The 72,089-nt window shown below is 40.7% G+C and overlaps 2 protein-coding genes across 2 annotated transcripts in view; both read left to right on the top strand.

The window, feature by feature from the left end:
• Positions 1–10,181, top strand: part of LOC309644667 (tyrosine-protein phosphatase non-receptor type substrate 1-like) — a gene marked incomplete at its 5' end in the record, with an annotated part of 24,937 nt that extends 14,756 nt beyond the window's left edge. The window contains one exon of the mRNA XM_082428564.1: positions 8,598–10,181. Within this exon, the coding sequence (XP_082284690.1) occupies positions 8,598–8,704 (107 nt within the window). The remainder of the gene's footprint in view (positions 1–8,597) is intronic.
• Positions 10,182–37,244: 27,063 nt separating this feature from the next.
• On the top strand, positions 37,245–62,470 carry LOC309646121 (tyrosine-protein phosphatase non-receptor type substrate 1-like; the record flags this gene model as incomplete). Its single annotated transcript, XM_082432098.1, has 4 exons — positions 37,245–39,130; positions 55,040–55,393; positions 61,146–61,466; positions 62,052–62,470. The coding sequence occupies exons 1-4, from the start codon at positions 39,058–39,060 to the stop codon at positions 62,468–62,470; spliced, it is 1,167 nt and encodes a 388-aa protein (XP_082288224.1). The 5' UTR covers positions 37,245–39,057.
• Positions 62,471–72,089: the final 9,619 nt, after the last annotated feature.

Raw genomic sequence — 72,089 nt, 5'->3', positions numbered from 1 at the left:
GTTTCATTGATTTTTGCTATTGTTTCCTTCATTTCTTTTTCATTTATTTCTGACCTGATCTTTATAATTTCTTTCCTTCTGCTAGCTTTGCGGTTTTTTTGTTCTTCTTTCTCTAATTGCTTTAGGTGCAAGGTTAGGTTGTTTATTCGAGATGTTTCCTGTTTCTTGAGGTAGGCTTGTATTGCTATAAACTTCCCTCTTAGCACTGCTTTTGCTGCGTCCCATAGGTTTTGGGTCATCGTATCTCCATTGTCATTTGTTTCTAGGTATTTTTTGATTTCCCCTTTGATTTCTTCAGTAATCACTTCGTTATTAAGTAATGTATTGTGTAGCCTCCATGTGTTTGTATTTTTTACAGATCTTTTCCTGTAATTGATATCTAGTCTCATAGCGTTCTGGTCGGAAAAGATACTTGATACGATTTCAATTTTCTTAAATTTACCAAGGCTTGATTTGTGACCCAAGATATGATCTATCCTGGAGAATGTTCCATGAGCACTTGAGAAAAAAGTGTATTCTGTTGTTTTTGGTTGGAATGTCCTATAAATATCAATTAAGTCCATCTTGTTTAATGTATCATTTAAAGCTTGTGTTTCCTTATTTATTTTAATTTTGGATGATCTGTCCATTGGTGAAAGTGGGGTGTTAAAGTCCCCTACTATGATTGTGTTGCTGTCGATTTCCCCTTTTATGGCTGTTACTATTTGCCTTATGTATTGAGGTGCTCCAATGTTGGGTGCATAAATATTTACAATTATTATACCTTCCTCTTGGATCGATCCCTTGATCATTATATAGTGTCCTTCTTTGTCTCTTGTAATAGTCTTTATTTTAAAGTCTATTTTGTCTGATATGAGAATTGCTACTCCAGCTTTCTTTTGATTTCCATTTGCATGGAATATCTTTTTCCATCCCCTCACTTTCAGTCTGTATGTGTCTCTAGGTCTGAAGTGGGTCTCTTGTAGACAGCATATATATGGGTCTTGTTTTTGTATCCATTCAGCCAGCCTGTGTCTTTTGGTGGGAGCATTTAATCCATTTACATTCAAGGTAATTATCGATATGTATGTTCCTATTCCCATTTTCTTAAATGTTTTGGGTTTGTTATTGCAGGTGTTTTCCTTCTCTTGTGTTTCTTGCCTAGAGAAGTTCCTTTAGCATTTGTTGTAAAGCTGGTTTGGTGGTGCTGAACTCTCTCAGCTTTTGCTTGTCTGTAAAGGTTTTAATTTCTCCATCGAATCTGAATGAGATCCTTGCTGGGTAGAGTAATCTTGGTTGTAGGTTTTTCTCCTCCATCACTTTAAGTATATCCTGCCACTCCCTTCTGGCTTGCAGAGTTTCTGCTGAAAGATCAGATGTTAATCTTATGGGGATTCCCTTGTGTGTTATATGTTTTTTTTCCCTTGCTGCCTTTAATATGTTTTCCTTATATTTAATTTTTGACAGTTTGATTAATATGTGTCTTGGCGTGTTTCTCCTTGGGATTATCCTGTATGGGACTCTCTGTGCTTCCAGGACTTGATTAACTATTTCCTTTCCCATATTAGGGAAGTTTTCAACTATAATCTCTTCAAATATTTTCTCAGTCCTTTCTTTTTCTCTTCTTCTTCTGGGACCCCTATAATTCGAATGTTGGTGCGTTTAATGTTGTCCCAGAGGTCTCTGAGACTGTCCTCAGTTCTTTTCATTCTTTTTTCTTTATCCTGCTCTGTAGTAGTTATTTCCACCATTTTATCTTCTAGGTCACTTATCCTTTCTTCTGCCTCAGTTATTCTGCTATTGATCCCATCTAGAGTATTTTTAATTTCATTTATTGTGTTTTTCATCATTGCTTGGTTCCTCTTTAGTTCTTCTACATCCTTGTTAAATGTTTCTTGCATTTTGTCTATTCTATTTCCAAGATTTTGGATCATCCTTACTATCATTATTCTGAATTCTTTTTCAGGTAGACTACCTATTTCCTCTTCATTTGTTAAGTCTGGTGTGTTTTGACCCTGCTCCTTCATCTGCTGTGTGTTTTTCTGTCATCTCATTTTGCTTATCTTACTGTGTTTGGGGTCTCCTATTCACAGGCTGCAGGTTCGTAGTTCCCGTTGTTTTTGGTATCTGTCCCCAGTGGCTAAGGTTGGTTCAGTGTGTTGTGTAGGCTTCCTGGTGGAGGGAACTAGTGCCTGAGCTCTGGTGGATGAGGCTGGATCTTGTCCTTCCGGTGGGCACGTCCACGTCTGGTGGTGTATTTTGGGGTGTCTGTGGCCTTATTATGATTTTAGGCAGCCTCTCTGCTAATGGATGGGGCTGTGTTCCTGTCTTGCTAGTTGTTTGGCATAGGGTGTCCAGCACTGTAGCTTGCTGGTCGTTGAGTGAAGCTGGGTCTTGATGTTGAGATGGAGATCTCTGAGAGATTTTTGCCGTTTGGTATTACGTGGAGCTGGGAGGTCTCTTGTGGACCAGTGTCCTGAAGTTGGCTCTCCCACCTCAGAGGCACGGCCCTGATGCCTGGCTGGAGCACCAAGAGCCTTTCGTCCACACGGCTCAGAGTAAAAGGGAGAAAAAATAGAAAGAAAGAAAGAAAGAGGCTATAATATAGTGAAGTAAAATAAAGCTATTATAAAGCAAAGCTATACAGACAAAATCTCACCCAGAAGCATATACATATACACTCACAAAAAAAAGGAAAAGGGGAAAAATTAATATATCCTGCTCCCAAAGTCCACCTCCTGAATTTGGGATGAATCATTGTCTATTCAGGTATTCAACAGATGCAGGCATATCAAGTTGTTTGTGGAGTTTTAATCCGCTGCTTCTGAGGCTGCTGGGAGAGATTTCCCACTCTCTTCCCTGTTCGCACAGCTCCTGGGGTTCAGCTTTGGATTTGGACCCGCCTCTGCGTGTAGGTCGCCTGAGGGTGTCTGTTCCCCGCCCAGACAGGACGGGGTTAAAGGCGCAGCTGCTTTGGGGGCTCTGTCTCACCCAGGCCGCGGCGAGGGAGGGGTACAGAGGAGGCGGGGCGAGCCTGCGGCGGCAGAGCCCGGCGTGACGTTGCACCAGCCTGAGGCGCGCAGTGCGTTCTCCCGGGGAAGTTGTCCCCGGATCACGGGACCCTGGCAGTGGCGGGCTGCACAGGCTACCGGGAGGGGCGGTGTGGAGAGTGACCTCTGCTCGCACACAGGCTTTTTGGAGGCGGCAGCAGCAGCCCCAGCGTCTCACGCCCATCTCTGGGGTCCGCGCTGATCGCCGCGGCTCGCGCCCGTCTCTGGAGTTCGTTTAGGCGGCGCTCTGAATCCCCTCTCCTTGCGCGCCGCGAAACAAAGAGGCAAGAAAAAGTCTCTTGCCTCTTCGACAGCTGCAGACTTTTTCCCGGTCTCCCTCCCAGCCAGCTGTGGTGCGCTAACCCCTTCAGGCTCTGTTCACGCCGCCAGCCCCAGTACTCTCCCTGCGATCCGACCGAAGCCCGAGCCTCAGCTCCCAGCCCCGCCCACCCCGGCGGGTGAGCAGACAAGCCTCTCGGGCTGCTGAGTGCTGCTCGGCACCGAGCCTCTGTGCGGGAATCTCTCCGTTTTTCCCTCTGCGTCCCTGTTGCTGTGGGGTCCGTGCTGATAGCTGCGGCTCGTGCCCGTCTCTGAAGTTCATTTAGTCGGCGCTCTGAATCCCCTCTCCTCGCGCACCAGGAAACAAAGAGGGAAGAAAAAGTCTCTTGCCTCTTCGGCAGCTGCAGACTTTTTCCCCGGACTCCCTCCTGGCTAGCTGTTGTGCACTAACACCTTCAGGCTGTGTTCACACCGCCAACCCCAGTCCTCTCCCTGCGATCGGACTGAAGCCCGAGCCTCAGCTCCTAGCCCCGCCCACCCCGGCGGGGAAGCAGACAAGCCTCTCGGGCTGGTGAGTGCTGGTCGGCACCGCTCCTCTGTGCGGGAATCTCTCTGCTTTGCCCTCCGCACCCCTGTGGCTGTGCTCTCCTCCGTGGCTCCGAAGCTTCCCCCCTCTGCCACCCGCAGTCTCTGCCCGCGAAGGAGATTCCTAGTGCGTGGAAATCTTTCCTCCTTCACAGCTCCCTCCCACTGGTGCAGGTGCCGTCCCTATTCTTTTGTCTCTGTTATTTCTTTTTTCTTTTGCCCTACCCAAGTACGGGGGGAGTTTCTTGCCTTTTTGGAGGTCGGACGTTTTCTGCCAGCGTTCAGTGGGTGTTCTGCAGGAGCAGTTCCATGTGTAGATGTATTTCTACTGTATCTGTGGGAAGGAAGGTGATCTCCGCGTCTTACTCTTCTGCCATCTTCTCCCCTCCCCCCCGTTGGAAGATTTTTAATCACAGTTTCAATTTCATTACTTGTGATTTGTCAGTTCACATTTTCTATTTCTGCCTGGTTCAGTCTTGGCAGGTTGTGCCTTTCTAAGAATTTGTCCATTTCTTCCAGGTTGTCCATTTTATTGGCATTGACTTGCTTGTAGTAGTCTCTTAGGATGCTTTTTATTTCTGCGGTGTCTGTTGTAACTTCTCCTTTTTCATTTCTAATTTTATTGATTTGAGTCCTCTCCCTCCTTTTCTTGATGAGTCTGGTTAATGGTTTATCAATTTTGTTTATCTTTTCCAGAACCAGCTTTTAATTTTATTGATCTTTGCTATCGTTTTCTTTGTTTCTATTTCATTTATTTCTGCTCTGATCTTTATGATTTCTTTCCTTCTGCTAACTTTGGGCTTTGTTTGTTCTTCTTTCTCTAGTTCCCTTAGGTGTAAGCTTAGATTGTTTATTTGAGATTTTTCTTGTTTCTTGGGGTAGACTTGTATAGCTATAAACTTTGCTCTTCGAACTGCTTTTGCTGCATCCCACAGGTTTTGGATCATCGTGTTTTCATTGGCATTTGTCTCTAGGTATTTTTTCATTTCCTCTTTGATTTCTTCAGTGACCTCTTGGTTATTTAGTAACGTATTGTTTAGCCTCCATGTTTTTGTGTTTTTTACCTTTTTTTCCCTGTAATTCATTTCTAATCTCATAGCATTGTGGTCGGAAAAGATGCTTGATATGATTTCAATTTTCTTAAATTTACTGAGGCTTGATTTGTGATCCAAGATGTGATCTCTCCTGGAGAATGTCCCATGCACACTTGAGAAGAAAGTGTAATCTGTTCTTTTCGGATGGAATGTCCTATAAATATCAATTAAATCTATCTGGTCTATTGTGTCATTTAAAGCTTCTGTTTCCTTATTTATTTTCATTTTGGATGATCTGTCCATTGGTGTAAGTGAGGAGTGAAAGTCCCCCACTATTATTGTGTTACTGTCGATTTTCTCTTTTAAGCTGTTAGCAGTTGCCTTATGTACTGTGGAGCTACTATGTTGGGTGCATATATATTTATAACTGTTATATCTTCTTGGATTGATCCCTTGATCATTATGTAGTGTCCTTCTTTGTCTCTTGTAACATTCTTTATTTTAAAGTCTATTTTTTCTGTTATGAGTATTGCTACTGCAGCTTTCTTTTGATTTCCATTTGCATGGAATATCTTTTTCCATCCCTTCACTTTCAGTCTGTATGTGTCCCTAAGTCTGAAGTGGGTCTCTTGTAGACAGCATATATATGGGTCTTGTTTTTTAATCCATTCAGCAAGCCTGTGTCTTTTGGTTGGAACATTTAATCCATTCACTTTTAAGGTAATTATAGATACGTATGTTCATATGACCATTTTCTTAATTGTTTTGGGTTTGTCTTTATAGATGCTTTTCTTCTCTTGTGTTTCCCACTTAGAGAAGTTCCTTTAGCATTTGTTGTAAAGGTGGTTTGGTGGTGCTGAATTCTCTTAGCTTTTGCTTGTCTGTAAAGCTTTTGATTTCTCCATCAAATCTAAATGAGATCCTTGCCGGGTAGAGTAATCCTGGTTGTAGGTTCTTCCCTTTCATCACTTTAAGTATATCATGTCACTCCCTTCTGGCTTGTAGAGTTTCTGCTGAGAAATCAGCTGTTAACCTTATGGGAGTTCCCTTGTATATTATTTGTCATTTTTCCCTTGCTGCTTTCAATAATTTTTCTTCGTCTTTAATTTTTGCCAGTTTGATTACTATGTGTCTCGGCGTGTTTCTCCTTGTGTTTATCCTGTATGGGACTCTCTGCATTTCCTGGAATTGGGTGGCTATTTCCTTTCCCATGTTAGGGAAGTTTTCGACTACAATCTCTTCAAATATTTTCTCTGGTCCTTTCTCTCTCTCTTCTCCTTCTGGGACTCCTATAATGTGAATGTTGTTGTGTTTAATGTTGTCCCAGAGGTCTCTTAGGCTGTCTTCATTTCTTTTCGTTCTTTTTTCTTTATTCTGTTCCACAGCAGTGAATTCCATCATTCTGTCTTCCAGGTCACTTATTCATTCTTCTGCCTCAGTTTTTCTGCTATTGATTCCTTCTAGTGTAGTTTTCATTTCAGTTATTGTATTGTTCATCTCTGTTTGTTCGTTCTTTAATTCTTCTAGGTCTTTGTTAAACATTTCTTTGTTAAACATTTCTTGCATCCTCTCGATTTTTGCCTCCTTTCTTTTTCCGAGGTCCTGGATCATCTTCAGTATCATTATTGTGAATTCTTTTTCTGGAAGGTTGCCTATCTCCACTTCATTTAATTGTTTTTCTGGGGTTTTATCTTGTTCCCTCATCTGGTACATAGCCCTCTGACTTTTCATCTTGTCTATCTTTCTGTGAATGTGGTTTTTGTTCCACAGGCTGCAGGATTGTAGTTCTTCTTGCTTCTGCTGTCTGCCCTCTGGTGGATAAGGCTATCTCAGAACCCACTCTTTGTTTCAGTTATTTTCTCTATTGTTTATCTGTTTTCATTTTCACTGATTTTTCTTCTTTCTTTATTATTTCCTCCCTTCTGCTTGCTTTGGGTTTATTTTGCTCCTTCATTTCTCATTTCTTGAGGCAGGAATTTAGATTATTGATTAGACTTTTTCTTTTTCCTAGTGCCACACCTGTGTCTCCTCTTGTGCTTGGTTCCTGACTGCTGTGTTCTTCCTCCAGTCCTCAGGTCCCTAGACAGTCTTCCTCCTCTTCCACCTCAGAGTCCTTCTAGGCTTGTCCTGTGTGTTATTTCTAGGGTTCAAGTTGTACTGAACGAGGAGAGTAGGAGAGAAGAGTCCATGCCATCTTGTCTGGCATGGCCTGTAAATGCTTTTTAATCTTCCATCTTCTGCTCAGGCTCAACCAGGGCTGGTACTTCTGGGTGCTGAAGGGTGCCTGACCCATGATGCCTGCTAGTGTAGTAAGGCTGGAAATGCTTTTTGGAGCATCTAGGTTGGCAGGCTGCAGAGAAGTGTAAGATGCTGATGTGATCCTTCTCCCCAGATCCAAAGCCTACCCTGGGCATCTGAGGGCTCCAGCCACTGCAGGCCTGCATCCAGTGGGTCTGGTGTGAGGATGCACATCTTATTGTTTGTTTTTATGGTATAGCGTTTTTTTTTTTTTTTACAATATTTCTAGCCTAATGGACCTCTCTTCCCTAGTACAGCATAAATCAAGATGTTAACGGAGTTTTTGGTTGGTTGGTCGGTTTTGATAGTGGGAGAAATGTTCTGAGTCCTCTAATACTTTGGTTCTCTTTTGTCTTTCAGGAACCTAAATCCCTTCCCCCTACTTTTTTCTTTTTCCCTTTACCTCTCAGTTGACATCAGCATGACTTCCTTCTTTTCAATTTTTCTACCCAGAAGTTATGCACCTTAACTCATGCATATCCATTTATTCACATCTGTTCTCCTTGAATTAGATTCCTATAGTCAGTGTAAGTAATTACCACATTTAGTGATTTAGTACAAGACACATGCATTATCATACAGTTGTAGAGGTCAGAAGTCTATAATGGGTGGCTGGACTCTGCTCCTTCAGAAGGCTCTAGAGAGGAATCCATTTCCTTGCCTTTTCCAACTCCCAGAGCTGCCCACACTCCTTGGCAAATGGCCTCACATCAGTCTGACCTCTGCTTCTGAAATCACATCTCCTCCAACTGTTCTGCCTCAATCTTTTACTTATAAGAATCTTTGTGATTACATGGCCTCCACTAAGAAAATGTGCCCATCTCCAGATCCTTAACAAATCACTGCTTCTAATCCCTCTTGACATGTAAGGTAACATATGCACAGATTCTGGGGATTCTGTTCCAACCCTTTTAAATCACGCATACTTTTAAACCCCTTTCTATGATCTGTGCTCCTTAGGACACTTTTCCAATATTTTCAAAGTTTAGACAAATTTATATTGGTGGTGGTATTTCCAAATAACTCTAGCTGCCTTGTCTATTTCTCCATAATTTTCCTGGTGGCTGGTTGAAGATGGGATGGCAGCCTAGTGAGAGACAATTAAGATTTGCTGAATTTTCTCTTGTCTCACAGTTATTTTCACATCTGACATTTTCTCTCCAAGTAATAACACCCTTGCAGCCTGAGAAAGACAGTGGGAGAATGAGGGACTCCTGTATGCTGAAATCTGCCTCAAGCTTGAGACCAGGATGCAGGTCAAAGCCTCAGAGTGCTGATGGGCCCAGGTGGCCTCAGATGGAGTAAGTGGAGGCCTCTTGGAATAGCTCCTGTGTGATCCCTCTAATCGCTCCTCTTGTCCCCTGATTTCCAGGCCCAGAGCTGTCTTCTCCTCTCCTGGTAGTTCTCCTCCTAGGCCCCAAAGTCCTGCTGGTGGTCGGTGTCTCTGTCATCTTTGTCCACAGGAAGCATTGGGCCTGACTGTAAGTTGGGGTAGGAGGGAGGACAGGACAAGATCTGTCCTAGATGAAATAAGGTCAGTAGGGGAGCCAGCCCACAGGTCACACAGGGTCAGGTCCCACGGGGAGAAAAGAGAAGGGGACACACTTCCTTCAATACCCACAGGAGTATCCTGTTTCCCTCTAAGAGGTGCCCAACTCCCAGGAGGTGTGTGGGATCCTGGAGGAGGTGGGCTGGATCAGGGGTTTTCAAAGGGTGTCTCTTAGCAGTTCTGTGGAGGAAGTGGGCAGAGGGTGCTGAATGAGGAGGAGCTGAGTGGGTGGTTCCCTTGGAGACCATTTCTAGACACTTGAGTCCTGGGGCTCCTTGGGGCAAAAGGAATCCACATTTTCGGGTAATGTTGAGAACCCTGGATTGGCTATTCTGAGAGTGGCTTCTGCTCTGACCCTCCGTGTGACAGAATAGAAGGGCTGGGGATGGGGCATCAGGACCTGGGGAGGAGGCTGAGGGGTCAGAGTGCTATCCCAGGGGCTGCCCATCCTCTCAAGACAGACATCCTGGGAGGAGAACACCTGGGCACATAGGAGGCATGCAAGGAACGTTTCCTGAGTGATGAGCAGATAATTAAATAGGGACATGTTTCTCACAGCTCCTTCCTTCCCCCCTGCTGGTGTCACCCTCAGTGTCTGCTGCCTCCTTCTCTTCCTGAGGGACCCAGCCCAGGAGAAGGACTCAGCTGGGAGCTTCCATGACTCTGCTCCAAATGCCTCCCCTCCATGGAGACTTGCCTGCCCACATGCCCCTGAAGCCTCCAGAGTTGGATCTTCATACATGGTCCTGAGCAAGGATCATGGGAATTAGCTCTGGGGGCTGACTCAGTACATCTCCCTGGAATGTGAGAAATAAGTCATATCAGCACAGATCAGGTTATCTCTTATCCATCACCTTGGACTCGGTCATGAACTACACAATAATGCCCTGTGCTGAGGAGTTATTCTGTCCTCTGGATTCCTGCCTTCACCTGACTCCCCACCCTTTGAGGTGCCTCTTTAGTACAAATGGCTCCCCATCTTAGTTTTAAGAAAAATTATTCTCCTTCCTCGTTGTCTAAATAGCCAACTTCTCAAACCCAGAAAGTAGTGTTCCCTCATCTCTCCGTGATGGGAAGAGTAGTTTTTCTATCATCTTGCATCCTTCCCAACCCTATTGCTCATGGTAAATATACTGTGTCCAGAAGCCTGGTGTCATCCTTGATTTCTCTTTCTTTTATATCACATATTCAATTCTGCCTTCAAAATGTTTATGTCCAGTGGTGAGATGGAACTCTTCAACAATTGACTATCCAAAAGGAAAAATAAATAAAGAAAATTTCTTGGTATAAATACTCCTAATGTGGTCAATTTCAAGTTAGCAACAGTTTAACAACTAGTTTGCAAAATTCCTGAAAACGTAAATATCAGCTCTCATGAGCCAGTCTAATCCCCTCCAGGACACTTCTGAATTGCATCCATAATCGGCACATTCTCACCCCCACCACTGCTCCCTGGTCCCAGCCACCATCATCTCTTCCTGCACCATTGCTATAGTCTCTGACTGGCTTTCCTGTTTCAGCCTCAGTGGTTCCTTGGGAATGTAAGTCAAATCCTATCATTCCTCTGCTTTCTCCTCCAACATGTCAGCCAGGCTCACTCTCTTCCTTCATTACAGCCTCTGCTCAAATATCACTTTATCAAAGACATCTTCCATATACCACCCTGTATAAAGTATCAATTCCTCTCTCACCCTCGCATTCCATGACCTTTTAACCTGATTAATTTGTTTCCTGAACACTTATTACCATCTGACATAAAAAGCATAGGCAGTTCTCACTTTGCATGGTAGAGAAGGACCATAAAAATTACTGTGTAAACAGAATCATGGAAAGAGATCTCAGTAATCAATGGGATAAATAAAGATTGTTCTGTGATCATTAAAATTTGATTTCAAAATATTAGGAACTCTCTTACTGTCAGCTACTAATAATATGTAGTTTGACAAATTAGAAACACTGAGAATTAAAGAAATTTATTTCTTTATAAAAACTTATCCGAAGTGTTTGAACAGTGCTTGCCTTCTTCTTCTTGCATAATTTATAATATAAGAGCATCTTTTTTACAACTTGGTGATTATGCTCCTTGCGAAGTTTGGATCAGTTTCCGACATTTTATGCCTTGTACTCTCAATGTTGTTAAATCATTACAAACTTTCTTTAATTCAAAGTATTTGCTGTTGTCACTTCCTCTGGGACATTTTCACCCTTTTCCTCACTAACACTTTCTTCATTTATGTGGTAAGTTTGCCTTTACTAAGTTCTTCTGATTGCATATCTAGAATCTTTCTAACACTATTAAGGTACCATTCCTTGGTCAGCTATTTCTCCTGTAATCCATTTATATTTGACTATAACTTCTTGCGTCATCATATTTTGTCTCTCCATGGCACTTTCATCTTTGTTGCCAATTCCCTTTTATAATTATTCACTTTTGTAAATGTCATGTGGGTTTATCACTGGGAGACTGGAGAAAACATAACTACCTATTTTGCTGTCTGTGCCTAAACTCTGTAACAGAGTCACAGTGACCAATCACTACAGACTTTCAAAGAATTGATATGATTGGTTACTGATCACGATGAGCATCTGTTAGTACATAATGATTTGTGGAATGAAGTAAACTTAGCAGCAAAGTTGTACTTTATGTATTGTTCACAGTAAAGTTCCTGTGGTAACTGAAATCTGAACCCTGTGTTGGGGGATTGACGTTATTCATGCACCAGGCAAAATGAACCCTGATGTATGTGTTGTCTCTTCCTCAAACAAGACATCAGTTCTATGAGAAGGGACTCTGAATCCTCAGGTGCTAGAACAGTGACTGCCACATACTAGGCCATTGTTTAATTTAATAAATGAATGAATTAGTTTTTACTAGATGTTGGATTTCAAAATAAAAATTATCTAATTCAATCACCTGGCTCTTGTGTTCTAAAGTTTTTTCATTAAAGGCTAATCTCTCTTCTTTGTGTTCAGAAATCCTATCAAAAATTCAATATTCTTCAGAAACCAAGGAAGTGAAAAACCAAAAGAAAACAATACCAAAAAGCAAAAACTGACATTGATAATAGTTTGTCAAAGGGGCTCAGGCACAAATTGAAAGAAGTCCCAATGGATAAAGCTGGAACAATTTGGGCAAGAAATATATAAAATATTGGATATATATATATGTATATATATATACACATATATATGTATATGTATGTATATATACATATACATATATGTATGTGTATATATATATATATATATATATATATATACATATTCTGAATGTTTTTGTCCCCTCAAAATTCACATTTTAGAATATTAATGCCCAATGTGACCATGTTAGAAGTTGGGGCATTTGGAACATGACTAGTTCATAAGGGATCCTCTGTCATGAATGGGATTAGTACCCTTCTAAAAGAGACCCCCAAGATCATCCCAGTTCCTTCTGCAATGTGAAGATACAATGAGAAATCTGCAATCCAATAGAGGGCCCTCACGCAATCATACTGCCAAGCTGATAGTGGAATTCAAGCCTCCAGAACTGTGAGCAATAAATTTCTGTTGTAAGCCATCCAGTCTGTGATATTTTTTTATAGCACCCAAATAGACTAAGACAGATTATAAACCAAAATGTAATAAATATCTATGAGTCCATATAGATGCAAATAAATAATTTAATAAATTAATAAAAGGAGAATTTAAAAAAATCTTCTTTGCAGGAAAGTCTCAATTTATGAAGACACTTCACTCTAAATAAGGGGAAACCGAATTCACTACCCCTGAAGTATGGGCTGCACGTAGTGACTCCCTTCCAAAGGGGACAAATGGAAGGAGGAAAAGGGGTTACTTTACAGTGGGGAAACCTGACTAATACAAGTTAGCCAGGTCATCAAGAGTTCACCAACAATAAATCAATATCAATAGGCATAAATCATGTAGATTTGATGGAAATGGCACTTTTCCTCTGGGGCCTTCCCCAAAACCCATAACCCTAGATTAATTATGAGAAAAGCATCAGACAAAATGTAACAGAGGGGCATCCTACAATACATCTGAGCAGTATTCATCAAATCTGTAGAAATCATCAAAAACAAGGACAGTCAGAGAAGGTGTCACAGCTGAGAGGAGCCTAAGGAGACACGACAAGTAAATGTGTGTGGTATCCTGCATGGGACCTTGCCACAGACAAGGACTTTATGTACAACTTAAGGAAGTCTGTTATGGACCGAATGTTTGTATCCCCCGGAAATTCATATGTTCAAGTCTAACCCCTGAAGTGATGGTATTTGGAGGTGGGTCTTTGGGAATGAATTAAGTCATGGGGTGGAGCCCTTTCCTAGAAGGTTGCATAGTTGGAATCATGCAGCATATAGATTTTTCCTTTCAGTTACTAATAAGCATTTAAGATTCCTCCACATCTTTTCCGGGCTTGAGAGCGCATATCATTTTAGTTCTGAATAATATTTGATTATCTGGATTTGCCAATTTCTTCACTAGTTCACCTACTGGAGGTCATCTTGGTTGTTTTCAAGTTTGTGCAAGTATGCATAAAGCTACTATGAACTTCAGGGAGAATCTTTTCCAGGCCTCTCTCCCATCCCCTGGTAACCTCAGATATTCCTTGGATTGTAGATGACATTTCCCTGTGTCTCCACCTCATCTTCTTCCTGTGAATGACAGCTAAATTAAGCTGTTCCTGAACTCTTGATTCACACAAACTATGAAATAATAGACGTGTTGGGTTTTTTTTGTAAGCCACTATGTTTTTGGTAATAACTTATTCAGCAATAGAAAACAAATGCATTATATTTGAGAAATCCATCAAGAGAAAGTCCTCCATAGTTTTGTAGAATTCATCTTGCATACACTCTGTGTATCTTCCATGAACTCAATGATAATGCTGCTGCTTGTGTGATCCCCAAGAACGCACACCAAGAGCAATTAAATACTGAGGAATAAGATTTTGTTGGATAGGGTTGAACATTAACATGAAACATTGTGATAATTAAGATTTTTTCACGCTCTAAGAACCAATTTTCACCCATTAGGAAAAATATCAATTTCATGGAGAATGCAAGTATCAACGTTTATTTTGGATGAGTGGGCTTTTGCATCATAAAAGAGCTTGCAGAAAATGGGAGATGGCTCTTTCTCCAGGTCACTCTCTGAACACAGTATGTTGGTTATGAACACCTTGTCCTTAGCTTCAGGCCTTGTCTCTGATCCCAGAACATAAAGAAAAATCTGACACAAATTCTATTTGACATTTCTCATTTAATAGAAATGTATTTGTCCTCATTGTAAATATGTTTATTTAATTGCCTGCTATTCTGCAGGCCATCCTCATACCCTGACGCCCAAGGAAGGTGCCATCCTCCTTTCTGTGCATTGGTCTCCTTCTCACCCATACGGCAACCACATTTATAATTTTTATACTTTGGTGCCAGTACACATGGCTGAAAGGATGTGTAATGAGACCTCATCTTGATCTATACCAGAACCTCAGAACATCTTAGGCCAAGGCAAGGAACATGAACAATGATTTGACATTACTTACAGGAACTTCAGGTGAAGAGTTCCAGTAAAACAACCTGAGAGTTCAGTGCCAGTCAAAGCTGGAGGTACTGTAAACCGGGGCTGCAAAATGTCTTCTTTGTCCCCACGAGCGCCTGTCTAGTTGTTCAATGGGACTGGGCCAGAAAGATAAGTAATCTATGGTTTCAGTGGAAGACAATTCCCCAAAATATTCTAAATGGAAAGCACAATGACCAACCAAACAGATTGATTCCATCTGCATCAGTGATGTATCACATGGGATGGTAGCACCTATACTGTGTGAAGTTAATGAAAGGGCATCCTGACATGCCCATATATCTGGTCCAGGCACCTATGTGTCCATGAACGGTGAAAATAATCTGATAAACTCCATCCCCTTGCCTGCTAAAAGTAGACTTTTACAAACTCTGCAATATGCACTACATCGTTTTCACATACTGGGTCCTGGGCCCCTTCATTCACAAACAACCCAGTAAGCTGGTATCCTGCTGATGACCCTTCTGGTTATTCATTCTGGGGTCCTATGTCTAATATTCAATCAAGCCAGGTTGAGAGGTTAGGGCCCTTCTGTGATGGCCAACACCACCAGAAACTGAACATAAGACATGGACATTCTGAAGTAAAAAAATTGGGGGTAGGAAAAAGGCAACTAAATGTGTGCATTGCATGGTCCAAAAAGTTGGAAAACTGGGACCTGGAAGGCTGACTAGTCATTCTGAAATTTCAGGACAAACCTGGGCTCAGAAATATGCATTGTGTCTGTTATGACCTGTTTTCTGATCCTGAATATTAGAAACAGATACTTGTAGCTATATCTTAGCTTCTGGATTCAGGATGAAATCTAAACCTGGGTGAAGTTTGCCCCCAAATGCCCAATGTCGACTGAGCCAAAACAAAGGAATCCTCAGGCAAGCAGAATCTCTTCTAGCCTGCACAGTTCCACTCACCTATTTCCAACTGGAATGTGATTGGAACATGCTGGCAAGTACCTGAGGGGTCACCACAATTCAGTCAGGGACCTTGTCCCACCCACAGGAAGTCAATGAGTGGGTGTGTCCTCCTACTACGGCCAGGAGTAGCTCTGGGGAATCATGAGACTAGAAGGAGGGGTTGTGAGTGTCACCCACTTCCAGATCTTTTCTTCCAGAAAAGCCCTCCAGGAGGGGATAATTAACTCTCCTGCCACTTGCCATTTACCTGGTCTGCTCTGAGAATTGTACTCCAAGCTCTGCTGTTCTTTTATTCTCTGGGGACAATCAGTGTGTCCTTCCCATTGCCACTGTCTGAATTAATATTGTGTAATACTCTAAGGTGAGTATGTTCCTCTGTTCAGAATACAAAGCCAGCAGAAGGAAGAAAATAAAAAGATTAGATTGGAGCAGAAATAAACAAAACCAATGAAAGTCAGAAGAAGGTATTAAGAGAGGAAAGGAGGGGAGAAGATACAAGACATACAGATAATAATTCACAAAATAGCAATAGGAAGTCCTTCCCCATTTGTAATTATTTTAAATGTAAATGGATTCAACTCTTCAATAAATAGACATAGATTGACTAAATGGGAAAAAACAACAAGGATCCAAGTACATGCTATCTATAAGAGATTCACTTTAGATCTACGAGCATACAAATGCTGAAAGTGAAAGAAAGGAAAAACATGTCCATGAAAATTGTAACCAAAAGATAGCAGGGGTAGCTATACTAAGAGTAGATAAAATAGAATTTAAGTAAAAAACGGATACAATAGACAAAGAGGACATTATATAGTGGTAAAAGGGTCAATTCAACCTAGAAAATATAACTAATATTTGTATATCAAATGTCAGAACTCTAAATATAAGAAGCAAATATTTCCAGAATGGAAGGGAGAATTAGAGAGAAATAAAGCAATAGATAGAGATTTTAATACCCCACTTTCCATAATAAATGAAGAACCAGAATAAATATTAATAAGGATAGAGAGGACTTTAATAACACTACAGATCAATTGGACCTCACCAACATGTACAGAACATTCCACTGAACAAGACCCTAATATACATCCCTCTCAAGTGCACATTGAACATCCTCCAGGATAGAACATATGGTAGGCAGCAAGAAAAGTCTTAAGATTTTTTGAATGATTGTAATCATACAAAGTAGCTTTTCTGATTACAATTGAATGAAATTACAAATCAATAGCTGAAGAAGAACAGGAAAATCAAAAATATGTGCAAATTTAACAACACACTCTCAAATAACCAATATGTGAAAGAAGAAATCATAGGAGAAGTTAAATAATACCTTGAGATTAATAAAAACAAAAACACTACATACCAAATATTATGGATACAGAGAGCAGTGCTCTAATACCCTACACCTATTTAATTAATTTAACATTTAGCTCTATTTGCCTTACATTGAGCATCAAAGAAAAAAGTATTTCTTTAATTTTTTTTAAAAGGTAACTTTTTTGAGTGTGAGAGATCTTGTGGCTGGTTTCTGGGAAAAGAAGACATAGAGGGCAGGCAGGCTAGGGTAATTTCAATGGATGTTTCTTTCTGTTTCTGTCTTTAGTTGTCCCCACCCTGAAGATCACCACCAAGCCCTCTGGGATGCAAATCCATATGCATCAGAGAGTGAATCTCACGTGCCATGTGAACCACTTTTCTTTGTTTTTTTCCAGTGTTTTCAATAGTCTTTATTAGTGTTATGGTCTGTATTTTATTTTAGTTTTTAAATTTTATTGGAGTATAGTTGCTTTACAATGTTGTGTTAGTTTCAGGTGTACAGCAAAGTGATTCAGTTATACATATACATATATTCATTCTTTTTCAGATTCTTTACTCATATAGGTTATCACAGAATATTGAGTAGAGTTCCCTGTGTTATATAATAAGCCCCTGTTTATTATCTATCTTATATATAGTAGTGCGTGTATGTTAATCCCAAACTCCTGATTTATCCCTCCCCCCTCCCACGTTTCTGCCTTAGTAACCATAAGTTTGTTTTTGATATCTGTAAGTCTGTTTCTGTTCTGTAAATAAGTTCATTTGTATTGTTTTTAAAATTAGACCCCACATATGAGTGATATCCTATGATATTTGTCTTTGTCTGACTTACTTCACTTAGTATGTTAACCTCTAGGTCCATCCATCTTGCTGCAAATGGCATTATTTCGTTCTTTTTTATGGCTGACTAGCAGTCCATTGTATATATGTACCAAATCTTCTTTATCCATTCCTCTGTCAATGGACATTCAGGGTGCTTCCATGTCTTGGCTATTGTAAATAGTGCTACAATGAACGTTGGGGTGCATGTTTCTTTTTAAAGTATGGTTCTCTCCAGATAATGTCCAGGAGTGAGACTGCTGGATCCTATGGTAGTTCTCTTTTTAATTTTTAAAGGTACCTCTGTACTGTACTCCATAGTGGCTGTACCCATGTGAGCCACTTCTACCCTTCCAACCTGCACATCACCCGGATGCAGAACAAGCATAAGACACAAACCATGAACTCCCCTCAGGCCATCAGAAGCCCAGACAGGACCTACTCTCTGGAACACACCTTGCAGGCAGAGGTCACTCTGGATGGCAAGAAGTTTGCCTGCTGGGTGGTCCAGGATGAGCAGCCCCCAGTCCAGACTGACATCACCCTGAGGGCTCAGGCACCCAGAGTGGGAAAAGGTGGATGCAGCCTCTCGCAAGCTCCTCTGGGCAGCATTGCTGGGAATATCTGGTGTGAAAACACCTGCCATACGCCTGGGGTGCAGACAGTAGTAGGTCAAGGACTCAGGGTAGCAAGGGATGAAGGTGAAGGAAGAGAGGACACGCTGGGCTAATAATAAAACTCTCAGGCATTCATCCCCAAATTCCATTCCTCCATCCCCTACATCCTCTTCAAGGAGAAGGAGTCAGACTTCTGTCTCCAAGTCCGTGCACTCTTCGGGTTGAAAGTTCTCTGTCTTAGCACTTGACTGCAGGAAACAGTAGACACTAAGGACAGGTGTGCACCAAAATCCCTTCCAGGAAGGCTTGAATCGACTGATTCAGCTGGAAGTTATTGCAAGCCAATTTTTTTTTAAACATCTTTATTGGAGTATAATTGCTTTACAATGGTGTGTTAGTTTCTGCTTTATAACAAAGTGAATCAGCTATACATATACATATATCCCCATATCTCTTCCCTCTTGCATTTCCCACCCTATCCCACCCCTCTAGGTGGTCACAAAGCAATGTGCTTACTCTTGAATGCGTTAAGTCTGAAGTGCATGCAGGCATCCAGAGAGAAACATCTAGACAACAGGGAGAACGTGTATGGATCAGAAGGATGACTACTTACAAAGGTTAAGACTTGGAAGACAAAGCAAATACACAGTAGTTGAATTTGAAATAATATTCCACTGGGGAACAGAGTACGGAAAAAGAAAAAGGAATCACTTTAAAATATCAAATTTAGTGAACATTTCAGAGGAGGAGAGCCAATGAATTGGGGTCAGAAAGATAAGATAAGAAGTAGAAGAAAGGGGTGTGACAATACTAAGAGAGGAAAGAGTTTGAAGAGGAAGAGTTTGGTGAATGACTTCATATGCCATAAGGATGTGAAGCAGAACTAAGTTGGACCTAGTGATTGCATTAGTTGCGGTTCCCCAGAAACACAGAACTAACAGTGTGTGTGTGTGTGTGTGTGTGTATGTGTATATATATATATATATATATATATATATATATATATATATATATATATATATATATATATATATATATATGAATTGGTTGATGCAATTATGGAGAGTGAGAAGTACCAAGATCTACACTTGGCAAGCAGGAGACTCAGGAGAGCTGAGGGTCTAGTCCAGTCTGAGTCTGAAGGCAGGAGAAGACGGATGCCCTGGTTCAAAGATAGTGTCAAGCAGAGAGAGCGACTTCTTCGTACTCAGCCTTTTTGTCCTAATCAGGCCTTCAATGGATCGGATGTGGCCCACCCACACTGGGGAGGGCAATCTACTTTGCTCAGTCTCCCAATTCAAGTGTTGATTCTGTCTAGAAGGATCCTCCCAAGACACACCAAGAATAATGTTTAATCAAATATCTGAACCTCCTCATTGCCCAGGCAAGTTGATACATAGAATTTACTATCACAGCAGAGAAAACTCACTGGTGACCAGAGACCTTACCAAGAGGAGTTCCAGTTGAGTGGTTCTGGTGATATCCATATACCAAAGGACTGAGAAATAAACAGAAAGTGAATAAATGGAGACACTAGGTTCGGACTGCTCATTCAAAAGAGTTAGTTGACTGCGCAAGGGAGGAAAGAGAGAAAGCAACACATTCAGGAGAAAGATAAGTTGAGGTGGATTTTTTTAAGGTGAAGGAAATTCGAGTATGTTTAATATTTATTGGCTGAGATGGATGCATTTGTGAAGAGCAAATGATTGAAGTAACAAATGGGAAGAATTAATTAATATGGCAGTATATTGAAAGAGGCTGAAAGGAAAGTGATGTGTTTGCAAATAATTAGAATAGAGTGCAATCTGAGGTAATAATAATAATATTACAAAATGAGAAATATATTGCCCAAGTATTAGATTTAGGCTTTAAACCTACAGAAAGATCCATGGAGAATTATATCTTACCATATGTTCTATGCATTTATGCAAGAAAGTAAATAATATCAGATGATTACAAACACAGGTGGTGATTTCTTTTCAACTGTCCCAAACAGTGAAACTTGATCATTATAAAGGTGTCAGGAACACTATCCTGAATTGCTGTCTAAAGCCCCTGCCTAATTCATATGCCTACTGTCTCAAATAGACATCAAGTCAAAGAAGCCACTTGGCTCTGGGAAGAAATGTCTCAGAATAATCTTGTCATGGATTTTTCAAGAATGACATAATTATCTTCTGTAGCATTCAACCCCAGAAGGGAAGTAACATGAAGGATTACTCTGAACAGATGCAGAGCATCATCATTATGCAGAATTGAACAACACTGAAGGACAGGTAGCTTTAGTGAAAAGGCGACTCTATTCTATTCACCACTGTGGTCCTCCTGCTTAGCTCCCAGGACTTGGCACCCAGAAAGCATTCAATAAATATTGGTTGTATGAGTGGACGAAAATGCTATGATCCTAGGAATGCATTGTCAGTCTTCACTTGAAGGTCAGTATGCAAAGAAAAGTCTTTTTTTTTTAACATCTTCATTGGAGTATAATTGCTTTACAATGGTGTGTTAGTTTCTGCTTTATAACAAAGTGCATCAGTTATACATATACATATACATATGTTCACATATCTCTTCCCTTTTGTATCTCCCTCACTCCCACCCTCCCTATCCCACCCCTCTAGGTGGTCACAAAGCACCGAGCTGATCTCCGTGTGCTATGTGGCCTCTTTCCACTAGCTATCTATTTTACTTTTGTTAGTTTATATATGTCCATGCCACTCTCTCACTTTGTCAGAGCTTACCCTTCCCCCTCCCCATATCCTCAAGTCCACTCTCTAGTAGGTCTGAGTCTTTATTCCCGTCTTGCCACTAGGTTCTTAAGGAACTTTTTTTTTTTTTCTAAGATGCCATATATATGTGTTAGCATACGGTACTGGTTTTTCTCTTTCTGACTTACTTCACTCTGTATGACAGACTCTAGGTCCATCCACCTCACTACAAATAACTCAGTTTCGTTTCTTTCTATGGCTGAGTAATATTCCATTGTATATATGTGCCACATCTTCTTTATCCATTCATCCGACGATGGACACTTAGGTTGCTCCCATGTCCTGGTTATTGTAAATAGAGCTGCAATGAACATTTTGGTACATGACTCTTTTTAAATTTTCGTTTTCTCAGGGTATATGCCCAGTAGTGGGATTGCTGGGTCGTATGGTATTTCTATTTTTAGATTTTTAAGGAACCTCCATACTGTTCTCCATAGTGGCTGTATCAATTTACATTCCCACCAACAGTTCAAGAGGGTTCCCTTTTCTCCACACCCTCTCCAGCAATTATTTTTCCTAGATTTTTTGATGATGGCCATTCTGACCGGTGTGAGATGATATCTCATTGTAGTTTTGATTGGAATTTCTCTAATGATTAATGATGTTGAGCATTTTTTTCATGTGTTTGTTGGCAATCTGTATATCTTCTTTGGAGAAATGTCTATTTAGGTCTTCTGCCCATCTTTGGATTGGGTTGTTTGTTTTTTCAATATTGACCTGTATGAGCTGCCTGTAAGTTTTGGAGATTAATCCTTTGTCAATTGCTTCATTTGCAAATATTATCTCCCATTCTGCGGATTATCTTTTCATCTTGTTTATGGTTTCCTTTGCTGTGCAAAAGCTTTTAAGTTTCATTAGGTCTCATTTGTTTATTTTCATTTTTATTTCCATTTCTCTAGGAGCTGGGTCAAAAACGATGTTGCTGTGATTTATGTCATAGAGTGTTCTGCCTGTGTTTTCCTCTAAGAGTTTGAGAGTGTCTGGCCTTACATTTAGGTCTTTAATCCATTTTGAGTTTATTTTTGTGTATGGTGTTAGGGTGTGTTCTAATTTCATACTTTTACACGTTCCTCTCCAGTTTTCCCAGCACCACTTATTAAAGAGGCTGTCTTTTCTCCACTGTATATTCCTGCCTCCTTTATCAAAGATAAAGTGCCCATATGTGCGTGGGTGTATCTCTGGGCTTTCTATCCTGTTCCATTGATCTATATTTCTGTTTTTGTGCCAGTGCCATACTGTCTTGATTACTGTATCCTTGTAGTATAGTCTGAAGTCAGGGAGACTGACTCTTCCAGCTCCGTTTTTCTTTCTCAAGATTGCTTTGGTTTTTCAGGGTCTTTTGTGTTTCCATACAAATTGTGAAATTTTTTGTTCTAGTTCTGTGAAAAATGCCTTTGGTAGTTTGATAGGGATTGCACTGAACCTGTAGATTATTTTCAGTAGTATAGTCATTTTTACAGTGTTGATTTTTCCAATCCGAGAACATGATATATCTCTCCATCTGTTTGTATCATCTTTCATTTCTTTCTTCAGTGTCTCATAATTTTATACATACAGGTCTTTTGCCTCCTTAGGTAGATTTATTCCTAGATGTTTTATTCCTTCTGTTGCAGTGGTAAATGGGAGTGTTTTCTTAATTTCACTTTCAGATTTTTGATCATTAGTGTATAGGAATGCAAGAGATTTCTGTGCATTAATTTTGTATCCTGCTACTTTACCAAATTCATTGATTAGCTCTAGTAGATTTCTGGTAGCATCTTTAGGATTCTCTATGTATAGTATCATGTCCTCTGCAAACAGTGACAGCTTTACTTCTTCTTTTCCGATTTGGATTCCTTTTATTTCTTTTTCTTCTCTGACTGCTGTGGCTAACACTTCCAAAACTATGTTGAATAATAGTGGTGAGAGTGGGCAACCTTGTCTTGTTCCTGATCTTAGTGGAAATGATTTCAGTTTTTCACCATTGAGGACAATGTTGGTTGTGGGTTTGTCATATATGGCCTTTATTATGTTGAGGAAAGTTCCCTCTATGCCTACTTTCTGCAGGGCTTTTATCATAAATGGGTGTTGAATTTTGTCGAATGCTTTTTCTGCATCTATTGAGATGATCCTATGGTTTTTCTCCTTTAATTTGTTAATATGATGTATCACGTTGATTGATTTGCATATATTGAAGAATCCTTGCATTCCTGGAATAAACCCCACTTGATCATGGTGTATGATCCTTTTAATGTGCTGTTGGATTCTGTTTGCTAGTATTTTGTTGAGGATTTTTGCATCTATGTTCATCAGTGATATTGGCCTGTAGTTTTCTTTCTTTGTGACATCTTTGTCTGGTTTTGGTATCAGAGTGATGGTGGCCTCGTAGAATGAGTTTGGGAGTGTTCCACCCTCTGCAATATTTTGGCAGAGTTTGAGAAGGATAGGTGTTAGCTCTTCTCTAAATGTTTGATAGAATTCGCCTGTGAAGCCATCTGGTCCTGGGCTTTTATTTGTTGGAAGATTTTTAATCACAGTTTCAATTTCAGTGCTTGTGATTGGTTTATTCATATTTTCTATTTCTTCCTGGTTCAGTCTCGGCAGGTTGTGTATTTCTAAGAATCTGTCCATTTCTTCCAGGTTGTCCATTTTATTGGTGTAGAGTTGCTTGTAGTAATCTCTCATGATCGTTTGTATTTCTGCAGTGTCAGTGGTTACTTCTCCTTTTTCATTTCTAATTCTATTGATTTGAGTCTTCTCCCTTTTTCTCTTGATGAGTCTGGCTAATGGTTTATCAATTTTGTTTATCTTCTTGAAGGACCAGCTTTTAGTTTTATTGATTTTTGCTATTGTTTCCTTCATTTCTTTTTCATTTATTTCTGATCTGATCTTTATGATTTCTTTCCTTCTGCTAGCTTTGGGGATTTTTTGCTCTTCTTTCTCTAATTGCTTTACTTGCAAGGTTAGGTTGTTTATTCGAGATGTTTCCTGTTTCTTGAGGTAGGCTTGTATTGCTATAAACTTCCCTCTTAGAACTGCTTTTGCTGCATCCCATAGGTTTTGGGTCATCGTGTCTCCATTGTCATTTGTTTCTAGGTAATTTTTGATTTCCCCCTTGATTTCTTCAGTGATCACTTCGTTTTTAAGTAGTGTATTGTGTAGCCTCCATGTGTTTATATTTTTTACAGATCTTTTCCTGTAATTGATATCTAGTCTCATAACATTGTGGTCGGAAAAGATACTTGATACGATTTCAATTTTCTTAAATTTACCAAGGCTTGATTTGTGACCCAAGATATGATCTATCCTGGAGAATGGTCCATGAGCACTTGAGAAAAATGTGTATTCTGTTGTTTTTGGGTGGAATGTCCTATAAATATCAATTAAGTCAATCTTGTTTAATGTATCATTTAAAGCTTGTGTTTCCTTATTTATTTTAATTTTGGATGATCTGTCCATTGGTGAAAGTGGGGTGTTAAAGTCCCCTACTATGATTGTGTTACTGTCGATTTCCCCTTTTATGGCTGTTAGTATTTGCCTTATGTATTGAGGTGCTCCTATGTTGTGTGCATAAATATTTACAGTTGTTATACCTTCCTCTTGGATCGATCCCTTGATCATTATATAGTGTCCTTCTTTGTCTCTTGTAATAGTCTTTATTTTAAAGTCTATTTTTTCTGATATGAGAATTGCTACTCCAGCTTTCTTTTGATTTCCATTTGCATGGAATATCTTTTTCCATCCCCTCACTTTCAGTCTGTATGTGTCTCTAGGTCTGATGTGGGTCTCTTGTAGACAGCATATATATGGGTCTTGTTTTTGTATCCATTCAGGCAGTGTATGTCCTTTGGTTGGAGCAGTTAATCCATTTACATTTAAGGTAATTATTGATATGTATGTTCCTATTCCCATTTTCTTAATTGTTTTGGGTTTGTTATTATAGGTCTTTTCCTTTTCTTGTGTTTCCTGCCTAGAGAAGTTCCTTTAGCATTTGTTTGTAAAGCTGCTTTGGTGGTGCTGAATTCTCTTAGCTTTTGCTTGTCTGTAAAGGTTTTAATTTTTCTGTCAAATCTGAATGAGATCCTTGCTAGGTAGAGTAATCTCGGTTGTAATTTTTTCCCCTTCATCACTTTAAATATGTCCTTCCACTCCCTTCTGGCTTGTAGAGTTTCTGTTGAAAGATCAGCTGTTAACCTTTTGGGGATTCCCTTGGGTGTTATTTGTTGTTTTTCCCTTGCTGCTTTTAATATTTGTTCTTTGTATTTAATTTTTGATAGTTTGATTAATATGTGTCTTGGCGTGATTCTCGTTTGATATATTCTGTGTTGGTCCTCTGTGGTTCCTGGACTTGATTGACTCTTTCCTTTTCCATACTAGGAAAATTGTCAACTATAATCTCTTCAAATATTTTGTCAGTCCCTTTCTTTTTCTCTTCTTCTTCTGGGACCCCTATAACTCGAATGTTGGTGCATTTAATGTTGTCCCCGAAGTCTCTGAGACTGTCCTCAATTCTTTTCATTCTTTTTTCTTTATTCTGCTCTGTGGTACTTATTTCCACTATTTTATCTTCCAGGTCACTTATCCGTTCTTCTGCCTTAAATATTCTGCTATTGATTCCTTCTAGAGAATTTTTAATTTCATTTATTGTGTTGTTCATCATTGTTTGTTTGTTCTTTAGTTCTTCTAGGTCCTTGTATTTTCTCCATTCTATTTCCAGTATTTTGGATCATCTTTCCTATCACTACTCTGAATTCTTTTTCAGGTAGACTGCCTACTTCCTCTTCATTTGTTTGACCCGGTGCATTTTTACCTTGCTCCTTCATCTGCTGTTTGTTACTCTGTATTCTCATTTTGCTTAACTTCCTGTGTTTGGGGTCTCCTCTTCACAGGCTGCAGGTTCGTAGTTCCTGTTCTTTTTGGTGTCTGCCCCCAGTGGCTAAGGTTGGTTCAGTGAGTTGTGGAGGCTTCCTGGTGGAGGGGACTGGTGCCTATGGTCTGGAGGATGAGGCTGGACTTGTCTTTCTGCTGCGTAGGACCACGTCTGGTGGTGTGTTTGGGGGTGTCTATGACCTTATTATGATTTTAGGTCACCTCTCTACTTATGGGTCAGGTTGTGTTCCTGTCTTGCTAGTTGTTTGGCATAGGGTGTCCAGTACTGTAGCTTGCTGGTCGTTGAGTGGAGCTGGGTCTTGGCGTTGAGGATTGAGATCTCTGGGAGATTATTGCTGTTTGATATTATGTGGAGCTGGGAGGTCTCTGGTGGATCAATGTCCTGAAGTCGGCTCACCACCTCAGAGGCACAGGCCTGACCCCCGGCCTGAGCACCAAGACCCTGTCGTCCAATCGGCTCAGAAAAAAGACAAAAAGGAAAAATATATATATATATTGTTGTTCCCAAAGTCCACCTCCTCAATTCGGGATGATTCGGTGTCTATTCAGGTGTTCCACAGATGCAGGGTACATCAAGTTGATTGTGGAGATTTAATCTGCTGCTCCTGAGGCTGCTGGGAGAGATTTCCCTTTCTATTCTTTGTTCGCACAGCTCCGGGAGTTCAGCTTTGGGTTTGGCCCCGCCTCTGCATGTAGGTCGCCTGAGGGCATCTGTTCTTTGCTCAGACAGCAAGGGGTTAAAGGAGCAGCTGATTAGTGGGCTATGGCTCACTCAGGCCGGGGGTGGGGGGCGCGTATGGAATGCAGGGCGATGCTGCATGATGTTGCAACAGCCTGAGGTGCACCGTGTGTTCTCCCGGGGAAGTAGTCCCTGGATCAGGCGACCCTGGCAGTGGCGGGCTTCACAGGCTCCCGGGAAGGAAAGTGTGGATAGTGACCTGTGCTTACACACAGGCTTCATGGTGGCGGCAGCAGCAGCCTTAGAGTCTCATGCCTGTCTGGGGGGTCCGCGCTCATAGCTGCAGCTCGGCTCACGCCGGTCTCTGGAGCTCATTTAGGCGGCGCTCTTAATCCCCTCTCCTCGTGCACTGTGAGAAAAAGAGGCAAGAAAGTCTCTTGCCTCTTTGGCAGCTCCAGACCTTTTCCTGGACACACTCCCGTCTAGCTGTGGCGCACTAGCCCCCTTCTGGCTGTGTTCACGCAGCCAACCCCAGTCCTCTCCCTGGGATCTGACCCCGGAACCCGAGCCTCAGCTCCCAGCCCCCACCCGCCCTGGCAGGTGAGCAGACAAGCCTCTCGGGCTGGTGAGTGCTGGCCAGCACCGATCCTCAGTGTGGGTATCTCTCTGTTTTCCCCTCCACACTCCTGTGGCTGGCTGCGCTCTCCTCCGTGGCTCCGAAGTATCCCCCCTCCGCCACCCGAAGTCTCCGCCTGTGAAGGGGATTCCTAGTGTGTGGAAACCTTTCCTCCTTCACAGCTCGCTCCCACTGTTGCAGGTCCTGTCCCTATTCTTTTGTCTCTGTTTTTTCTTTTTTCTTTTGCCCTACCCAGGTACGTGAGTGAGTTTCTTGCCTTTTGGGAGGTCTGAATTCTTCTGCCAGTGTTCAGTAGGTGTTCTGTAGGAGTTATTCCACATGTAGATGTATTTCTGATGTATTTGTGGGGAGGAAGGTGATCTCCACGTCCTACTCTTCTTCCATCTTGAAGCTCCTCCCTCAAATTTACCTTTTAATGATTGTGTGTGAATGTGAAATTTTAAATGAAGGGTTTGATGGTACTTGGTATAAATTTTCAGGAAAAAAATTTTGACAACTTCCTTACACTCCCAACACTTGTTCCTTCCAAGAGTTGGTGCATAGTTGTCACTATATTCTATGCTTAATTAAAATATAACTTAAATAAAATTATTTTTATAATTCAAGTGTTTTTAGAGTTCAAATTTGAATCAATTCCTTTTTCACAATTTCACTGAAACTGGGACATGATTTTGTAGGGTCCTTCTATTGGCTTTTTGTTGTCTTTTCTAATACCAAATAGCTGTATGTGTTTATATCATTTGGTTGTGAAGAATAAATACGCTAACACATGTGCAGTGACTCAAACATTGCTCTCCCAGTGCATGGGAGCAGTTATCTTTAGCTGTGCCTGGGTCTCTGTCCTCCCAACAGTGTCCTGGACCCCTCACAGCCCACAGAACTCACTGGTGATGGGAGTGGTCTCGCTGAGACCCTCCATCCTTTTATTGGTCCTTGTCACCCTCTGGAGACCATGGCACTTGCTTGGTGGTACCTTGCCCTGGCCTGTTCTCCACAGGCACCACCTAGTTGCCAGACCTTCACAATCTGTTCTCAGAGTTCTGCTCTTTGCTTGGTAGGAATCCCTGCCTGTGTGCTGAAGGGGAAAGATTGAGAACAGATAGTGACCTTCTGGGGATGGTGTCTTGCTTGGCGGTCCCACCCATTAGCAGCATCATTGATGTAACGATATAGGTCGAGGTGGGTTGAGTATAAAGTAACAATATTTGGGGAACAAACATACCCTTAGTTCTTTCAAATTGCACTACATAAAAGGGGTTTCTCTACCCTAGACCAAGAGCTGAAGTCTGTCTTAACTGGACCCCTGAAAGCTGATGTGACCTTAGACTATTTCATAATAAGTGTCTTGGAAACAGAGGGAAGGTGACCTGCACAGGGTCTTGCATTTGGCTGTGGTGTCAGTGCAGGGACCAGAATCTTGTTCTCCCAACCCTTGGTTTAGTGTGAAAACTGCACCATGCTGTGTGTTCCTATGAATTCTACTGAAACCCTTAATGGCTTTTAGTATTTTAGAAATCTCCTAAATTTTCTTCAGTATAAATCTATTCTACTTCATAGCTGAAAAATCTGGTTGAAAAAATTTCCAGAAGTTTTTAGGTAATAATACCAGCAGCCTGCAAACATACATGCTTATAGCCTTATAGTTTGGGTGTCAGAATAGCAAATGGTTAAACCCTGTCTCTGGCGTAACCCCTGCTTTGCCACTTGTGACCTTGAGTAAATACTTCACTTCTCCAAACCTAAGTTTCTTCCTCTGTCAAATATTAGTATTGTGGAGTCATGAAGATTAGAGGCTAGGAATCTTCATAAAGTCATAGAGTAAGTCAACTGATATATAGGTCCTTAAATAGAATTCAGGTTCACCTTTTCCTGTTTAATGGCCACAGTGGAAAAGAAAGGAAAGATTAGGACAGCTTCATCATTCCATGCTTCCATCCAAGCATGCATTCACTCATGCATTCCCACTCTCATTCAACCATGAGATTACTTATGCATGCATCTGTTAACCAATATCTAACTCCTCCTCTGTGGCAGGCCCTGGACAGACGACCCCATGCTCAAGGAGCCCCCAGGTTCCCACAGTGAACTTCCTACAGTAATTGTCTGCTTTCTCTGGGCTGTGTCAGTTTCCCCTTGCAGTGACCGTTTCCCAGTCTTCACCCTCCTTGGACTTGGTGGCTGTTACCTGCCTTGTGCAGAGATTCTTTCCACAGAGTATGCATCTCACCTGGTTGAAGAACTTCCAATTGTTCAAGGGAGCTGAGCAGCCCAAGTCCAAGCAGAATAGTGATGGGACCTACACCCTGGAAAGCTTGCATTTGGTGAATGCCTCGGTGCAGGGGTCTGAGCGTGTGCTCACCTGTAAGGCGCAGCATGAGGCACAGTCTCGCATCCAGGCCAGCCTCATACTGTTCGCTGCATATACAGACCCATTGTATGTGCCCCGGGCACATACAAATGTACTGGGAGCCCAGGTAAGCTGACCTCTACACCTGTGAGAAACTGGGTGACCTCTGTCTCCAAGTGGAGTGAGGTATTAACTCACAGAGTCCCATTTGATATCTTCTCTGCCTATTGTCACCTAGGTCCAGAGATGCCTGCCCTTATCTTTGTGGCTTTCCTCCTGGCCTTCACGGTTCTGCTGGTAATCAGTTTCATAGTCACCTACTTCCACAGGTGGTGGAGCTTATAACAGGTGAGTTGATGGCAGCCTTAATCCTTAGAGAGGGAGATCAGGGTCACCTTCCTGAGCTGGCAAGAGGAATCCAGGGCGAGCCCAAAAGTCACACAGCAATCCAGCCTCAAGGAAGAGTGCTGACCAATCTTATTTCCTCCCAATGTGTCTTGGAATTCTCAGAGGCTTTCAACTCTCATACATTATTTAGTACCCTGCAATTTGAAGTTTTTACAATTATGTTCGTTGGGATCCTGGAGGTGAGGAGCCAAGGTATGGAGTTGCCATAAAGGTCCAAGATTTGAGACCCAAACTCCAAAGAGTCCCTCCATAAACCATTGTATATTCAGTTATCACATGGTATATCCTAGGAATGAATAAGGAAAGTATTATTAAAATCAACTAATGGAACCTATTTGGGAGACTTGGATGTGCTGACTAGTAACACAAATGAATGTGGGTACGGGAGAGAGTTCACAACTTAGAAAGTGGTGTTGGGTGTAGTGAGTAGGGACTTCATTTCTGATGAGTGCCATGAACCCAGGCTGTGCTGAGTGCCTGCCACATAGTACGTACTCAAAAACATTTGTGGAATTAATGAATGAATGTTTTCCCAAATAGTTATTGCATACTCTTCGATGCACTGCTTCCTGCCCTGTGCAAGGGGCTCAACTGGAGAGAAGCTGTAAGGACTGGAGGTGACCCAAGACCGACCCCCTTCATTATGCTGTCCCCACCTCCACCATGCACATGCTCCCTTCCACACACCCTCCTATGTTCCTTCTGTCTGAGCTTTGGAGCTGAGTCAAGGATGGACGTAGGTCATGGAGATCCGTAATGTCTGACCCTGATGCATTGAGCTTCAAACTGCCTTCACCCAAAAGAGAAACAAGTAGATCCAGAAAACAGATTTCCATTGTGCCCCTGATCGTGAACAACCTTTAATTTTCAGAGCACTTCTTACTTACATCCAGAGCTTTCACAAGTGTGATTTCATTTTACCACATATATATTTATAACCTCTAATTTGAATAAGCATTTTTCTATTCTGAAATTTATAAAGAATAATATAAAAATATCCATGGACCTATCTACCATGCTATCTTTGCAAACTGTTCACATTTTATTATGATCTGTTGTTCCTTTTAAAATTACTGTCCTGGATTTGGTATTTATAATCTCAATCATGATTTCGTACTTCTACAACATATGTATAAATCCTTAAGCAATATATAATATTACTTGCATGTTTTAACTTTTATATAAATACTATTATACTGTATACAGCATCCTTGAAGTTTTATTTTTATACTTAACACAGTTTGTGGGATTTATTTATGTTAGTATATGTAGCTTCATTTTCTTAATTTCCACTGCTCTATAGCTTCTATTATAAGAGTATGCTACAATGTATTGATTTTTTTGTGATGTATATTAAATCTTTAATGTTTTGCTAGTACAATTTTGCACAAATATTCTTATCTTTGCTTCCTTGGCACATATGGGAGAGTCCCTCTTCCTTTGGTGCGGTCCACAAAGCAGACTATTGGTATCATTTGGAGATTTTGTTATATATATTTTTTAAAAGTTTTTAATTCTTTTTCTAAAAACATTTTTATTGGAGTATGGTTGCTTTGCAATGTTGTGTTAACCTCCACTGCACAACAAAATGAATCAGCCATACACATACAGATATCCACTCCCTTTTGGACTTCCCTCCCATTTAGGTTCCACAGTGCGTTAGGTAGAGTTCCTTGTGCTATACTGTATGTTCCCATCACTTGTCTATTTTATACGTAGTATCAATAAAGTATATGTGTCAATCCTAGTGGTTTTCACTTCTCAATCAAGTTTTGCTCTTTCCATTAATGCCTTTGATCTCACTTTATTTTTCGTGTGTGTTTATGTGTGTGTTTGTGTGTATTACAGGTGGGGATCTTATTGAGATGATATTATTATTATTATTATTATTATTATTATTTTGATTGGCACTGCCCCTTTGCCGTACATCAAGTTTCCATAAATTTCTGGTTCTTTTAATGTGGTTTTCGTTCCACTGAGCTCCTTGTTTATCTCTCTGACCAAACTACCCTCTCTTAGTTAGAATAGCTTTATAATAAGTTTTAGTACCTCAGTTGGGTAAATCTTCCCACCTTTTCTGGTTGTTCAAAGCTGTCATGGTTATTTTTGGCCCCCATGTGTTTTATTTTACTTTATTTTCTGCTTTTCAGTAATTGAAGTATAGTTGATTTACAATATTATGTTAGTTTTAGGTGTACAACACAGTGATTCAAGATTTTTATAGATTGTACTCCATTTAAAGTTATTACAAAATAATGGCTATATTTTCTTGTGCTATACAATATATCCTTGTTGCTTTTTTTTTTTTTTACATAGTAGTTTTTATCTCTTAATCCCTTCCGTCTCCCCACTGGTAACTACCAGGTTGTTCTCTATATCTATGAGTCTCTTTCTGTTTTATTATATTCATTCATTTTTTTATTTTTTACATTCCATGTATAAGTGTTAACACAGTATTTGTCCTTCTCTGTCTGACTTAGTTCACTAAGCATAATATCCTGCAGGTCCATCCACATTGTTGCAAATGACAGAATTTCATTTTAAAAAATGACTGAGTAACATTCCATTATATATATGTATATAATATACATAATATATTATATATATACCACACCTTTATTATCCATTCATCTAATGATAGACACGTAGGTTGCTTCCATATCTCAGCTATTATAAATAATGCTGCTATGAACATTGGGGTTCATGTATCTTTCCAAATTAATGTTTTTGTTTTCTTTGAATAGAGTAGAATTGCTGGGTATATGGTAGTTTTATTTTCAGTTTTCTGAGGAACCTCCATACTGTTTTACATAGTGGCTGCATCAAATTACAGTGCCACCAATAGTGTACTATGGTTCCCTTTTTTCCACATCCTCACCAATATTTGTTATTTGTAGAATTTTTGATGATAGCCATTTTGAGAGTTGTAAGGTGATGTCTCATTGTGGTTTTAATTTGCATTTCTGGTGATTAACAATGTTGAGCATCTTTTCATGTGCCTGTTGGCCATTTGTATGTCTTCTTTGGAAAAATGTCTATTCAGATCTTCTGTCCATTTTTTAATCGGGTTGTTTTTTGGTATTCAGTTGTATGATTTGTTTATATATTTTGGAAATTAACCCCTTATAGGTCATATTATTGGCAAAATATTTTCTGCCATTCAGTAGGTTGTCTTTTTGTTTCTTCAATGATTTCCTTTGCTGTGCAAAAGCTTTTAATTTTAATTAGGTCCCATTTGTTTGTTTTTGCTTTTCTTTCTTTTGCTTTAGGACTCAGATCCAAAAAATATTGCTACAATTTATGTCAAAGAGTGTTCTGCCTAGGAGTTTCATGGTTTCGGGTGTTACATTTAGTTCTTTAATCAGTTACAATTTATTTTTGTGTATGGTGTGAAGGAATGTTCTAATTTCATTCTTTTACATGTTGCTATCCAGTTTTCCCAGCACCACTTACTGAAGAGACTGTCTTTTCTCCATTGTATATGCTTGCATTCTTTGTCATAGATTAACTGACCATAAGTGTGTGGGTTTATCTCTAAGCTTTCTATTCTGTTCCATTGAGCTATGTGGCTGTTTTGTGCCAATACCATGCTGTTTTGATTACTGTAGCTTTGTAGTATAGTCTGAAGCAAGAAAGCATGATACCTCTAGCTTTGTTCTTTTCTCTCAAAATTGCTTTGGGAATTCAGGGTCTTTTGTGGTTCCATATAAATTTTAGGATTATTTTTTCTACCTGTATGAAAAATGTCATGGGTATTTTGATAGGGATTGCATTGACTCTGTAGATTGCTTTGGGTAGTATACTCACTTTCACAATATTGATTCTTCCAATCCACGAACATGGTATATCTCTCCATCTGTTTGTGCCACCTTTGATTTCTTTCATCAGTGTCTTATAGTTTTCTGAGTACAGGTCTTTTACCTCCTTAGGTAGGTTTATTCCTAGGTATTTTATTCTTTTGTTGCAATGGTGAATGGGATTGTTTCCTTAATTTCTCTTTCTGATATTTCATTGTTAGTGTATAGAAATGAAAGAGATTTCTGTACATTAATTTTCTATCCTGCAAATTTACCAAATTCACTGATTAGTTCTAGTAGTTTTCTGGTGGCATCTTTTTTAAAAATTTATTTATTTATTTATTTATTTATTTATTTATTTATTTATTTATTTATTTATTTTTGGCTGAGTTCGGTCTTTGCTGCTGCACCCTGGCTTTCTCTAGTTGCGGTGAGCAGGGGTTACTCTTCACTGCAGTGCGTGGGCTTCTCATTGCGGTGGTTTCTCTTGTTGCGGAACACGGGCTCTAGGCATGCAGGCTTCAGTAGATGTGGCTTGTGGGCTCTAGAGAGCAGGCTTAGTAGTTGTGGTGCACAGGCTTAGTTGCTCCACGGCATGTGGGATCTTCCTGAACCAGGGCACGAACCTGTGTCCCCTGTATTGTCAGGTGGAATCTTAACCACTGTGCCACCAGGGAAGCCCTCTGGTGGCATCTTTAGGATTATCTATGTATAGTATCATATCATCTGCAAACAGTGACTGTTTTACTTCTTCTTTTCCAATTTGTATTCCTTTTATTTCTTTTTCTTCTCTGATTGCTGTGACTAGGACTTCCAAAACCATGTTGAATAATAGTTGTAAGAGTGGATATCCTTGTCTTGTTCCTGATCTGAGAGGAAATGCTTTCAGTTTTTCACCATTGAGAATGATGTTTGCTGTGGGTTTGTCATTTATGGCCTTTATTATGTTGAGTTACGTTCTCTCTATGCCCACTTTCTGCCCACCCATTTTTATCATAAATGGGTGTTGAATTTTGTCAAAAGCTTTTTCTGCATCTATTGAGATGATTATATTGTTTTTCTTCTTCAGTTTGTTAATATGGTGTATCACATTGATTGATTTGCACATATTGAAGAATCCTTGGATCTCTGGGATAAATCCCACTTCATCATGGTATATGATCCTTTTATGTGTTGTTGGATTCTGTTTGCTAGTGTTTTGTTGAGGATGTTTGCATCTATATTCATCAGTGATATTGGTCTGTAATTTTCCTTTTTTGTAGTATCTTTGTCAGGTTTTGGTATCAGGGTGATGGTGGCCTCAAAGAATGAGCTTGGGAGTGTTCCCTCCTCTGCAATTTTTTGGAAGAGTTTGAGAAGATGGGTGTTAGCTCTTCTCTGAATGTTTGATAGAATTCACCTCTGAAGTTATCTGGTTCTGGACTTTTATTTGTTGGAAAATTTTAAATCACAGTTTCAATTTCATTACTTGTGATTGGTCTGTTCATATTTTCTATGACTTCCTGGTTCAGTCTGGAAAGTTATATCTTTCTAAGAATTTGTCCGTTTCTTCCAGGTTGTCTATTTTATTGGCATAGAGTTGCTTGTAGTAGTCTCTTATGATGCTTTGTATTTCTTTTCCTTTTTTTTTTAAAGAGAACGGTATTTATTTATTTATTTGGCTGTGTTGGGTCTTTATTTCTGAGTGAGGGCTTTCTCTAGTTGCGGCAAGCGGGGGCCACTCTTCATCGTGGTGTGCGGACCTCCCACTGTCATGGCCTCTCTTGTTGCAGAGCACAAGTTCCAGACATGCAGACTCAGTAGTTGTGGCTCAAGGGCCTAGTTGCTCCATGGCATGTGGGATCTTCCCAGACCAGGGCTCGAACCCGTGTCCCCTGCATTGGCAGGCAGATTCTCAAACACTGTGCCACAAGGGAAGCCCTGATGCTTTGTATTTCTGCAGTGTCTGTTGTACCTTCTCCCTTTCCATTTCTAATTTTATTGATTTGAGTCCTCTCCCTCTTTTTCTTGATGAGTCTGGCTAAAGTTATCAATTTGTTCATCTTCTCAAGGAACCAGCTTTTAGTTTTATTGATCTTTGCTATTGCTTTCTTTGTTTATATTTCATTTATTTCTGCTGTGATCTTTATGATTTCTTTCCTTCTGCTAACTTTGGGTTTTGTTTGTTCTTCTTTCTCTAGTTCCTTTAGGTGTAAGTTTAGATTGTTTATTTGAGATTTTTCTTGTTTCTTGCAGTAAGATAGTAGTGCTATAAACTTCCCTCTTAGAACTGCTTTTGCTGCATCCCTTAGGTTTTGGATCATCGTGTTTTTGTTGCCATTTGTCTCTAGGTACTTTTTTATTTCCTCTTTGATTTCTTCAGTGATCTCTTGGTTATGTAGTAATGTATTGTTTTTCCTCCATGTGTTTGTGTTTTTTATGTTTTATTCCCCTGTAATTTATTTCTAATCTCATAGCGTTGTGGTCAGAAAATATTCTTGATATGATTTCAATTTTTTTAAATTTACTGAGGCTTGATCTGTGAGCCAAGATGGGATCTATCCTGGAGAATGCTCTGTGTGCACTTGAGAAGAAAGTGTAATCTGCTGTTTTCGGATGGAATGTCCTATAAATATCAATTCAAGCTATTTGGTCTATTGTGTCATTTAAAGCTTGTGTTTCCTTATTAATTTTCTGTCTGGATGATCTGTCCATTGGTGTAAGTGAAGTGTTACAGTCCCCCACTATTATTGTGTTACTATCGATTTCCTCTTTTAGAGCTGTTAGCAGTTGCCTTATGTAGTGGGGTGCTCCTATGTTGTGTGCATATATATTTATACTTGTTATATCTTCTTCTCGGATAGATCCCTTGATCATTATGTAGTGTTCTTCTTTGTCTCTTGTAACATTATTTATTTTAAAGTCTATTTTATCTGATATGAGTATTGCTATCCAGCTTTCTTTTCATTTTCTTTTTCTTTTTTTAAAAATAGATCTTTATTGGAGTATAATTGCTTCACAATACTGTGTTAGTTTCTCTTGTACAACAAAGTGAATCAGCCATATGCATACATATTTCCCCATATCCGTTCCCTCTTGAGCCTCCCTCCCACCCTCCCTATCCCACCTCTCTAGGTCATTGCAAAGCACCGAGCTGATCTCCCTGTGCTATGCTGCTGATTCCCACTAGCTAACTATTTTACCTTCGATAGTGTATATATGTCAGTGCTACTCTCACTTTGCCTCAGCTTCCCCTTGATTTCCATTTGCATGGAATATCTTTTTCCATCCCCTCACTTTCAGTTTATATGGGTCCTAAGGTCTGAAGTGGGTCTGTTGTAGACAGCATATATATGGAGCTTGTTTTTGTATCCATTCAGCGCGCCTGTGTCTTTTGGTTGGAGCATTTAATCCATTCCCATTTAAGATAATCATCAATATGTATGTTCCTATGACCACTTTCTTAATTGTTTTGGGTTTGTTTTTGTAGGTCCTTTTCTCCTCTTATATTTCTCACTTAGAGAAGTTCCTTTAGTATTTGTTGTAGAGCTGGTTTTGTTGTGATGAATTCTCTTAGCTTTCGCTTGTCTGTAAAGCTTTAGATTTCTCTGTCGAATCTGAATGAGATCTTTGCCGGCTACAGTAATCTTGGTTGTCAGTTCTTCCCTTTAATCACTTTAAATATATCGTGCCACTCCCTTCTGGCTTGTAGAGTTTCTGCTGAGAAATCAGCTGTTAACCTTATGGGAGTTCCCTTGTATGTTACTTGTTGTTTTTCCCTTGTTGCTTTTAATAATTTTTCTTTGTCTTTAATTTTTGTCAATGTGATTACTATGTGTCTTGGAGTGTTTCTCCTTGGTATTATCCTGCCTGGGACTCTCTGCACTTCCTGAACTTGGGTGGCTATTTCCTTTTCCATGTTAGGGAAGTTTTAGACTATAATCTCTTCAAATATTTTCTCAGGTCCTTTCTCTCTTTTCTCCTTCTGCAATCCCTATAGTGTGAATATTGGTGCGTTTAATGTTGTTCCATAGGTCTCCTAGGCTGTCTTCATTTCTTTTTATTCTTTTTTCTTTATTCTGTTCCATGGCAGTGAATTCCACCATTCTGTTTTCCAGTCACTTATCCGTTCTTCTGACCCAGTTATTCCGCTATTGATTCCTTCTAGTGTATTTTTCATTTCAATTATTTTATTGTTCATCTCTGTTTCTTTGTTCTTTAATTCTTCTAGGTCTTTTTTCTTTAATTCTTCTAGGTCTTTGTTAAACATTTCTTGCATCTTCTCGATCTTTGCCTCATTCTTTTTCCAAGGTCCTGGATCATCTTCACTATCATTATTCTGAATTCCTTTTCTGGAAGGTTGCCTATCTGCACTTCATTTAGTTGTTTTTCTGGGGTTTTATCTTGTTCCTTCATCTGATACATAGTCCTCTACCTTCTCGTTTTGTCTATCTTTCTGTGAATGTGGTTTTCATTCCACAGGCTGCAAGATTGTAGTTCTTCTTGCTTCTGCTGTCTGCCCTCTGGTGGATGAGGCTATCTAAGAGGCTTGTGTAAGCTTCCTGATGGGAGGGACTGGTGGTGAGTAGAGCTGTGTTTTGCTCTGGTGGGCAGAGATCAGTAAAACTTTAATCCATTTGACTGCTGTTGGGTGGGGCTGAGTTCCCTCCCTCATGGTTGTTTGGCCTGAGGTGACCCAGCACTGGAGGCTACAGCCTCTTTGGTGGAGCTAATGGCGGATTCCTGGAAGGCTAATGCCAAAGAGTACTTCCCAGAACTTCTGCTGCCAATGTCCTTGTCCCTGCTGTGAGCCACAGCCACACCCCACCTCTGTAGGAGACCCTCCAACATTAGCAGGTAGGTCTGGTTCAGTCTCCTATGGGGTCACTGCTCCTTTTAGATGCAGGTGATACAAGTTCTGAGGTCCTCATTGTACTGTGCTTTTGAGCTAAGTTTTACCAGTCATATCAATAAAGTGTTGGAATAGAAAGTCATTTCAGGAGCAGATCTAGTTCCACCCCATATTTGAGAAGCCCTGGAGAACCCTCTTCCTTTTTTCAGTTGAGTTGGTCTCTGTTGAGGTAGGTTCCAGAATGAGGCCACAAGCCAGCCACATCCTAGGCTCCTGGGCTTGGGACTTTGGAACACAGCCCACAACCACAGATCCTTCTTGGGATCTGTGCATTTGCCTGGGGCTTCCAAATAGTGGTTCACCATGAATGAAGTGAGGGGCCCAGTGGAGAGAACAGAGACCCCAAGTAGGGAGCAAGTTTATTTCTGTTAAGCTTGTCCAATCCCTCTGAAAACATAAGATGAGTAACTTCTCACTTTCCATCTGCTTTCTCTGCCTGATTTCCATTTCACCATCTGAAGCAGGAACTGCCTAGAACCTAGAAGCGGATTAAGATTTCACAGCCATTTCACCCCATCATAGGCACTTCCTCTTACATCATTGGGAGGTGGGGCTTCCTTCCTCTCCACAGAGCACGGAAGTGCAGGTTCTCCCGAGGACACACATTTGGACAGAGCAGGCTCCTCAGGCTTCCACGATGCCCATCCCTGTCTCCTTGTCCCACCATCCTCCTCCTTGCCTGCTGCTGACTCTACTGCTGGGACTCACAGGTAAGTATTCCTTGGGGTAGAATCCCCTTTCCCTGACCCCTGGACCTCCCCTTACCCCTGAACTTTTAGGTCTTAAATGTAAACATGGGTGTGCCACCCGGGCAGCCACAGAAGTCCAAGGAGTGGGCATTATTCAAGAGCATGAAATCAGGGATCTGAGCATTTTCTCTGTGGATCCATTGCCAGCAGTTGGTTACCAGAGAAATTGAAACAGATGATGCTTCAAACACCAACGATAACAGCTTTGTGTGTATTAACTTGTTTAATCCTCACAACATTCCATTGTGGTAGTTATGACTATTATCCCTGATTTGCAGATGGGGAAACTGAGGCAGAGACAGTAACTTGCCTGACATCACCTGTCTAAGGCAGTGGAGCACAGAATTCTTGTCCAGGCCGTACAGCTCCAGAGTTGATTCTTTTAACCATGTTGTGCTGCTCAGCTTCTCAGAGAAGGCTAATGGAAGAAAAATCAGAAAATTCTGAGAAGGAAACAATAGATTTGTACCATCATACCACTCAGAGAACAGCAGAGTTCAAATCTTGCAATGTGTACTCCCAAACTTTTGCCAATGATGTGTTGGATGGTTTTTCTATGTGCTAAATTTTTTTTTTCACTAAGCTTTTAACGTGTGTTATAATAATTTCGTTTGATCCTCAAAACAACCAGTACACTAGCGTACTAGGTTACACTTTAATACATATTTGTGGATGCATGTATTAATGTGCGCGTGTGTGTATGTATGTGTATAAGTGGGTGTGAGGAATTGTTCCCAGACACATTGGATTTCAAAAAGACTTCCTTATTTTTCCCCTAAATCATTTTTCAGTCTACATGAGATGACATGATCAGATGTTTAGTCTTTGCTGTCTTTCAGCAACATCCCTCCTTTTCTGCTTCTCTATAAATCTACCCCTTACCCACACTTAAGACAAGAAAACTTCTCTCCTGGTAAATGAGTAGAATTTTGTGCATTGCTAACTTGGAGTCCACTCTTCCATGCTGGATAAGGGCGAGGAAGAAAAGAGGGTATCAAAGACACAGAGACTCTTGCCTATATGACCTATATATTCATATCCATATCCATATCTGTATCTGTAATTATATTTATATCCATATCTATAACTATCTATAGCTATATGATTGAATGCTACTTGAAGCCTCCATGCCTCAAGAAATCTAATGAGTAATAACTATTTATTTTCTTGAACACTCATCGTGTGCCAGACACTGCTGGAAATGCCCACAGCTGTTAACTCATGTAATCATATCCAGGCTAGATCCTCTTGTCACCTTACCTTACAGATAAGAAAACTGAGCAAGGAGAAGTTCAAGGTCACTCAGTGGTACATGGTAGAGGTATGATTTGAACTCAAGCAATCTCATTATACAGCTCATGATTTTAATAATTGCTCTTCTTGATACTGTGGCCGTGCTTCCATCCCATGAAATTTCTGCAGTTTCTGCCAATGGGTGTGTAGAAAGGTGGAGTGTGGGGAAGAGGGCTTGTGGTTTTCCTTTTTCTGGGCTCTTCTGCTTCCTGCCTACATGCAAGTTCCTTTTTGTTTTTCCCCAACTCATCTACATGGGAAACTCAGTTTCTGACATAATTTTCACAGAGATTACCCACTTAGAATTAAGTGCCTCAGGGAGATGTCACACTGGCCAATTCCCACAACATACATATATTTTTTGCATACTAATATGCCAGGAACTCTTATAGGAACATGGGGTGCCTTGGTGAATAAAAGTCAAAGTAGTAGCCTGCATGGGTATTTATCTTAGTGGAAGAACTGAAAATAAACAATAGACATAATTAAGTAAATAATATAGTATATTAGAAAGTGATAAGTGTTAAAAAAAAAAGTAGCGGCATGACAGAATTTGGAGAATCTGTAGCGAGGGATGTATTTTAAACCTGGTACTCTTGTGTGTGTAGGGGGCATCACTTAGAAGGGGAAATGTGAGCAAAGATTGAAAGAAGGTTCTGGAGTGAGCCATGTGGTTATCTGGGGGAGGAGCCTTCCTGACAAGAAACAGCATGTGCAAAGGTCCTGAACGTAGAATCATCCTCCTGTGTTGAAGGATTTGGGCTTTTGCTCTGCGTGAAATCGTTGCCATTGCAAAGTTTTGAAGGGAGAAGTGACATGATCTAACAGGAGTTTTAATTTACTGTAGCATTTCGTTGAGAATAGACTGCAGAGGACACAGATAGAGGCAACTAGAGCATTTGAGGTCATGACATTCATGCAAAAAAAGTAAAAGTGGGTTGCACCTGGAGAGTAGCTAGTAGAGATAAGAGAAAGAATTCAGATTCTGGATGCACGCCGAAGAGGAGGCAACAGGATTTCTTGATGTGTAGGATTTGTGGTGGGAGAGAAAAGCTCCAAGGTTTTGAGACCTGAGCATCTGGAAGAAGAAAGGGGATTCAGGTGAGATATAGAGGGTTTAAGGGAAATTCAGTTCAGTTTTAGATGTGTTAACTGTGGGATGTTTATTTCTATCCAAAGAAGATGACGAGTGGATAGTTGGACATACAAGTCCAGAGTTCAGGGGAAAGGCCTAGAGCAGAGAGGTAATAGGAGAATTATTGATACACAGATTGTAGAGTTTTTGCTATCCCCTGGCTCCTCTCCACCCTCTGATCCCTCTTTTCTCCTCCTCTCCTTCCATTTCTCCCTCCAACATTCTTTCATATTTCTTCCCATTTTTGTCTTAGCAGTTCAGCTTCCCTGACCTCGCTCTTCTTCTCCAGTCTTGAAAACCCAAACCACTTGATATTCTTGGCACATCACAGGACCTTCCCTGTAATAGCATGTGCCCTCCTTAGGTGGCATGATTGGTTAGCAACAGTGCTTAGTGGGTGGGTTTACCAGCTCACACTCTGCAAAGGTGAGCCACTAATTTTCTCCCTAAGGAGTAGGGAAGAAATAGAAAAGAACACAGGATTTGCTTGTGGCGCCACAACAGCCTGCTCCTCTGGTTTATATCTCTGCAGTTAGACCCATGCCTGTGTAATAGGACATTTCAGAGAAGATGGAATGTATTTACATTTCTCTGTATCTCCAGAAACTTGGTAGTCAGTGAGGCTGTGAACTCAACCTGGAAAACTTGCAACTGTAGTTAAATGATTGGCCCAGCAGTGACTCATGTCCCTTCAACTCATAACTCATTGTCCAAACATAGTCAACCACCTACAATTCTTTTCAAAACACGATTTTGGAGTTTATTGTTTCTTTGCTTGCCTCCATTGTTCTATCTCCCCATTCACTTGTAGGTTTCTCAAATGTATCAGCATTTAGAACCACACATTTTGTTTTCTTGCATGGGGCAATCATCTTATTTCGGTTCACATCTTTTACTGCAGTAAAATATACATAACATGAAATTTACCATTTTAACTATTTAGAAGGTTACAAAGTGGCCCTATGTTCCTTCACAATGTTGTGAAGCCATCACCAGTATACATTTCCAGAACTTTTTCAACATCTGTAGCAGAAACTCTGTATCCATTAAGCTATAACTCCCCATTTCTCCTTCCCTGCAGCCACTGGTAACCCGTATTCTACTTTTTCTCTGTGAATTTGCCTGTTCTATGGACTTGATATAAGTGGCATCATCTATTTTCCTTTTGAATCTAGCTTATTTCACTGAGCGTATTTTTAACGTTCATACATGCTGTGGAAGGTGTCAGAATATCATTGTTTTTTAGGGCTGAAATGTATTGTATATATTTCATACATATTTCATATATATTTTATATGTATATGTGTATATATATTATATATATATATTATATATATATATATATATATATATATATATATCACATTTTGTTTATCCTTTCATCCATTAGTGGAATTTTGGGTTGTTTATACTACCCTTTTTTATTGAAATATAAGTGCTGTAAAATATTACATAAGTTACAGGTGTACAATATAGTGATTCACAATTTTTAAAGGTTATACTCCATTTATAGTTATTATAAAATATTGACTACATTCCTGGTGTTGTACACTATATCCTTGTAGCTTATTTTATACATAATAATTTGTAACTCGTAATCGCCTACCCCTATAGGGCCCCTCCCACCTTCCCTCTCCCTGCTGGTAACCACTAGCTTTTTCTCTATGTCTGTGAGTCTGTTTCTTTCTTGTTATATTAACTAGTTTGTTGTATTCTTTAGATTCCACATATAAGTGATATCATACAGTATTTGTCTTTGTCTGATGTACTTCACTTAGCACAATGCCTTCCAAGTCCATCCATGTTGCTGCAAATAGCAAATTTTCATTCTTTCTTACAGCTGAGTTGTATTCCATTTTACACACATGCACACACACACCACATTTTCTTTATACATTCATCAGTTGATGAAATTTTGGGTTGTTTCTACTACCTTTTGGTATTGAGAATAATAGTGCTATGAACATAGATGGACAACTGTATGCTTGAATTTCTGCTTTTAATTATTTAGGGTATACACCTAAGAGTGGATTTATTGGATCATATAGTAAATTCTCCGTTTAACTTAAAAAAATAACAAAGAGTTAAAAAAAGTTTTTTAAAAAAAATAATAAGTATTGGAGAGGTGTGGGGAAACTGGAATCCTAATACATTGCTGGTGGGAATGTAAAATGGTGCAACTGTTTTGGACAACAGCCTGGAAGTTCCTTAAAATATTAAACATATAGGGCTTCCCTGGTGGTGCAGTGGTTGGGGGTCCACCTGCCGGTGCAGGGGACGTGGATTCGAGCCTTGGTTTGGGAGGATTCCCATGTTCTGCAGAGTGGCTGGGCCTGTGTGCCACGACTACTGAGCCTGCGCTCTAGAGCCCTTGCGCCACAACTACTGAAGCCTGCACACCTATGGCCCATGCTCTGCAACAAGAGAAGCCACTGCAATGAGAGGCCCGCGCACCGCGATGAAGGGTGGCCCCTGCTCGCGGCAACTACAGAAAGCTCGCGTGCAGCAATGACGACCCAACGCAGCCAAAAATAAATAAATAAAATTTTAAAAAAAGGAGAAAACACAGCCATACAAAAAATTGTAAATGAATGTTCATAGCAGCATTATTCATAATAGCCAAAAAGCAGAAACAATTCAAATACCCATCAACTGGTGACCGAATAAATAAAATGTGGTATATTCATACAATGCAATATTTTTTTTTTTAATATTTGTTTTTGGCTGTGTTGGGTCTTCGTTTCTGTGCGGGGGCTTTCTCTGGTTGCGGTGGGCGGGGGCCGCTCTTCATCGCGGTGCTCAGGCCTCTTCACTATTGCGGCATCTCTTGTTGCGGAGCACGGGCTCCGGAAGCGCAGGCTCGGTGGTTGTGGCTCATGGGCCTAGTTGCTCCGTGGCGTGTGGGATCTTCCCAGACCAGGGCCTGGACCCGTGTCCCCTGCATTGGCGGGCGGATTCTCGACCACTGCACCACCAGGGAAGCCCCAATGCAATATTTTTAAGCAATAAAAAGGAATGAAGTATGCATACATGCTATAATATGGATGAACCTTGAAAACATGCTAAGCCAAAGAAGCCAGTCATAAAAGATCATCTATTTTAGGATACCATTTATATGAAATGTTCATCCTGTAGAGACAGAAAGTAGATTAGTGATTGCCCAGGGCCGGGAAGTGGACGAAATGGGAGTGACTAGTAATGGGCATGGGGTTTCTTTCTAGGGGTGATGAAATGTTCTAAAATTAATTATGATAATGGTTGCACAACTCTTTAGTATGTGAGCATACTAAAACCCATTGAATCATACACTTTAAATAGGTCAATTGTATGATGTGTGACTTATACCTCAAAAAAGCTGTTACATTAAAAAAAAATAATGTCACCCAATGTTCTAGGCCTTACAAATACAGCAGTTGACATATGTCTTCCATTTACCCTTCCAGATTCACTCTCCACCCTTCTCCATTATGTGCTCTGCCCATAGGGGCTGATCTAACAGACCACATCAGAAGGGTTCTCAGGCCTTGGTTGAGTTTGGCCAACAGGGAGCCCAGGCAGGAGATAAAAAATTAAAATAAAATAAACACTAGTGTTTCCATGGAGACTCCACCATTTTTGCACTCCTATCAGCAATGCACAAGAGTTTCAATTTCTAAACATTTTACCAACGCTTATCTTCAATTTTTTTGTTTTGTTTTGTTTTTGGTAACAGCCATCCTACAGGATATGTAAGGGTATCTCACTGTGGTTTTAATTTGCATTTTCCCAATTATTAGTGATGTTGAACATCGTTTCACATGCTTATTGACCATCTGTATATCTTCTTTGGAGAAACATCTATTCAATTCTTTTGTTCATTTTAAAATTGAGTTTTTGTTATTTTGTTGCTGAATAGTAGGATTTCTTTAAATATTCTTGATACATATCCCTTATGAGATGTATGCTTTGCAGATGTTTTCTCTCATTCTGTAAATTGTCTTTTCACTCTCTTGATAGTATCTTCTGATGCAGGAAAGTTTTAATCTTGATGAAGTCAAGAGTAAAATTTCTAAAATATTTTTTTGTTGCCTTCAGTGTCATATCCAAGAAATTATTGCCAAATTCAATGTCATGTTGTGTTTCACCTGTGAGTTTTTCTCAGAATTTTATAGTTTTAGCTCTTACATTTAGGTCTTTGATTATACACCATTTTTGTATATGGTGTAAGGTAACGATCCAGCTTCATTCTTTTGCATGTCATGTACAAACAAGAGAGTTTTACTTTTTTCTTTCCAATTTGAATGCGTTTTATATACTTTTCCTGCCTAATTGCTTTTGTTGGAACTTCCAGTATTGTGTTGACTAGAAGTGGCAAAAGTGGGCATCTTTGTTCTATTCCTGATCTTTGGGGAAAAGTTTACAGAATTTCACCATCAACTAGGTTGTTAGTGTGGGTTTTTCCTATATGACTTCATTTATTGGGCAATTTTCCATCTATTCCTAGTTTGTTGACTGTTTTTATCATGGAAAATGTTGACTTTTATTAAATGCTTGTTCTGCATCAGCTGAGATGATCTTTTTTTCCTCTTTATTCTATTAAAGTGGTAAAATGAATTGTTTGATTTTCATATGTTGAACCATTTTCACAATAAATCCCAGTTGGTCATGGTGCATAATTCTTTGAATATCCTAGTGAATTGGGTTTGATAACATTTTGTTGATAATTTGTTGCATCAATAGTCATAAAAGATATTGGTCTGTATTTTCTTCTTATGCCTTTGTCTGGCTTTGGTGTCAGGATAATGCCGAGAATGAGTTTTAATAGGCTGTGAAAAAATTAAGAAGTCTTCCTTCCTCTTCAACTTTTTGGAAGTGTTTGAAGAGGAATAATGTTAGTTTTCTTTAAAAGTTTGGGAGAATTCAGCAGTGAAGCCATGTGGTCCTGGACCTTTCTTTGTTGGGAGGTTTTTGATTATTGATTGAATCTCATTGCTAGTTATAGGACTACTCTGATTTTATATTTCTTCATAATTCAGCCTTGGTGTAGTGTATTTCTAGAAATTGGTCCATTTTATCTAGGTTATCCAATTTTTTGGTGTTTAATCGTTCATAGTACTCTTTTCTAATCATTTTTATCTCTGTAAAATTATTAGTATGTTCTTTAATTTCTGATTTTAGTTATTTGGGCCTTCTCTCTCTCTCTCTCCCTGTTTTTTTTTTTTTCTTAGTCACTGTAGCTAAAATTTTGTCAATTTTATTAATCTTTTTGAAGAACCACTCTTGGTTTTGTTGATTTTCTCTTTTTTTTTTTAATTCACATTTTATTTTTCTCTTCACTAATCTCAACTATTTCCTTTCTTTTCTAGCTTTGGGTTTTGGGTTTACTTTACTCTTCTTTCTACAGTTTCTTATGGTGTATAGTAAAGTTACTGTTTTGTGATCTTTTCTTAAATGTCTGCATTTTCAGCCATAAATTTCCCTTTAGGGTTGCTTTCTGTGCATCTCACACGTTTTGGTGTTATGTGTTTATGTTTTCAATTTTCTCCAGGCATTCTAATTTCTCTTGTGATTTCTTCTTTGACCTACTGATTTTTTAAGAGAAGGTTGTTTGATTTCTATGTATTTGTGAATATTTTATTTCCTCTTCTGTCCTTGATCTAGTTTAATTTTACAAACTATTTGACCAGTGGGCTGCTTGAATAGCCCTTCTTCAGATTCCAGTAAGTTGCCTTGTCATTCATCCTGTGTGACAATGACACATACATAGAGTTTTCTTATGGCAACTGGTTTCTGTAACTGTCAGGACAGATGTGTGTGGTAGACAGAAAATACCCCTCAATATAGGAGGAACAATCAAGATGGCAGACTAGGAAGATGTGAAGCTCAACTCTTCCCACAAATACAACAAAACATATCTACATGTGGAATAATTCTCACAGAATATCTAATGAACACTGGCAGAAGAACTTAGACTTCTGAAAGGGCAAGAAATTCTCCATGTAACCGGGTAGGACAAAGGAAAAAATAATGAAAATGAGACAGGAATCTGTATGCGACCTGTACTCCTTGGAGGGAGCTGTGAAAGAGGAAAGGTTCTGCACCCTGGCAAGTCCCCTCACAAGTGGGGAGATCAGCTAGGACAGATGGGGAGCTTCAGAGCCTCAGAAGAGAATGCAACAACTGGTTTGCATCAGCTAGAATGGAGAGAGACCGGCACAGATGGTCAGTGCCACAACCCTGCACTCCCCAGCCTGAGAACTTCATCTGCCCATGCAGGGGGTGGCTGGGTGCTATAGCTTGGGATTCAGAGATCAGACCCCGGGAAAGGATTGGGGTGGTCTTCAAGGAAACAGCCTGAAGGTCCTGGAGCCTGGTGCAACCCCACCTGAGGGTGTATGCAGAGGAAGCCTGGGCCACCTTAGAGGCCAGGCACCATTGTTTGGGGGATGTGTGAGGGGAGGAGCAGGACATGCCATTGCAGCCTTTTTCCCCATGCATGCTTTCAGGTGGCAGGACACTGCCTACACAAGCTCCAGGAGCTATTGTCAGTCACCACCACTAACCCCTTGCTTCAGGGGCAGTCATGAGGAGCAGTTACAAGATGTCACTGCTGCCCCCTGGGGCTACAGGAGTGGTTGAGAGCTGCCTCCACTCCCATCACATGCTCCAAGGCACGTGTGAGCCAACACTGCTGCCAAGAACCCCAGGACCAGGCACCAACCACTGCATCTGCACACCCCCTACCAAGGGGATAATGGCCAACACACACTGAGGAAAGAGTTGGCAGGCATCCATACTAAAAACAGCCCTCACACCAGAAATGTTAAAGTCACACAAGCTACACAGGGACACTCCCACATATAAAGAGTCTTCAAAGACCACAGTAGATAATTTTTTCTCCTAAACTCACAGAATAAGAAAAATATGAGTAAAATGAAGAAGCAGAGGAGCCAATTCCAGTCAAAAGACCAAGAGAATTCCCCTGAAAGAATAAACAATGAAACAGACCTCTTTAGTGTAATAGACACAGATTTCAAAAAGGAGATAATGAAAATACTGAAGGAATTAAGAAAGGGTATCAACAGAAATGCAGAACACTGTAAAAAGGAAGTAGAAATTATGAAGAGGAACCAAGAAAAAATAGAAAACTCATTTGCTGAGACAAAAAGTGAACTAAAGGCAATGAATAGCAGAATGAATAATGCAGAAGAAGAAATAAGTGATCTGGAAGATAGAATAATGCAAATCACCCAATCAGGACAGCAGACAGAAAGCCAAATGAAAAAAAAAATGAAAGCAATATAATAGACCTATGGGATAAAATAAAGCTTGCCAATCTACACATAATAGGGATTCCAAAAAGGAAAGAAAGAGAAAAGGGGATCAAAAATGTATTTGAAGAAATTATGGCTGAAGATTTCCCACACCTAAAGAAGGAAACAGATATCCAGGTACAGGAAGCACAGAGGGTCCCAAACAAGGTAAGCCCAAAGAGACCTACACTAAGACGTATTCTAATAAAAAGTGGCAAAATTGATAAAGAGGGGATTCTAAAGGCAGCAAGAGAAAAACAAAGAGTTAATTACAAGGGAACCCCTATAAGGCTATCAGCAGATTTCCTTACAGGAACTTTGAAAGCCAGAAGGAAGTGGCAAGATATATTCAAAGCCCTGAAAAGGAAAAATCTGCAACCTAGAATACTCTACTCAGCAAGATTATCATTTAGAACAGGAGGAGAGATAAAGAATTTCTCAGACAAGCAAAGCTAAAAGAAAACAGCAATACTAAACCTATTCTAAAGGAAATATTGAAAGGTCTTCTCTAGAAAAGAAGTAAGAATATATAGGAAAGAGAAAATCACAGTTGGAAAGCAAATCACTTAAATAAGCTAGTATGCAGATTTAAAAAATCAAAAAAGTTCTGTGAAAGTGATGATAACCACAATGAACAGCAAAAGGATGAACATGAACATGTAAAAGAGGACATCAGAATCATACTGATAGAATGTGGAAGAGGAGAGTAAGAAAATGTACATTTGTTTTCATTTCCTAGAATGTCTTTGAGCCTCTATGACTACCAGTCTAAGGCAAGTAGATATAGATGGGGTTAATATAATTGAAAAAAAGGGTAACCACAAATCAAAAACATACAATAGACTCACAAAAAGTACAAAGAAGAGAAATAAGTATAATACAAAAGAAAGTCATCTAACCACAAAAAGAAAATGAAAGAGACAAAGAAGAAATACAAAATCAATGGGAAAACAGGCTTAAAATGGCAATAAATACATAGCTATCAATAATTACATTAAATATCAATGGAATGAAAGCTCCAATCAAAAAGGTACAGAGTGGCAGAGTGGATAAAAAAACAAGAGCCTACAATATGCTGCCTACAGGAGACCCAGTTTAGGGCAAAAGACACACATAGATTGAAAGTAAGGGGATGGAAAAAGATATTTCATGCAAACAGAAATGAGAAGAAAGTGGGAGTCACAATACTCATATCAGACAAAATAGACTTTAAAACAAAGTCCCTAAAGATAAAGAAGGACACTATATAATGATAAAAGGCTCAACATAAGAAGAGGATTTTACACTAGTCAATATATATGCACCTAATATAGGAGCAGCCAAATACATAAAACAAATACTAACAGGAATAAAGGGAGAAATTGACAGGAATACAACAATTAGACTTTAACACTCCACTCACATCAATGGACAGATCTTCTAGACAGAATGTCCTAAATGATACAATAGAACAGTTAGACTTCATTGATATTTTCAGAACTTTACATTAAAAAAAACCCAACAGACTACACATTCTTTTCAAGTGCGCATGAAACATTCTTTAGGAATGATCACATATTGGGGCACAAAACAGATCTCAATGAATTTAAGAGTATAGAAATTATCTCAAACATGTTTTCTGAACACAACAGCATTCAACTAAAAATCAACCACAGAAAAAGAAATGAGAAAAAAGATTACATGGAGACCAATTAACATGCTACTAAAAAACCAATGGGTCGATAATGAAATCAAAGAGGAAATTAAAAAAATACCTTGAGACAAATGACAATGAAAACACAACAATACAAAATCTATGGGATGCAACAAATGCAGTTCTTAGAGGGAAGTTCATAGCATTACAGTTCATAGCCTTCATCAAAAAAACAAGAAAATTCTCAAATAAACAACATAGCCTACCACTTAAAAGAATTAGAAAAAAAGAACAAACAAAATGTAAAGTCAGCAGAAGGGAGGAAATAATAAATATCAGAGAGGAAATAAAATAGAGATTAAAAAAACAGTAGAAAAAAACCAAGAATTGGTTCTTTGAAAGGGTAACAAGATTGAGAAACTTTTGGCCAGGCTCACCAAGAAGAAAAGAGAGAGATCCTGAATAAACAAAACAAGAAATGAAAAAGGCGACATTACATCTGATACTGCAGAAATACAAAAAAACATAAAGGAATACTATGAACAATTACATGCCAACACATTCGACAACATAGAAGACATGGACAAGTTTCTAGAAAGATACAGCCCACCAATACTGAATCAAGAAGAAACAGATAATTTGAACAGACTGATCATGACCGGTGAAGTAGAATCTGTAATTAAAAGCTTCCTACAAACAAAAGTCCAGGACCAGATGGCTTCACAGGTGAACTCTACCAAACATACATAGAAGAACTTATACTGATCCTTCTCAAACTCTTACAAAAAGTTGAAGAGGAGGGAACACTCCCAAAGACATTCTATGAAGCCACCATTACCCTGATATCACAACCACACAAAGGCACCACCAAAAAAGAAAATTACAAGCAAATATCTTTGATGAATATAGATGCAAAAATTCTCAACAAAACATTAGCAAACCAAATCCAACAACAAATAAACAAGATCATACACCACGGACAAGTTGGATTCATCCCAAGTTCACAAGGGTGTTTCGACATACAGGAATAAACCAATATGATACACCCCAGAAACAATACCACATGATCATCTCAATAGATGCAGAAAAAACGTTTCACAAAATTCAACATCAATTCATGATAAAAACTCTTGCTAAATGGGTATACAGGGAACAAAACTATTTATGACAAAACCACAGCTAAAATAATACTCAATGGTGAAAATCTGAAAGACCTTCCACTAAAATCTGGAAAAAGACAAGGATGTCCACTCTCACCTCTTCTGTTCAACATAGTATTGGAAGTCCCAGCTACACAAATCAGACATGAAAAAGAAATAGAAGGTATCTAAATTGGAAGGGAAGAGGTAAAATTGTCATTATATGCAGATGACATGATACTATATATAGAAAATCCTAAAGACTCCACACTAAAACTACTAGAACTGATCAACAAATGCCAGAAGGTAGCAGGATACAAGATTAACACAGAGGAATTGGTTGCATTTCTTTACACTCACAATGTAATATCAGAAAGGGAATGTAAAACAAACAATGCCTTTAAAACTCACACCCCCAAACATAAAATACTTAGGAATAATCCTGACTAAGGAGGTGAAAGACTTATACACTGAGAACTATAAAACATTAATAAAGGAAATTGAAGATTATTCAAAGAAAAGGAAAGATTTCCCATGCTCTTGGATTGGAAGAATTAATATTGTTAAAATTGCCATACTACCCAAAGCAATCTACAGATTTATTTCAATCTCTATCAAATTACCCATGACATTTTTCCCAGAACTAGAACAAATACTCCTAAAATTTATATGGAACCACAAAAGACTCAGAATTGCCAAAGCAATCCTGAAGAAAAAGAACAAAGCAGGAAGCATAACCCTCCCAGACGTCAGACAATACTACAAAGTTACAGTACTCAAAACAACATGGTATTGGCACAAAAACAAACATATGGATCAATGGAACAGAATAGAGAGCCCAGAAATAAACCCACACAGTTACAGTCAATTAATCTTTGACAAAGAAAGCAAGAATATATAATGGGAAAAAGATAGTCTCTTCAGCAAGTGGTGTTGGGAAAGTTGGACAGCTGCATGTAAATCAATGAAATTAGAACATACCCTTTCACCATACAAAAAAATAAACTCAAAATGCCTTAAAGACTTAAACATAAGTCATGACACCATAAAACTCCTAGAAGAGATCATAGGCCAAACATTTTTTGACATAAATTGTACCAAAGTTTTCTTAGGTCAGTCTCCCAAGGCAATAGAAATAAAAGCAAACAATGGGACCTAATCAAACTTACAAGCTTTTGCATAGCAAAAGAAACCATAAACAAAACAAAAAGACAACCTACTGAATGGGAGAAAATATTCACAAAGGATTTGACTAACAAGGGCTTGCTTTCCAAAATATACAAACAGCTCATACAACTCAACAACATTTCTCCAAAGAATAAATACAAATGGCCAATAGGCACATGAAAAGATGCTTACTAATTATTAGAGAAATGCAAATCAAAACTAAAATTAGGTACCACCTCACATCAGTCAGAATGGTCACCCTTAAAAGCTCTACAAATAACAAATGCTGGAGAGGATGTGGAGAAAAGAGAACTCTCCTATATTGTTAGCAGGAATGTAAGTATGGAAAACAATATGGAAGTTCCTCAGAAAAATAAAAATAGAATTACCATATGATCCAGCGATCCCACTCATGGGCATATATCCTGACAAAACTCTTATCCAAAAAGATACATGCACCCCTATGTTCATAGCAGCAGTATTCACAATAACTAAGACATGGGAGCAACCTAAAAGTCCATCGACAGATGAATGGATAAAGAAGATGTGGTACATATATACAATGGAATACTATTCAGCCATAAAAAAGAATGAAATAATGTCATTTGCAGCAACATGAACACAACTAGAGATTATCATACTAAGTGAAGTAAGTCAGAAAGAGAAACACCATATGATATTTATATGTGGAATCTAAATGATGACACAGGAAATTCTCTGGTGCTCCAGTGGTTAGGACTCCACACTTCCACTGCAAGGGGCCTGGGTTCGATCCCTGGTCGGGTTACTAGGATCCCACAAGCTACGCCACATGCCCCTCCCCCCAAAAAATGAGGCAAATGAACCTATCCACAAAACAGAAACAGACTCACGAACATAGAGAACAAACTTGTGGTTGCCAAGGGGGAGAGGGTAGGGGTAATGTAATCTATTATATATGGAATGGATAAACAACAAGGTCCTACTATATAGCACAGAGAACTATATTCAGTATGCTATGATAAGCCATAATGGAAAAGAACATATTAAAAAAAGAATGTATATATGTATATACAAGGATATATATATGTATAAATGAGTCAGTTTTTCTACAGCAGAAATTACCAAAACATTGTAAATCAACAATACTTCAGTATTAAAAAGTTATAAATCAAGTAAAAAAAAAAAGAAAGTAGCCCCCCAAAGAGATCTATGTCCTATACTCACCTGTGAATATTTTACTTTACTTGGAAAAAGAGATTTTGTAAAAGTGATTAAGTTAAGACTCTTGCTATGGGGAGAATATCCTAGATTATCAGTGGGGGCCCAATATAATCTTATAAGAAGGAGGCAGGAAAGCCAAAGTTAGAGAAGTACAAGTGACAATGGAAGCAACATTAGAGTCATAAGAAGATGGAAACCATGAGAAAAGGAGCACAGACAGTCTCAAAAATTTGGAGAGACAATGATCAGAGCCTCCAGAAGAAATGTAGCCCAACTAAATCCTTGATTTTAGCCCAGTAATACCATTTCTGGTCCTTTGACATCCAGAATTATAATAAAGCTGTCACTTCAAGCCACTAAATTTTAGATAATTTATTACAGCAGCCTTAGGTAACTAATAAAACATGACTATGTCATTGGAAAAAAATGTTAGGGACTTGAAACAATATTCTACTTTCTTCTTAAACTACATGTTCATTGTGTTGGGAGCTCTGCACATCACTGCCACTCAAGTATCCAGGTTGTTGGAGCCAACCTCATCATGAGAATGAGGATCTCTGTGGAAGACGGAAGTTGGTCCATAAAGGCTCTTGCAGTTGAATGAATAACCTACGAAATATATCCATCACTTTTCCTCACAACTCAGTGGTCTAAAGAAGTCATGTGGTCCCACCTAATGCAAAGGCCAGAAGTGCAGCACTCGAGGAGGCGACAAAGTGAACAGCCAGAAATATTTGGTGAAGTATGACACTTCCAAAGAGGGCTCAAATACTCAAACCCATTCTCTGCCACATCATTTAACCTCTCTGTGCCTCAATTCCTCTCTTGTATTAGGGTCTCACGTTATAGGCTCATTGTGCAGGTTGCATGCAATATACACACAATGGGCTGAGTTCAAGGCTGGCTCATGGTGCACTAAGTTAATGAGAACTATTGCTGATAAATAATTGAGAAAACCTACAGGATCACCTAAGGATGAATAAATAACTGGATTGTGTTTCCCTCCAGGAGTGGCAGGTGAGAACGAGCTGCAGGTGATTCAGCCTGAACGGTCAGTTTCAGTTGCAGCAGGAGAGACGGCCATTCTGCACTGCAGCGTGACCTCCCTGCTCCCCGTGGGGCCCGTCAAGTGGTTCAGGGGCACAGGGCCAGGCCGAGAGTTAATCTACAGTCTCAGAGGAGACCCCTTCCCTCGAGTAACAATTGTTGCAGATACTACAAGAAGAAACAACACGGACTATTCCATCCGCATCAGTGACATCACCCCAGCAGACACCGGTATGTACTACTGTGTGAAGTTCCGGAGAGCAAGCCCTGATGTGGAGGTTAAGTCTGGACCAGGCACTCATCTCGCTGTGAGTGGTGAGTATGGCCTGGGTCTCCTTTGTCCCCCTGGTCTGTGACAACAAGTCAACAAGAATGCCCTCCACCCTTTGAGAAGAAAGAAAATAAAAAAAAGAATCAAGTGCAGCAGTGGGTGCTTATATCATGATCTGATTTCACTCCCTTCTACAGATCAGGGAAACTGAGGCCTGCAGAGGTCGTGCTACTTGCCAAAGGCCCCATAACTGGTAAAGCTGGGAAAAGTCTGGAACCCCAGTCTGCCTGGCTCCACAGCCCTTGCCTTTTCCATCCCGTCTAGCCCTTTGGTTCCAGGGATGAGGGAACTGAAAGTCTGAGTGACTTGTCCCGTCACAGCCCAGGTGTCACCTCCTGCCTCCAGAGAGTGCTCCCCTCAATGTGGCTGAGTCTTCTCTTTATTTAGCACCTATTGAGCACCTACTGTGTGCCAGGCCCTGCTCCAGATGTTGTGGAAGCAGCAGTGAACAAAGCAGACAAGGCTCTTCTCCCATGAAACTTATGTTTTTTCCCCTTCCAGAGAGAAGTCTCTCCAGGGCAGGGTTTCTTTATTTCCTCTTCAGAAACATCACACTGAGAAGAAATTCCTAGAGGCATAGTTTCAGTGTTTACTCTGATGGCCCGGGGTAGAGGAGATGCCCAGAGGTTGGGTGTTTCCTGGGGGTCTGTTGGGAAATCCCTCCTGTGATTCAGGGACCAACTCACACAGTCACTGAAGGCTCCCAGCAGAGCTGGGTCATCTCAGAATGTCCCTCCCAAGGGAAGAGGTTCCCCATGTGGGTGACTTAGGGGTTGCCCCATTGAGGCAGCAAAGGCACTCATTAAGAGTTTTCTGACAAAGACCCTGGATCCTCTTTCTAACTCCTGAATCCTGGACTGTGACACAGGAGGGACCTTTGACACTGTCTGCCCAACCCTCCATGTACAGATGGCGGCCTGAGGCCAAGAGGTGACTGGAACCCAGACCACAGTGGCATGGTGAGTGAGTGAGGGGATCCTTCCAGAACCCATTCTGATTCCAGGCCAGGCTCTTTCCTGTACCAGCATTGGAACTGGTTACATGGAAGAGCCTGATACATGGAAGTTGAAGAATGAAAACTCCTTGAATTAACCATTGAACATGATGTTTTCATTGCTTTCCCATAGGTTCAGAAGGCTCCTCGCATTCAGGCCCTAAGTCCTGAGGCGACTGGCAACTTCTCCCTACTTTCAGCCACATGATCCCAAATCCCTCATTCCATATCAGCACCTAGAGCTGCCCATTGTTTCAATAGCTACTTAACATTCAGGGTATGGAGACAATCGTTTTCATTTTACAGTCTCCTGTTGAAGGATACTAAGGTGTTCCTAACCTCGGGCTATTGAAACAGCACTGCAGTGGATAACCTTTCCATATGTCACTCTCCTCAAAGGGGAAATACCCACTGGAAATAGCATTGCTAGATCAGAGAGTATGTGTATTTTAATTTGTGTGATTATATTGCCAAATTTCCCTCCTAGTCATGGTAGCAAGTGAATCTTCCCAGAGCTCCAGGCATTAGCAGGGAAGGTGGCTTTATCCTGATTTTGCCGATATTACTAAACTCCCCAGATTGTCGGTTCCTTGCTCAGCCAATCACAGCTAATAAGTGGTTCCACTGCCTTTCAGATCTGCTGCCTCCCAGGAGGCTGCTCATCCTCTTCCCCAGGCCGCCTGCCCAGAGGATTCCCTGGATGAGAAAGGAGGGAGGGGGAGGGGAGCAGCAGCCTGTCAGATGCTGAATCCTCCTCATGGCCCTTACTCCTTATAACCAGTGCTCAGAGGGTAGGGCCGTCTGTTGTCTCTTTCACATATGAGGACGCTGAGGCTCAGAGAGAGGACCTGATTTGTGAGCAGGTAGGGGAGCCGAAATTGAATCCAAGTGCCTAGACTCACGGCCCTGCTCTCTGCACACCCCACTGTGCTTTTCAAAGTGTGGAGAAAACTCCAGGCCTGTCCTCTTAAACCCTTGTATTGTTCTGTTCTTTAGCAATAAGCATTCTAAAAAGTCCTGGAAGGGAAGCAAGTCTAGCTTTACCACAGATCAGATGCTACAGTGTCTCATGATGTGCTGAATGTTCCTAAAATGCAGGGCTCAGCACACTTAAAAGCATCAGGAGTTTTTCTCTCCATTGTTGCGATCTTGCTCCTTCACTAGGCCTCATGTGGGAGCAGCTCTGGGAAGCGTAGAATGGACAGAGCAAAGAGGGACCAGTGCAATCCCAGCAGCACCATGCACGCCCATTCCTGGCTCTGCAGACTGAGGATGAGGAGGGGGAGGTGTACCCTAGCGGGTGCTGGGGCCCCTGCATGAGCAAGAGTTCATATTCTAGACTCAGGGGTCAGGAGCCCATGTCTTCCCTTGTTGCTACAGGGTCCCCAGGCCTGGGCACCCAGAGGCCACTCCTCCCTGTAGTTGCTTGAAGTCAAGAATCTCCGAGGGAAAAGGGGAGGGTGGTGGTCAGTGTGGGGGCTTGTGAAGGTGGGACGCTTGCTCTGCTGATGGACATGAAAGCTTGGAGGTGACAAGAAATACTTTTGGGACACGGTGGGCGGGTGAGGAGACAGTCCCTTCATTTCTCTCAGCCTCAGTTTTCTCATCTGTAAAATGGTGATCATCATGTTCTCCTTTCAGGAGAGTTGGAAGGATTTGAGGTGCTCTGTCTAAATCACCAGCACAGAGTAGGGGCCCCCCAAATCGAGGTGTTATTTCAAGTCTGTGACCCAGTTCCCTGTGCTGGGTCCCATTTCCTCATGTGTAGAAAGAGGATAATCACACAGCCTTTGCATGATCTCCTGAGGGTACAATGACCTGGTGACAGGACAGCCCCTCAGGGAGCGATGGTGCTGGCCTTCCAGACCGTGTGATTTTGGCAAGTCTCAGTTCCGTCTAGTCCTCAGTTTCCCAATCTGTAAAATGGTGGTAATCTCGCTGCCTTTCAGGGATCTGTGATGACTGGAGAGGATCTAGGAAGTCTGGATGGGGTGGACTGGGTATCACTGAGCTCAGTGCACAGTGGTTGAGAGCACGGGCAGAGCCCCCCTGCCTGGGCCTCCATCCCAGCCCTGCCCCGTCCCAGCTCTGGGGTCTCTGACCAGTCCCTCCCCACATTGGGGCTTGGTGTCCTCGTCCATCAGTGACAGAACTGCCCTTACAGAGCTGCTGCAGGAACTGAATGAAGGACGCATGTCAAGAGCTTAGAGCAGATCCTGGCATATGGTACGTGTTCCACCAACGTGAGCTCTGATGTGCTGGAGCCAGAGGACCTTGGATGGGGTCGTTTTCTCTACAGGACTAAGTACAACTGGGGTTGGGGTGGAGCTGGGTTCCTTTTGACCTTGGCTGCTTATTAGAATCACCTGGGAGATGGTAAAAAGATCCCCAGACCCTGGTTCCACCCTAGAAATTCTGATTTAATTGGTCAGACGTTGGCCTGGGCAGCTGATTGTTTTCACTCCTACAGAGGATGCTGGTGCCCAGCCAGGGCAGAGGAGCCCTGAGTCACGTGTTCTCTGAGGTCAGAGGGAAGGCTGTGGTTTTTCCAGGACAGAGGTGGGTCCTCCATGGTGCCTGGGTTGTAAGAACAGCTCTCCTGGGTGTGAGTGCTTCAGAATAGCCTGTGACGGTGACAGGTCTTAGGATGCCCAAGAAAGTCATTTGGAGTCGATTGGCAAGCACACACCCCACCTCCAACAGAGCTCACCTGGGCTGAGAGGGGCGTCCTCCCAACTCAGACCACCCTGTTCAGACCCGAGCTTCATCGCTGGGGAAACCTTCCCATCTTTACACACGTGTGTGTGTAAACAGGCTCTGGAATGCCTGCAAATGCTCCCTGCTCAGCCTGGAGACCTCCTGCCTCAACACACCACAGTGACACTGACAAAATCTGTTCTTCCTCCTTTCAAAATGCTTCCAGCTTCTGTAAAGAGCTGATCCGGAGGAAAATGCCTGTGATCTCTTGTGTGTTTTGAAAGCCAATTCCCCAAACTTGTTTCTTGAGGGAATTATTTTTAAAAATGGGAACAGATTTATAATGTGGTGTTTCTACTAGTTGTTTCATGTGGCTTTTTGCATGACAGCTGCATGGAGCATGATTTGAGACTCTTCTTGGTGTTTCTGTTGTGCTTTTGTTTTGCCTTCTTACTGCCTAAAAAATAAATGGGTAGTTTTAGCACTAGAATGGCCAGATCTTATGATAACAATCATGGGTGTTATTCATTTTTTAAAAATTATGGGTGTTATTGATTAAGCACCTACTATATGTCAGGCTTTGTGTTTTCCATATATCCTCGCTCATCTTACCAGGTGGTGCTTGTATCTACTTTGTCCAGAAACAGACACTGAGGATCAAGGCTAAAGAACAGTGACACTAAAATCAATCTGTCCTGCATGCAGTGAGATGAGCTCTGACCTTTACTTGCTGGGTGCCCTTGACCAGCTTCGTCCTCCCTGAGCCTTATCCCATATATGGAGTCACTCTTGGGCCTCCCTCACAGGGCTGGTGAGGGGATTAAAGTGCTGAGGGTGATGGAGCGATCAGGCCATCTTTAGGCTCTGAAGAAACTCTGGACAAGTGGTAACTGATCAGAGTATCTTGTCCCTTTAGGGGTGTCCAGGATGCTGGTGTTTATACAATTTGACATATTAAGGTAACTCCTTGCTACGTCCTCAAACGTTTGATGAGTTTTAGGAAGCAAGTTAAGTATTTACAAGTGCAAATATTTGTAATGTTTGCTGTCTGCCGAGTTTTACAGGAGGTGTTGAGTAACAATGAACAATTGGGAAACACCCTACAGGAACCTTCTAAAGAGAGAAACCACCCTCACGTTTGATTTACTGATTTGTGTGCTTCTGGGTGCTTTATAGGCCGGTGTCTGTGTCTCTACAGATTTAATAATAATTAAGAAATTAACCACCACTGGTTTCTCAGCACTCAGTGATCTTTCTTCTCAACCCAAAACTGAACCAAGAGAAGAACCCAGACTCAGAAAAACATCCCTTTGCCCCTTTCCTTTGAAATTCAGGGATCGATACATTAGTCCTACTGGAATATTCGTGGAAAGAATGAAAATTATTAAGTAAATTCATAAACACCCAAAGGGACAGCTCTGGATATAAATACAGTCTGGGTTAAAGAGAGATCTGTGTTTGTTTAATTTTGTGAATCATCTTGTGTTTTACTCATAGTAAAAATGCTCCCACTGCCTGATTTAACCCTCACTGCAGACCGGGAAGGATAATGCCTGCTGTCTCCTTTCACAGACGAGGAGCTGCGAGTTGCCATGGCCACACCTCTCGTTGGATGGCCAGCCTGGTTCAGCTTTCATGCGGTCCCTCTATGACCCTGTTTCCCCTGCATTTACTTCTGTAAACATTTCTCCGAACTTACCTAAGTGTTCCAGGCGTAGCCAAGCTAGGAACAGTTAACAGGAGAGTAAGAACAATCAGTATTTTTGTTCCTTTGCCCAAACTGGTGGGAAATCACCTGGCAGATGTAAGAAGGTGGACTTTGAACTCAGGCCTGGAATTCGATGTCAACCCTGCCTCTGACTCAGAGTCACCTCTGGGAACCTGTGTGTCTCCTCTGTCAGATGAGCATAATGACACTGCCCTCCCAGAACTATTTGAAGAATTTAAAAAATAATATATGTGGTGGTTCTTAACGGTGTCACATTTTTATCATTAGTGATGATAATTACAATCATGTTCATCATTTATAAATGTTCCTTTTGTAGCCAAACCCTCTCCTCCTGTGGTATCAGGCCCCGCAGTGAGGGTCACACCTGAGCAGACAGTGAGCTTCACCTGCAAATCCCACGGGTTCTCCCCCAGAAACATCTCCCTGAAATGGTTCAAAAATGGCAATGAGCTCTCAGTCTCCCAGACCAACGTGGAACCAGAGGGAAACAACGTTTCCTACAGCATCTCCAGCACAACCAAGGTGCTGCTGGCCCCAGGGGATGTTCGCTCCCAGCTCATCTGCGAGGTGACCCACATCACCCTGCAGGGAGACCCTCCTCTTCGTGGGACAGCCAACTTGTTTGAGACCATCCGAGGTAGATGCCCCTCACGCCAGCCTAAGCCCGCACCTGCCCTCAAGGCCCCAGCCTGTTCCTCCGCCCTGCTTTTTGCTCCAGGCCTCAAATTGCCTGGAATCTACTTCCTGACAGTCCTGCCCCATCCCCAGGCTCCTAGAGGAGCTGCTCACTAAATGCTGTTTTAATGGCAGCGGCCAGGTGGACACCCCTCATGTGCCAAGCACTGTGCTAAGTAGTTTCCTTTACTTTATCAATTGTTTCTCCAACGACTGAGCTCCTACTATAAGCCAGGCCCGTATGTGCTTGGTGATTTCATATATTTTGCTGCAGTTATTATATTCCAACTGCATGCCAGGGGCTGTGCTTGTAGATGGCACACATTATTAACCTAATAGGAGCCCAGTCCTTGAGCTCCTACTGTGTGCCCTGCAGTGTGCTTATGATTTCATTTATATGCAAAGAGACCCTCGGTGTTTGAGCACCTGCTGCATGCCTGACTCTGTCCTCTGGTGACTCCCTTGCTGTGCTGCAAGCTGTTATCCAGCCCCTCTCCTGTGACCTGCTGGTTCCATAAGGTCAGAGCTTCTGCCTATGCTGTTTCAGTTCCGCCTACCTTGACGATTACCCAACACCCCATGGCGGGGAACCAGGTGAATGTCACCTGCCAGGTGAGCAAGTTCTACCCCCAGCGCCTACAGCTGACCTGGTTGGAGAATGGAAATGTGTCCCGAATACACATGGCCTCGACCCTCATAGAGAACAAGGACGGGACCTTTAACCGGACGAGCTGGCTCCTGGTGAACTCATCTGCCCACAGGGAGGCTGTGCTGCTCACCTGCCAGGTGGAGCATGACGGACAGCCGGCGGTCACCAAAAACCATACGCTGGAGGCCTCTGCTCCCCAGAAGAACCAGGATGCAGACGAACCTCTGGGTGAGGCCTCCACTCCAACTGACCCGGTTCTTTACCTTTTTTATTTAATATTAAAGGTAGTAATTCATCTTTATTATAGAACAATCTAGAAGACAATAGGTGTAAAATAGAATTTTAAAATAAGTTCCCTCCCCCAAATCCCACACCCCCAAGAGTGACCACTGGTAAGAGTTTGGCATTTTCTTTATAGATCTTTTGACAGAAATATCCATGAAAGAAAGTAGGAAGGAGGGAGATCTTCCTGTTCATAGAGTCCTGCCTCTCGCTTTCTTCAACTAATAGTAATTACGTTCCTCATTCCCTGTCCACCCACCCACCTCCCTCCTCCTTGTTCTTTCTAACCTCTGCTTAGTCTCTCTCCAGCCTATACTTTTCCATCCATTTCAGTAACATCACCCCAGTAGACATCTGCACCTAATACTCTGTGAAATTTTGCAAGGGTAGCCCTGAAGACATGAAGTTTGAGTCTGAACCTGGCACCCAGGTGACCATGAGTGGTCACTGCACAGGGCTCCTTTGTCCCCTGATGTGTGACAATGGACCAGCAATGATCACAGTCGCTCACTGAACATTTTCTAAATGCAGATCTCAGTTCAGCTGTGATCTCCTTTCCTGCTTCAACAACGCAGAGGGTTTGGAGTTTACAGAAGAGACTCAGGGAGAAGTGGGAGACGGGAGATGTTGTTGAAGATTTGTTGCCTTTAGTTCAGATGATTGGGCTAAACTAACAAAGGTGAATCTGAGTCCCTGAGGACAGGACCCACCAGCCTGTATGACAGATATGTGCTAATTAAAGACAGGTTCCCCCTCAGCTGGGCACTGTCCCAAGGACAGTCCCCCTTTCTATGAATAAAACATGTCTTATAGGTTATCATGTAACATCAAGAGAGGGTCGAGTCACATCCAGAAGTCTTTCCTCCAGAAAACCTTTCAAAGTCCCACGTTCCTTCCAACACGCCCATGACGGTGTCCTCATATTCTGGGTCAATGCTGGGTCACTGAGTGGCCATGTCCCTGCCTGCTGGAAGAATAAAGAGAGGAAGGGGAGAACAAACAACTTCCCTTAAACAAGAGATATAGAGAAGTTGCATAATTGTGTTCACTTTAACTTACTCTTGTGTGCACAACCAGTTGTCAGTGGAGTCCACAATTGTGTGGTCATACGGTTAAGGATCTTGATTTTCTACAAAACTAATACCAGTGCACACTTAATATATAATCAATACTAATTCCCTAATATCATTGATAGTGGAGTATAAATTCAAATTTTCCAAAATATATTTTATTGTTGTTTTTGTGCACCAAAATTGTTTTTAATTCATCTGTAAGTTCTTGGCAAAAATTTTTCATGACTCCATCTGGGCCTTGAGAAACTATTTTTTTATTTGAAAAAGAATTTGAATTGTTTAAGACTATTCAGATTATTCATTTCATATAGTGTGAGTTGTGGTAAGTTCTGCTTTTGAAGTATTTGTTCCATTGTCTCTAAGTTGTCAAATTTATGCTTGTATAGTTGTTCATAACATTCCCTTACTATCCTTTTGATATCTGAAGGTTCTGTAGTGATATCCTCTGTTTCGTTCCTGATATTGGGCATGTGTCATTCATTTTTTCTTTGCAGTTGTACTAGAAGTTTTTCAATTTTATTGGTCTTTTAAAAGAACCCACTCTTTTTTTTTTCTTATTAGTCATCAATTTTATACACATCAGTGTATACATGTCAATCCCAATCACCCAGTTCATCACACCAACACCCCAAACCCCCTCCGCTTTCCCCCCTTGGTGTCCGTACGTTTGTTCTGTACATCTGTGTCTCAATTTCTGCCCTGCAAACCGGTTCATCTGTACCATTTTTCTAGGTTCCACATATATGCGTTAATATACGATATTTGTTTTTCTCTTTCTGACTTACTTCACTCTGTATGACAGTCTCTAGATCCATCCACGTCTCAACAAATGACCCAATTTCGCTCCTTTTTATGGCTGAGTAATATTCCATTGTGTATATGTACCACATCTTCTTTATCCATTCTTCTGTCGATGGGCATATTTAGGTTGCTTCCATGACCTGGCTATTGTAAATAATGCTGCAATGAATATTGGGGTGCATGTGTCTTTTTGATTATGGTTTTTTCTGAGTATATGCCCAGTAGTGGGATTGCTGGATCATATGGTATTTCTATTTTTAGTTTTTTAAGGAACCTCCATACTGTTCTCCATAGTGGCTGTATCAATTTACATTCCCACCAACACTGCAAGAGGGTTCCCTTTTCTCCACACCCTCTCCAGCATTTGTTGTTTGTAGAATTTCTGATGTTGCCCATTCTAACTAGTGTGAGGTGATACCTCCTTGCAGTTTTGATTTGCATTTCTCTAATAATTAGTGATGTTGAGCAGCTTTTCATGTGCTTCTTGGCCATCTGTATGCCTTCTTTGGAGAAATGTCTATTTAGGTCTTCTACCTATTTTTGGATTGGGTTGTTTGTTTTTCTAATATTGAGCTGCATGGGTTCAATTTTGGAGATTAATCCTTTGTCCATTGATTCGTTGGCAAATATTTTCTCCCATTCTGAGGGTTGTCTGTTTGTCTTGTTTATGGTTTCCTTTCCTGTGCAAAAGCTTTGAAGTTTCATTAGGTCCCATTTGTTTATTTTTATTTCTTTTTCCATTACTCTAGGAGGTGGATCAAAAAAGATCTTGCTGTGATCTATGTCAGAGCGTTCTTCCTATGTTTTCTGCCAAGAGTTTTATAGTGTTCGGTCTTACATTTAGGTTTCTAATACATTTTGAGTATATTTTTGTGGATGGTGTTAGGGAATGTTCTAATTTCATTCTTTTACATGTAGCTGTCCAGTTTTCCCAGCACCACTTATTGAAGAGACTGTCTTTTCTCCATTGTATACCCTTGCCCCCTTTGTCATAGATTACTTGACCATAGGTTCATGGATTTATCTCTGGGCTTTCTATTTTGTTCCATTGATCAATGTTTCTGTTTTTGTGCCAGTACCATATTGTCTTGATTACTGTAGCTTTGTAGTATAGTCTGAAGTCCAGGAGTCTGATTCCTCCAGCTCTGTTTTATTCCCCTCAAGACTGCTTTGGCTATTTGGGGTCTTTTGTGTCTCCATACAAAATTTAAGATTTTTTGTTCTAGTTCCATAAAAAATACTATTGGTAATTGGATAGGGTTTCCGTTGAATCTGTAGATTGCTTTGGGTAGTATAGTCATTTGCACAATATTGATTCTTCCAATCCAAGAACATGGTATATCTCTCCATCTGTTGGTATCATCTTTAATTTCTTTCACCAGTGTCTTATAGTTTTCTACATACAGGTCTTTGTCTCCCTAGGTAGGTTTATTCCTAGGCATTTCATTCTTTTTGTTGCAATGGTAAATGGGAGTGTTTCCTTAATTTCTCTTTCAGATTTTTCATCATTAGTGTATAGGAATGCAAGAGATTTCTGTGCATTAATTTTGCATCCTGCATCTTTACCAAATTCATTGATTAGCTCTAGTAGTTTTCTGGTAGCATCCTTAGGATTCTCTTTGTATAGTATCATGTCATCTGCAAAGAGTGACAGTTTTACTTCTTCTTTACCAATTTGTATTCCTTTTATTTCTTTTTCTTCTCTGATTGCTGTGGCTAGGACTTCCAAAACTATGTTGAATAATAGGGATGAAAGTGGACATCCTTGCCTTGTTCCTGAACTTAGAGGAAATGTTTTCCCTTTTTCACCATTGAGAATGATGTTTGCTGTGGGTTTTTCATATATGGCCTTTATTATGTTGGGGGAGCTTCCCTCTATGCCCACTTTCTGGAGAGTTTTTATCATAAATCAGTGTTGAATTTTGTCAAAAGCTTTTTCTGCATCTCTTGAGATAATCATATGATTTTTATTCTTAAGTTTGTTAATATATTGTATCACATTGATTGATTTGCATATTTTGAAGAATCCTTGTATCCCGGGGATAAATCCCTCTTGATCATGGTGTGTGATCCTTTTAATGTGTTGCTGGATTCTGTTTGCTAGTATTTCGTTGAGGATTTTTGCATCTATTATCATCAGTGATATTTGTCTGTAATTTTCATTTTTTGTAGTATCTTTGTCTGGTTTTGGTATCAGGGTGATGGTGGCCTCATAGAATGTGTTTGGCAGTGTTCCTTCCTCTGTAATTTTTTGGAAGAGTTTGAGAAGGATGGGTGTTAGGTCCTCTCTAAACTTTTGATAGAATTCACCTGTGAAGTGATCTGGTCCTGGACCTTTGATTGTTGGAAGATTTTTAATCACAGTTTCAGTTTCATTACTTGTGATTTGTCTGTTCACATTTTCTATTTCTTCCTGGTTCAGTCTTGGAACGTTATACCTTTCTAAGAATTTGTCCATTTCTTCCAGGTTGTCCATTTTATTGGCATTCACTTGCTTGTAGTAGTCTCTTAGGATGCTTTTTATTTCTGTGGTGTCTGTTGTAACGTCTCCTTTTCATTTCTAATTTTATTGATTTGAGTCCTCTCCCTCTTTTTCTTGATGAGTCTGGTTAATGGTTTATTAATTTTGTTTATCTTTTCCAGAACCAACTTTTAATTTTATTGATCTTTGCTATCGTTTTCTTTGTTTCTATTTCATTTAATTCTGCTCTGATCTTTATGATTTCTTTCCTTCTGCTAACTTTGGGCTTTGTTTGTTCTTCTTTCTCTAGTTCCCTTAGGTGTAAGCTTAGATTGTTTACTTGAGATTTTTCTTGTTTCTTGGGGTAGGCTTGTATAGCTATAAACTTCGCTCTTAGAACTGCTTTTGCTGCATTCCACAGGTTTTTGCTCATCGTGTTTTCATTGTCATTTGTCTCTAGGTATTTTTTGATTTCCTCTTTGATTTCTTCAGTGATCTCTTGGTTATTTAGTAACGTATTGTTTAGCCTCCATGTGTTTGTGTTTTTTACCTTTTTTTCCCTGTAATTCATTTCTAGTCTCATAGCATTGTGGTCGGAAAAGATGCTTGATATGATTTCAATTTTCTTAAATTTACTGAGGCTTGATTTGTGACCCAAGATGTGATCTCTCCTGGAGAATGTCCCATGCACACTTGAGAATAAATTGTAATCTGCTCTTTTTGGATGAAATGTCCTATAAAGATCAATTAAATCTATCTGGTCTATTGTGTCATTTAAAGCTTCTGTTTCCTTATTTATTTTCATTTTGGATGATCTGTCCATTGGTGTAAGTGAGGTGTTAAAGTCCCTCCACTATTATTGTGTTACTGTCGATTTTCTCTTTTAAGCTGTTAGCAGTTGCCTTATGTATTGTGGAGTTACTATGTTGGGTGCATATATATTTATAACTGTTATATCTTCTTCTTGGATAGATCCCTTGATCATTATGTAGTGTCCTTCTTTGTCTCTTGTAACATTCTTTATTTTAAAGTCTATTTTCTCTGTTATGAGTATTGCTACTGCAGCTTTCTTTTGTTTTCCATTTGCATGAAATATCTTTTTCCATCCCTTCACTTTCAGTCTGTATGTGTCCCTAAGTCTGAAGTGGGTCTCTTGTAGATAGCATATATATGGGTCTTGTTTTTTTATCCATTCAGCAAGCCTGTGTCTTTTGGTTGGAACATTTAATCCATTCACTTTTAAGGTAATTATAGATACGTATGTTCATATGACCATTTTCTTAATTGTTTTGGGTTTGTCTTTTTAGGTCCTTTTCTTCTGTTGTGTTTCCCACTTAGAGAAGTTCCTTTAGCATTTGTTGTAAAGGTGGTTTGGTGGTGCTGAATTCTCTTAGCTTTTGCTTGTCTGTAAAGCTTTTGATTTCTCCATCGAATCTGAATGAGATCCTTGCTGGGTAGAGTAATCTTGGTTGTAGGTTCTTCCCTTTCATCACTTTAAGTATATCATGCCACTCCCTTCTGGCTTGTAGAGTTTCTGCTGAGAAATCAGCTGTTAACCTTATGGGAGTTCCCTTGTATATTATTTGTCATTTTTCCCTTGCTGCTTTCAATAATTTTTCTTTGTCTTTAATTTTTGCCAGTTTTATTACTATGTGTCTCGGAGTGTTTCTCCTTGTGTTTATCCTGTATGGGACTCTCTGCGCTTCCTGGACTTGGGTGGCTATTTCCTTTCCCTTGTTAGGGAAGTTTTTGACTATAATCTCTTAAAATATTTTCTCTGGTCCTTTCTCTCTCTCTTCTCCTTCTGGGATCCCTATAATGTGAATGTTGTTGTGTTCAATGTTGTCTCAGAGGTCTCTTAGGCTGTCTTCATTTCTTTTCATTCTTTTTTCTTTATTCTGTTCCACAGCAGTGAATTCCACCATTCTGTCTTCCAGGTCACTTATTCTTTCTTCTGCGTCAGTTTTTCTGCTATTGATTCCTTCTGGTGTAGTTTTCATTTCAGTTATTGTATTGTTCATCTCTGTTTGTTCGTTCTTTAATTCTTCTAGGTCTTTGTTAAACATTTCTTGCATCCTCTCGATTTTTGCCTACCTTCTTCTTCCGAGGTCCTGTATCATCTTCAGTATCATTATTGTGAATTCTTTTTCTGGAAGGTTGCCTATCTCCACTTCATTTAATTGTTTTTCTGGGGTTTTATCTTGTTCCCTCATCTGGTTCATAGCCCTCTGCCTTTTCATCTTGTCTATCTTTCTGTGAATGTGGTTTTTGTTCCAAAGGCTGCAGGATTGTCGGTCTTCTTGCTTCTGCTGTCTGCTCTCTGGTGGATAAGGTTCTATCTCAGAACCCACTCTTTGTTTCAGTTATTTTCTCTATTGTTTGTCTGTTTTCATTTTCACTGATTTTTCTTCTTTCTTTATTATTTCCTCCCTTCTGCTTGCTTTGGGTTTATTTTGCTCCTTCATTTCTCATTTCTTGAGGCAGGAATTTACATTATTGATTTAGACTTTTTCTTTTTCTTAGTGCCACACCTGTGTCTCCTCTTGTGCTTGGTTCCTGACTGCTGTATTCTTCCTCCAGTCCTCAGGTCCCTAGACAGTCTACCTCCTCTTCCACCTCAGAGTCCTTCTAGGCTTGTCCTGTGTGTTATTTCTAGGGTTCAAGTTGTACTGAACGAGGAGACTAGGAGAGAAGAGTCCATGCCATCTTGTCTGGCATGGCCTGTAAATGCTTTTTAATCTTCCATCTTCTGCTCAGGCTCAACCAGGGCTGGTACTTCTGGGTGCTGCAGGGTGCCTGACCCATGATGCTTGCTAGTGTAGTAAGGCTGGAAATGTTTTTTGGAGCATCTAGGTTGGCAGGCTGAAGAGAAGTGTAAGATGCTGATGTGATCCTTCTCCCCGGATCCAAAGCCTACCCCGGGCATCTGAGTACTCCAGCCACTGCAGACCTGCGTCCAGTGGGTCTGGTGTGAGGATGCACATCTTATTGTTTGTTTTTATGGTATAGGGTTTTTTTTTACAATATTTCTAGCCTAATGGACCTATCTTCCCTAGTACAGCATAAATCAAGATGTTAACAGAGTTTTTGGTTGGTTGGTTGGTTTTGATAGTGGGAGAAACGTTCTGAGTCCTCTAATACTCTGGTTCTCTTTTGTCTTTCAGGAACCTAAATCCCTTCCCCTTACTTTTTTCTTTTTCCCTTTATCTCTCAATTGCCATCAGCATGTCTTCCTTCTTTTCAATTTTTCTACCCAGAAGTTATGCACTTTAACTCATGCATATCCATTTATTCACATCTGTTCTCCTTGAATTAAGTTCGTAAAGTCAGTGTAAGTAATTACCACATTTAGTGATTTAGTACAAGACACATGCATTATCATACAGTTGTAGAGGTCAGAAGTCTACAATGGGTGGCTGGACTCTGCTCCTTCAGAAGACTCTAGAGAAGAATCCATTTCCTTGCCTTTTCCAACTCCCAGAGGTGCCCACACTCCTTGGCAAGTGGCCTCACATCAGTCTGACCTCTGCTTCTGACATCACATCTCCTCCAACTGTTCTGCCTCAATCTTTTACTTATAAGAATCTTTGTGATTACATGGCCTCCACTAAGAAAATGTGCCCATCTCCAGATCCTTAACAAATCACTGCTGCTAATCCCTCTTGACATGTAAGGTAACATATGCACAGATTCTGGGGATTCTGTTCCAACCCTTTTAAATCACGCATACTTTTAAACCCCTTTCTATGATCTGTGCTCCTTAGGACACTTTTCCAATATTTTCAAAGTTTAGACAAATTTATATTGGTGGTGGTATTTCCAAATAACTCTAGCTGCCTTGTCTATTTCTCCGTAATTTTCCTGGTGGCTGGTTGAAGATGGGATGGCAGCCTAGTGAGAGACAATAAGGATTTGCTGACTTTTCTCTTGTCTCACAGTTATGTTCACTTCTGACATTTTCTCTTCAAGTAATAACACCCTTGCAGCCTGAGAAAATACAGTGGGAGAATGAGGGACTCCTGAATGCTGATATCTGCTCAAACTTGAGACCAGGATGCAGGGCAAAGCCTCAGAGTGCTGATGGGCCCAGGTGGCCTCAGATGGAATAAGTGGAGGCCCCTGGGAATGGCTCCTGTGTGATCCCTCTAATCGCTCCTCTTGTCCCTTGATGATTTCCAGGCCCAGAGCTGTCTTCTCCTCTCCTGGTCGTTCTCCTCCTAGGCCCCAAAGTCCTGCTGGTGGTCGGTGTCTCTGTCATCTTTGTCCACAGGAAGCATTTGGCCTGACTGTAAGTTGGGGTAGGAGGGAGGGCAGGACAAGATCTGTCCTAGATGAAATAAGGTCAGCAGGGGAGCCAGCTCACAGGTCACACATGGTCAGGGCCCACGGGGAGATAAGAGAAGGGGACACACTTCCCTCAATACCCTCGAGTATCCTGTTTCCCTCTAAGAGGTGCCCAACTCCCAGGAGGTGTGTAAGGTCCTGGAGGAGGTGGGCTGGATCAGGGGTTTTCAAAGGGTGTCTCTTAGCAGTTCTGTGGAGGAAGTGGGCAGAGGGTGCTGAATGAGGAGGAGCTGAGTGGGTGTTTCCCTTGGAGACCATTTCTAGACACTTGAGTCCTGGGGCTCCTTGGGGCAAAAGGAAACCACATTTTCGGGTAATGTTGAGAACCCTGGATTAGCTATTCTGAGAGTGGCTTCTGCTCTGACCCTCCGTGTGACAGAATAGAAGGGCTGGGGATGGGGCATCAGGACCTGGGGAGGAGGCTGAGGGGTCAGAGTGCTATCCCAGGGGCTGCCCATCCTCTCAAGACAGACATCCTGGGAGGAGAACACTTGGGCACATAGGAGGCATTCAAGGAACGTTTCCTGAGTGATGAGCAGATAATTAAATATGGATATGTTTCCCACAGCTCCTTCCTTCCTCCCTGCTGGTGTCACCCTCAGTGTCTGCTGCCTCCTTCCCTTCCTGAGGGGCCCAGCCCAGAAGAAGGACTCAGCTGGGAGCTTCCATGACTCTGCTCCAAATGCCTCCCCTCCATGGAGATTTGCCTGCCCACATGCCCCTGAAGCCCCCAGAGTTGGGTCTCATACATGGTCCTGAGCAAGGATCATGGGAAGTAGCTCTGGGGGCTGACTCAGGATATTTCCCTGGAATGTGAGAAATAAGTCATATCAACACAGATCAGGTTATCTCTCATCCATCTCCTTGGACTCGGCCATGAACTACACACTAATGCCCTGTGCTGAGGAGTTATTGTCTCCTCTGGATTCCTGCCTTCACCTGACTCCCCACCCTTTGAGGTGCCTCTTTAGTAAC

Source organism: Balaenoptera physalus (assembly GCF_965194825.1).
Source record: "Balaenoptera physalus genome assembly, chromosome: 16".
In the NCBI taxonomy this organism is placed as follows: domain Eukaryota; kingdom Metazoa; phylum Chordata; class Mammalia; order Artiodactyla; family Balaenopteridae; genus Balaenoptera; species Balaenoptera physalus.
The sequence above is the reverse complement of the archived record's forward strand: the minus strand, read 5'-3'. Positions and strand labels throughout refer to the sequence as shown.